The sequence below is a fragment of the Aegilops tauschii genome, chromosome 1 (genome assembly GCF_002575655.3).
Source record: "Aegilops tauschii subsp. strangulata cultivar AL8/78 chromosome 1, Aet v6.0, whole genome shotgun sequence".
Taxonomy (NCBI): domain Eukaryota; kingdom Viridiplantae; phylum Streptophyta; class Magnoliopsida; order Poales; family Poaceae; genus Aegilops; species Aegilops tauschii.
The window spans coordinates 6,895,732-6,954,273 of record NC_053035.3 but is presented as its reverse complement, the minus strand read 5'-3'; the positions used below and the strand labels follow the sequence as shown (position 1 = coordinate 6,954,273).

The window sequence follows — 58,542 nt, the reverse complement described above, 5'->3', positions numbered from 1 at the left end:
TCTGAACCCTTTATGTTTCCATGAATATATTTGTGTTCTTGATCCGATCTTGCAAGTTGTAGACACCTATTACGAGTTATGATCCGCATGCCTCAAGGTGACAATAATTGGGATTCTTTCCGGTGATTACCGTAGTTTGAGGAGTTCATGTATTCACTAAGTGCTAATGCTTTGTTCCGGTTCTCTATTAAAAGGAGGCCTTAATATCCCTTAGTTTCCATTAGGACCCCGCTGCCATGGGAGGTTAGGACAAAAGATGTCATGCAAGTTCTTTTCCATAAGCACGTATGACTATATTCGAAATACGTGCCTATATTATATTGATGAATTGGATCTAGTTCTGTGTCGCCCTAGGTTATAAATGATGCATGATGATGCCATCCGACATAATTATCCATCACTGATCCATTGCCTACGAGCTTTTCACATATTGATCTTTGTTAAGTTACTTTTCCGTTGCTACTGTTACAATCACTACAAAACTGTTATTGTCACTTTTGTCACCGTTACTGTTACTTCCATACTACTTTGCTACTAAATACTTTGCTACAGATATTAAGTCTTTTCAGGTGTGGCTGAATTGACAACTCAGCTACTAACACTCGTGAATATTATTTGGGTCCCCTTGTGTCGAATCAATAAATTTGGGTTGAATACTCTACCCTCGAAAACTGTTGTGATCCCCTATACTTGTGGGTTATCAAGAGGATACTTCAGGCGGAGGATGGCATACCGTGATCGATCTAGAGTCGTAGATGCGACACCATAGAGTCCTCAAACACCATCATTGCTAGCAACAAGAGCATTTCGATCTTTTTTTTCATGCCGTCAGTCCCCGGATGACTTTGACCTAGACACAATCATGCGGGGTGTGAAGATGAAGAGGTGTCGGTTGACCACGCGATGAAAGACTCGTCCAGGGTTTGATGGGCATTGGGATTATGGATTGAAGTGAACTAGCACAAAAATTGGGGGGCCTGCAAACTGGGGACCCTGTTCGACGTGACAGGTCGCACATGCCCAGGGCCCGGAGCTGCCTGTTTTATCCTTTGGGCAAGGAAATATAATTTGAATAAAGAAGTTTGTGAAGGGATTATGTATGAGAAATAGATTTTTACTCATATTCTCTTATTTGGTACATTACAGGAATTAATCTTGGTTGAAAACCAGATCACAAATTAACAACCCCTTCATGGGAAGAAATTAGCGAGAGTTGACTCTCTCAACTCACATTCCCCTTTTCACTTGAACTCCCGACCCCTCCAACCAATCAATGGGCTTTTAATCCTTTCATCCCTCAACTATCATTTCTCATCTTTAATACCCACGTACCAAACAAGTTGTTATGACTTGACCCGATGATGGTATACTGCAACCATCCCGTCGTCCTAAGTGGTATCGTCCTTGTCAAAGATGGGCTGGTGTTCATATTTCGCTCCAGGCGAAAGGCACAACTGTTCGTGAATTTCAAAAGTTGTTACACCAATTTCCAAAGAAAAGTTTGTCGATTCTACAAATGTTCTCAAGAAAAATGTTTTGAAAAAATGTAAACAATTTTAGAAAATATTTGCAAATAGTATAAAATGTTCATGAATTGATTTTTTTTGATGATTTTGGAAAATGTTGGTTCGGAGGACCAGGGCCAGGAGCCCGGCCGGGGAGATGGGAGAGCCCTCGCCTCGCCTTGCAGTTGGTGGTGTCCGTTGGGAAGGCACGCATCTGTCTCCTTCCTCTGAACGCAAGGTGTTTGTGAGAATGCCCGGCTGGTTCTTTGAACCAGTAAGCGTTGACCTTCTTCTCATTGGTGCTCTCCACATGTTAGTCATCAATTTTTCTACATGAGACTATTTATGGACAGTATATGCGTTAGGTGATTGTGGCGTACCTATGTAGTTGACCTTCATATTTTTATTAGAAATGACATTATTTTAACTACATTTCAAAAGTTTTTTGTCTCTTGTATACTTCATAGTTTTTTAGGTTACATTTGTTAGTTTTAGTTGTTTTTTGGCAACTATGTATCATTTTTTTAACAATGTTTTCGGGGCAACACGAGGGGCATCATGTAGTATAGCATATACAAATGATGGTACGGATGTCTAATTCCTTGACTACCAGATGTCAAAATTATATCAAGATGAAGCCAACAAGCAAGCTCAGACTCATAGACCATGGCCCCACCAGGTATGGTTCCCACCCACGCTAGTAAATATGTCCATGAGAATGACTATTTCTCTATCAACTCAGAAATAGTTATTCCTTGGTTGATAATTCGATATCCGTAAACGTGCGATGAATATATTTTCATCTCTTTGTACTTGCATTAATCTCAATGATATGATTGGATAGTCTTAACGTCGACTTAGATATAGTTATATTTCTCAATCTTGTAATACATAGCAAAATCATATATCTATATACCTCTACATACAATATGTGACCAGTAATGTTAGATATGCCATGGAGAGTGGATTTTTGAAAAATTCAAAAAATCATATTTGAGGGTCCAAAACAAATCTGAAAACAAGTATACACGTACATAGAGATGCATACCACGCTCCTGTAAAATTTTCATACTGAAATACATTTTGGTGTGTCTACACAAAAAAGATAAAAAATCATGTATTTCTAGCACATATATTGTTCACTATAAAAGTCCATGATTTTTTTAGTAGCTCACACCAAAATATATTTCATCATGAAAATTTACAGGAATGCCGTATACGTATCTATGTACATGTGTGGCTTTTCAGATTATTTTTTTAGAAACTTATAGATTAAAAAATCAGGCTCCATGGAGCTCAGAAGCAAGAAAGCTTCTCTACTAGTAATGTCCCCATCTCCCCCACAATCCATGACATGGGACTTTTGAAATTGCTAGGTTCCCAAGTTTGGAGATTGGGACTCGCAGGATGCAGGCCACTTGGACAAGGCAGGGGTCTACTGCGTAACCTTCAATATGGTTGGCAAGGCTAATAGTGAGCAGGGGGCGGTAAAGTCTATTTTTTATCCTAGCGTGTAGAGTAAGCGCATGCGTGTGTCTACTTGCACTTTCATAAAAATTAATATGCCCCACATAAATTTTACATCTGAATGTATGTGAAAAGTACATGGTCATTGTCTCCGCCATTGTTTTCTCCATAACCATGTACAACCCCTAGATTTTTGTTTAGTCATAGGTCAGGTTCCATAAAAGTTATTATTTAGATATAAGGCAGAGTCAAAAAAATTCTATAACAGTTCTAAAACACTATAAAATATTTAGACTAGATATGTATAGTAGTTTATGTATCTTTCTCACCAAACAAATAAATTAACAAGCCCTCTAGATACAACAATAAGTAACAGACAACCGCTTGGCATGGACGGTTCGCTATCTCAAAAAACAATAAACAATAAACCACAAGTCATTAACAGAGTTGTATCCAAACATATATTTATTGCACATGATATGGCTTGAAATACAACGCACTTGATTTCTCCGTGCTAGCTATTAATGAGATATAGTATATAAGTAATAGTACCATTAATATAGCCCATTTCCTAACCACTGTATGTCTGTCAGATGTCTGTTCAATCGCGCAACATTGTGCGCAGAATTGTTGAAGTTGCGTGCAACATCAGAGAGGCAACTAAGATGGTTCTCCGGGACAGGGACAATTGCGTTGAGATTGACAAGCGTGTGAACAAAGTCAGCACCCTCTTGTCGCTGCTCGAGGATACAGAGGTGATGGATGAGACAGCGATGTGGCTCCTCCTAAAGAAGCTCCATGTGACCTTCTCCCATGCCCACACGCTCATCACCGCCTGTCAAAGAAGGGGCCTCGCCATCACATGCATTTATAGTCCACCTAGTCGACTGTCCAGACAGCTACACGAGGTGCTAGATCAGATGGTATCTGACATTGATGACATGATGAACATCGTCCTAAAATGTAAGGCGTACTTTGGTTCATTAAGACTTAGCTTTGATCAACGATTAAATTAAAATTGATGTCATTAGCTTCTTAGGGACTACTTTGTCAATATGTGGTTGTGTGACTTAAAACTGATGTCATTAGGTTTGTACTTAAAAATACCTACTTGCTTTTGTAAGAAGTATAGGATAAGATCCTGATAACGTTTATCAAATATGTAAATTAATGTGGGACTTCCAAGATAATTAGATCTAGATAACGTTGTAAGAAATATGGTAAATACTCCAAAGACATGCCTCCTATGAGCTCTGATTAATGTGATTCTTGTTTCTTTATCCCTTCTCTAAAATAAATGGACTCCACTACTCAAAAGAGTTAATTTTAGTTTCTTCTTGTAATTGACATTGATTATTTGCATTTATTGGCTTTCCCCGTGTAGACACCAACATGCCAGAAATGCCCGACGTCAATCCTAAGCTATAGAAAGCTTTCGATATGGAAGGTAAGCATTCTACTTTGGCCGCATTGAACCCATTATGTTCCAATTATGTAGGTTGTTGTTCAAAAGATTACTCATATATGCTTGGTTAATTTTGATACATTACAATGTTTGTGGGTATAAAACTAGTCGTTGCCAATTGATGCATGGAAACTCCCCCTATAGTTGACATCGCTTACTAGTTACTATTGTCACCAGTAACTTCGTCCCATTGTTGAACTTTTTCTCAGATGGGGGATATGACAGGCGACGGACTAGGGTTATACTACATGTGAAGGTCATATATTTCTTGTGTATTTTACTCTTTTTGATTTTCAGAATATGTAAGGAAACATGATGGTGTGTGTAAGGTGTATATTGTTCCAATGATAGTCATGGTGGAACCATTTGCAAATCAACTTTCGGAACTATTGCCAGCCTTGTAAATAACTAATAAATGGTACATCTGGTATATGTTTGAGACGTTTGGGGAAGAATCAAGCTTGATTTTAACTAGTTGTTATGATAGTATATGTGTAAGGTGTACATTGCTCCGTGATAGCCATTGTGGAATCATTGGCAAATCAATTTTCGGTATATGTTTGTAGTTTGTTGCACCTCTAAATGTGTTGTTGCTATTTATTTTTATTTTTTTGTTGTGTTTCTTGAACATTTATGAAGACGTTCAATGTAAGCGAAGTACTGTTCGGGTGGGACAATCGACAGAGCTTAAAAGGCAGGTAGAGGTTAGAATATGTCGTTGCATTAGTAGAGTTGAAACTATCCCATTTTAAGTTGATCCATCCTAAAATACATCTATGGTGGTGCATGCTTGCACGCACGATTAAGTCTGTACTTTGTTGCACCTCTAAATGTGCCTTCACTAGGACCAAGGGGGCCACACCCCCCCCCCCCCCCCCCTAGAGAAATTATGTGCAATACTATTATTTGTTAAGCTAATTTTTTCAAGCTAATTTTTTGAGAAATTATGTGCAATACAATTATCAAAGTTTAAGCAGCATTTGCCCTTTTGGCCCACTCAACTCTGCATTGCCCCCTCAACAATCTATGTCAAGCTCCGCCACTGCGTCCAAGGTCAATCCTAAGGTGTAGAAAGCTTTCAACGAGGAAGGTAAGCATTCTACTTTGACCGTGTTGGTCCCATTATGTTCCAATTATGTAGGTTGTTGTTCAAACCATTAGCCGGCTCCCCGCGGACGATCCCGGGAATCCTCCCGACACTCGCGGTGAACTGGGACCGGCTGAGCTGCGCCCTGCTATCGTGGGACTAGCACGGGTGCATGCACCGACGAAAGCTGGAAGGGCAACCTCGAGGCACAGAAGCTGGTATAGAATAGACTCCACACCATGAAAACAATCAAAAACTATGAGCGGTATAGTAGAATAACACATCTGTAATATTTGTAGAACATAAATTGCACAACATTTACCAAACAAATCATTAGCGAGAAAATAGTATTAGGCATATTCTAAAAACTATTGATTGCCTTCCAGTCAACTTATTCAGTATAAAATAATTTATTAAACTATGCCACTGGTGTTTCCCACTTCTCCCCACTAATCTGCAAATGAGAAACAACCAGTATGATTAGAGCAACAATTAGAGTCTTCACCAATATGCTACTCCCTCCGTTTAACTAAAACCATGACACTGATTTGAGGGAGTATTTGTTATCTGTTTTCTTTGGGGAGGGGGGGGAGCAAACCTGCCATTCCGCAAAAGGTAGCTTTAATCTCACTACCCCGCAAACAAAAGTTTTAGTCTCTCTACGATTTTTCATACATGAAATTACCAATGGTAGCTTTTCAGCTGAATTGTAATACCAAATCACAACCCTACAAAAAATAAATTAATTAAAATCTTACTGACTACTGGGCCAGAAAAAAATTATATAATAATCAAAATCACAACAAAACATGAGGAAAGGAGTTAGATCATTGGTGTTGCTGGCGGTTTGGGAAATCTGGGCCAAAAGAAACAACTGTAGACATTGTGGCCACAGTGCGCCGCACCATCGACCTATGACGACTTGCAGGCGCGATCTACCTTGAGTCTCTGGCCCCTCGGGAACATGTCGTGAGCAAGAGATCAGATTTTGAGCTGCCCCGTGGGGACGTGGAGTATGTGATCGCGAGCTCACATGAGCTCGCTATCTGTCCCGTCCAGTGTAGCTTTGTGATTCGGTGATTTAAATGCGTATGTCAGTATGGGGGTCCACCTGATATAGATAAATCCAGATATACATCGCTATACCCACCTGACTCGTGGGACCTCATCTGCACGGACGTTTGGACGCCGTGGACGGCGCAAGCCAGAGCCGTGGCTCGACATGCAGCCGGCGTCCTGATCCGTGGATCAGATCCGCTGCTTTCCGGTAACGGCGGTAGGGGCTGCAGTAAATGAGCGTGGTGGGTCGTTCGGGGCAGCTGTCTCCTACCTCCAGACCCAGGTTCATCCATTGTTGGGACTTGGGAGCGGCGACCCGGCGACAAGGCGACTGGGTGCTGAGGCAAGCATGGAGTTCTTGATGCAGCCGATAAATAGGTACAGATCTCCTTCCCACTGCTTCTCGTTCGCCACTGTTTTTTGATTTGGTACCTTGGAATAGATATGATTTTCCCAACTCTGGAAGCAGCAGAACTCTCTGCTAGAAGAGGTGAACGGAAACAACATCACAATGGATCCTCTTCATTACCCTGTGAGGACGCCGCCGGTGATAGAGCTGCCGGCCAGGACCGCGTCCAGTGCTGACGGCCAGATTTGTGTTGTAAACGCTGTTCCAGGTGCAGGCAGTGCTGACAGATCACAAACTTCAGAGCCCTCCATCGAGCAGGTTGACCCCAAAACACCTGGATGGACGCAAAAAGGAATGAAAAATAGTTGTAGAATCTATTTTAGAGTAAACACATATACTCCAATATAGTTTTGAATCGGCTGCAACGTGTCTGCTGTTGTTGTGAAGTCTCTGAAAAATTATATGAAGCATATCTAAGAGGCATACTGTTGATTGAACAAACTTGCAGAACAAAAAGTAGTATGTCGAAGCTTTGCGATGTGTAAAGAAAACTAAGTCTGTACAATATTTTACGCTCCGCATTATTAGTGAATATAATTTAAGCGATTCTGATGCAAACATGTTGTGTACGAACTTTTCTGTTGGGGGTTGTGGTGGGCAAGTGTTCATTATTATTATGTCATGCATAGCTGCTTGGTCTCGGTGATTTGTGAAACTGTAATATCGAACTCATTAGGTTGACATACTTTGTTTGAATTACAGGGTGCTAGTTGGGGCTGCTGTGCTTGGCAGACCCCCGTGTGCTGATAGGGTTTCAGCACTAGAGAATTCTGTCCGGCGATTAGCCCAAGAACATAGTGACATTATCATTGTGCCTAAGATAGGAGCAAGTTTTGACACACTGGGTGAGGCTTATGATTTCTACAACTTATATTCGTGGGAGAAAGGGTTCGACATCAGATATGGAAAGAGCAGGCTGAATGTAAACTGAAGAAAATGCATGTAGGAGATTTTTGTGGTTGTGCGGTACTACATTTTTTTTAAATAATTTTTTTAGCTGGTCATTTAGATTTAAGCTATGATTAACTGAAATACTGTTGATCAAACTCTTTGCAGGGGAAATCAATAGTTGAAAATACACGCTCTTTGTCGGTGTGAATGCCCTGGCTTGATAAGATTGTTGCGTTCAAAGGACAATGGGTGGTACATTGCGGAGCATCGAGATGAACACAATCATTCATTATCTCTGACCTATGGACAGACAATACACTGGCCATTGCCCAAGCATATCGACGTGTGCAACAGATATCTTGTGCAGCAATTGCGGCAGAACAACGACAATCTCGCGATGGTCTACAGTATAATTGGGAGCTTCTTTGGTAGGATGAAGAATGTACCTTTCACGAAAAGAGCACTGTGTAATCTGTGTGGTAACATTAGTCAATGATGTCAGAAAAACAATGGAGGTGTTTTAGGAGCTTTGCTCAAAGGATCCACAATTCACCTACCGAGTTCAGGCTGACAAAGAAGGAAGGATCGGGACTCTAATGGGCTACTGGAAACAGCAGATTGCATTATTTCTTTTTTGGAGATGTTGTGAGATTTGATACGACATACAGGACCAATAAGTACGACATGCAATTTGGTCTATTCTTTAGTGTTAACAATCGTTTCCAGAGCATTATACTAGCTAGGGTGCTCGTTCGTGACGAGAAGGTTGAAACATTTCAGTGGGTTTTTGCAGAACTCATTACGATAATGGGTGGGACTGCACCGCAAACCATCCTTACAGGTAATATATTCTGAATTACTATTGCATCATATGCAAACTTGAATTAGTAGAGAAAGAATAATGATGCGTTGTGGATGGTTTTCAGATCAAAATCGGTCGATGGAAGCAGCGATACAAAATGTGATGCCGGACACAACTCACCAGTGCTGGGAGTGGAGGACGAGGAGATGGAGAGGCCTACCACAAGTAGGGAGAAGGCAGTTTACTAAGGTTGTGTAAACGAACCAGATTCTGCAGCATTTGTTGGTGACAAGGGCACAAGCCAACAATTTGTCCTGATCGCGGCGATGTACCAAAACAACCTCGGAAGCCGGCGAGTTGTAAGAATTGTGGCGTTGAAGGTCACCATCGGAACAATTGTCATAAGGCGGCTGAGCTGAGACTGAAGTAAGTATGTGCACTTACAGAGAAGGCGAAGTCATGAATTTGTGGTCTATTTGTATAATTAGAATTTGTAGCCTGTATGTTGGTCGTCTTTGTATAAAATAATTTGCTTCAGATCATGCTTCCCTGGGACAGATTATAGGCTTCAATGGAAGTTCTGTCAGAGTTGTTGAAGTTTCTTTTATTTCTGAATTAGATATGTTTACTGTTAGTCTTCTTGGTACTATAAACCAGCAAATATTCAGTTGAATTTGATGCCCAATTTTCACGTGGTGCATGGTAGGTCAGTTTTCAAAGCAGCTGACATGTCCAGGAGAACAGGCGTCTTCATTGCACATTTGAGTGCTGATTGGTTCGAAGCAAGTAAATGCAGGGAGTGAGTGTTCGGTGAGGTAGAGCTGCAACAGTGGGCAATCATAAATGAGCTTAACGGTGGAAGTTAGTCCAGAATATAGAGAATATACATACAGCCAGCCCACTACATCCATCTCCCTCTGATCCGTGATGACGGTAACTGACGGAATTACCAGGGCGTCATCTGAGTTGTGGGCCATATCCTATAAAAAGAAATGGAGTAGAAAAGCAGTACCTGCGCCAATACCTGTAGCTGCAGTTATCACGAGGTAAAACTGGCGGCACAGATTCCGGGATCACCGCAGCTCGGGCTCACATTAGAATTTTAAATTGATAAAGCCACCAAGCGTGACAAGAGTCAACAAACACCCAGCATACAACGCAAATCAACAAGAGTACGATAGTAGTTAAGGAAGGAAGGGAGAGCCACAACCGGCAACAGGAAGCATGGCACGTAGGCGAGACAAAATAAAGAGGGCGAAGATAGCACCCAACTAGGACAACTGCACTGAATCCCTGCCCAGGATGAAGTTCACAGTTCCCCGAACGTGAGAGATCAGAAGTGCCGCAGCCGCCACATCGCCTTCCTTAATCAGAGATTTCTCCTGCTGCAAAAGAGAGGGCATTTCAAAAATGCAGTCAACCGCCTTGTTAGGGAAGGTGTGCTCGATGGTATATTTGTTCCTAGTAGTCCAAAGAGTCCAACACATGGCTGCAAAGCCGAACCAAAAAAGCCTTCTCAGCTGCCCAGAGAGAGAGTTCACTAGGGGTCCAGCTCCCCAAAGTTGGACGAGGCCCAGGTAACACCAAGCCACTCACTAAGACGGCTCCAGAAAAATTTGAACAGAGGACAACAAAAGAAGATATGGTCATAATTATCCACCAAACCACACAAAGCACATAATTCAGAGCCCTACCCATTACGTTTAATGATCTGGTCAGCCGCAGGCAAGCGGCTCCGCATGGCCTGCCACAATAAGATCTTAATTTTAAGAGGAACGTGGGCGGACCAAACCCTAGAGGATCTCAAGGTACGCGCAGCAGAAATCAAAATACAATAGCAAGAATTCACAGAATAACAACCTGAAGAGGAGTGGAGCCAAGACGAAGAAGGTTCAACTAAATGATGACGAGAATGGATCGATGGAGGAGGGATGGAGAGAAGAGCCAAGGCAACGAATTTTGCTCGACCCTCATCTTGCCTAGGGAGTCATGATTGGAATAAGTGGGGAAGACAACGCGTTCTAGGCAATATATAATTATCTCGTCTAGTAACGGACCTTGTCGATCGATTCGTTTCCACCATAGGCAGAGGAAATAGGGAGGATGGGAAGGGACGCTACGAACTGGAGGCCAAGTACCGGCCGGGTGTGGCTTACAGGAAAGAGCGCTGCTACACACACGACAGCGCTCGGCCAATTTTTGCACGATCCTATTGATCTAACCATGCATGCATGGGACAAAATGAAGCACACCCGCTGGATGGAGCATCGTTCATTGATCGACCAGTGAGTACCGGTTGCACATTACTTTTGTCGAAACTAATACCATTGGTAGCTGCAGTTGACTCAAAACAAAGATTTAATTTTTTACTAAAAATAATAAATAGATATGATGCATGTGGTGGGGATTTGTGATGGTGTGGCATGCTGCATCGCATAGGTAGTGAAGTGGGTAGTGTGCATGTTGATTGTGATGTTGATAGGTTGCATGTCAAGAGAAATAAGATAGTAGGGATCAACTATTTATGTATTATAGATATGCTTATTAGTTAATTCTGATACATTGCAATGTTTGTGGGGATCAAACTGTAAGTTACCAATTGATGCGCAGAAACTCCCTTGCAAAGTTGATTTTACTAACTAGTTACTATTGTCACCTCAGTAACTTCATCCCATTGTTGAACTTTTCTGTGTTAATTCTGTGAAACTTCATCCCTTGCAAAGCATTGTAACCGAGAGGCTAATATGGTTGCTCATACACTCGCTGGGTTGGCTATATTTTCGATTGGGTCCAAGAGTTTTTGAGTGAAATTACCTCTCCTAATAAACGAGGTGTGCGTTTTCCTTTTTTTTTTAAAGACGCTTCAGGCTTAGGCGAGCAACTTGAGCCGTTGGATCCTGACGTGAGCTTCGATCATGACCGTCCGTTAACTGAAGAGCGGAACACCTGTGACTGACGAAGGTGACACTTGAAGGAGCAGAGCAGCCTGACACTTGCACCCGTCGCCGGCGCGCGCGTCTCCGGTGAACTTGTTACCGGGCCGGCAGGGAGAGATGGCCGGTCTCACCGGAGACCTGTACCAGCACCAGCACCACGACGCGCGTCGATGTCTCTGGCCGGCCTCACGCCCGCGGTGGGCGGGCGGTACTGGAGACATGGTAAACCGATGAATGGATCCCATCCCTATGTTGCTTCTGCAACCTTGTGTCCGCCATCGATCTCGGCCTCGAGGCAATGGCGGCGACCTCGGTGACGTGCTTCGCTCCGTGGCACGGTAATATCTCCTCTCCTCCTCCCGTATGTATACACGCCTCCAAGGTGTATGATGAAATGCCCCTCCCTACGGTCTTCAGTGCGAAAAAACTGCTCTGAAGTCTCAACACAGTGCTTCCAGATGCTGCAAATGGTTCTCAAAATAGGCTTTCGCCCTGCACATAGTTTGAGTTTTGAGGCCTGCTGACCGGTTTACGTTGTCTCCGGTGCGCTCATCTTGATTGTCCAAAACAGCTCAATACTTACTTACAAGTAGAAGTGCAACCAATGGGAGTAGGTTACAGGGGTAGGGGCAAACTAGGATCCGCCTATCTTTGATGCGTCAGCGGCTTTGAACTCTGGACGCGTCTGGTCTGTGGTCTCATATCCCTGATCTTCATTGCTAGTATGTGTTTAGATAATTTTATACTGCCGTGAGCTCTGTTTAACTGATCGGTTAACGAGCCATGCATGTGTTCCAGCATGGAGATTGCCACATGACCATGTTCACTGGATACCGTGATACTCCCAATGTAGCGTATGGACGCCGTGAGGGTTGACCTTGCCAATTGATATAGGTTATCGGAAGATGGATAGCTTAACCTAATGTAGCATATAGAGTATAGACACTGCGAGGGTTGACATTGCCAATTGATATAGGATATCAGAAGATGGTTAGCTTGCTAGCTGCAACCCAATGTAGCTTTGGCATATGTATAGAGAGCAAGAACACAAGAGGGAGCTGAGCTACTTAGCTAGCTAGGTGGAAGCTTAGCAGCATGGCGACACCCTTGCAATCCTGGCTGCTGCCATTGCCAGCTCTGAAGCTTTTACTACTCGCCGCAGCAGCAGCAACTCTGTGGCGGGGTGGTGCCAGCGCTGAAGAGCAAGGTCTGCAGCGCCGGCCCATCACGCTCAAGGGTTGCCAGTCCATGTGCGGCAACATCAGCGTCCCCTTCCCGTTCGGCATGGAGCTGGGATGCTTCGTCGAGGGCTTCCAGGTCACCTGCAATGACTCGTTCAATCCCCCTCGTTTGTTCCTTTTCTTCAACAGGACAGGAGGAACCTCATTCAACAAGATGGGGGAGGGCATGTACACGCTTCATGGTTATGAACCGGTGGACACGTTCGAGCCAACGCTGAAGAAGGAGTGGAAAGTGCCAGTGGAGCTCATGGACATATCAATGGCCAAGAGTGAGGCACGGGCATACGGAATAGTGAGATCCGACTGCGTCAAGAATGCTCGCGACCACTTGCTCAAGCTTCAGCTTACGTGGCTAAACAGGCCATTCTACCTATCACACAAGAGCAATGTTCTCATTGGTGTTGGCATGGGTGTCGAAGCTAAGATGACGCTTGACTTGATTGGCTCGAGAAGCCCTGATGCGAAATGCTCTTCAGGACTCAGGTACACCTGCACTGCACCATACATGCATTCTTTTGTTTGTCTAAATGGATATACTTTGTGCGTCTTACTAATCAGTAAGTAAAAAAGTTGATAGGAATTACTGAATTGGGAGGGCTAGCAGCATTCTGAATTATTACTGAACGGGCTTTTTCTGGCAGCCCTACCTGTGAGGCAGCCCTTTCAAAAAGATACATCGCCACCGCGTTTCTGTGTCGTTCGATCCAAGGGTGGCGTACAATCCACAGAATAACACGATTTGGGAAAGCTCTCCCTGCTCGTACGGGATGGTGGTGCAGAGTTCTTGGTACAACTTCTCTGACCAGGACAGCCAAGGCTACGAGGTGCTATCCAACAAGTACCCGAGGGGTGTCCCCATGGTGCTCGACTTTGCCTTCAGGGACGGTTCATGTCCGTACGCGGGCGGCCCTGTCCGTCCAGGCTACAGGTGCGTCAACGGCAACAGCTCTTGTGTCAACGCAACCAGTGCCGAAGGCTATTTCTGCAAGTGCTGGGAGCACTACGATGGCAACCCTTACATTCCTAATGGTTGCCAAGGTATGTACACAATGAATTTGCATAAAGCTGTTGAATCCCACAGATTGTTGCTCAATCATTTTTGGAACTATTTTCTGTTACAATTAGCTGCTCAATCAAGCATTCACATCTTTTAATCGTTTTCTTTCAGACATCAACGAGTGCGAGCTCCGGAAACAAAATCCTCATCTCCAGAACGATTATCCTTGCGATGGGGTGTGTAAGAATAGGTTGGGTGGATATGACTGTCCATGCAAACCCGGAATGAAAGGGGACGGCATAAAAGGAACGTGCACAGAGAAATTCCCCCTTGCAGCAAAAGTGGTTGTGGGTAAGCACTAATCTTTTTATCTAAAAAAGTTGTATTATCTCCCGGCCTCTGAATTTAGAGGATGCACACAACCATGATGATTTACTAAATGCTGAGTACAAGAGGCAGGCGGCATGATGATTTTATATAATTGGATTTGGTACTTGAAAATCAACGTGCATATTTCTCTTGAATAGTACCCACTCTGTTCCTTTTCTTATGGCATATATTTTTTCCCATGGTAATGCCTGAAAGACAGAAAGAGAGCTCTTCTTTCTTAATGAACTGAGTTTGAGAATTGATGTAAAAAACTATGCCCAGCAATAACTGACAAGTCCTATACCATCCAGGTTCTGGGTTGCCAACAATGGTAAATTCAGTTTCTGTACTTCTTGTAGCTGTACCTTTAGTTTCATCACAAAATTAAGTCCTTATATACTAATTTAAACAATCAGTTGGCTTACTAGTTGTACAATTAGTTACTTAGTTGATTATGGAGAAATAGCATGTCAAGTTAATTGAACTTTCTATCATTTAAGTGTAATGCTATTTTGGTGATTGTATATATGAAGATCTTGACATGAGTAAACTTGAAGCTTGACTATTTTGCACTTTGTCAGGTATTGCTGCCATGATTGTTGTCTTGGTCCTCATGGTTATGGTCCATCAGCTACTAAAATTTAGAAGGTTCTATGAACAAAATGGTGGTCCGGTACTAAATGGTGTAAAGAATATAAGGATCTATACAAGGAAACAAATTAAACAAATGACAAATAACTACAGGCGTGTAGTCGGAGAGGGCCACTTTGGTAAGGTTTATCTTGGGACTCTCAAAGACAAAAAACAAGTGGCTATAAAGAAGTCCATCAAGGTTGACACGCACATGAAGAAGGAGTTCACCGATGAGGTCATAATCCAATCTACGATGAGGCACAAGAACATTGTCATGCTCATAGGCTGCTGCTTAGAGCTGGATGTTCCCATGTTGGTGTACGAGTTTGTAGCGAGAGGGAATCTGTATGATGTCCTCTTCAAGTGCAGAGATAAGATTCTAGTGGGCACACGGCTGAGGATTGCTGTCGGGTCAGCCGAAGGCTTGACATACATGCATTCAGCAGGGGAGAGCACAGTCCGCCATGGTGATGTTAAATCTGCCAATATCCTTCTGGACGAAAAGTTCACCCCAAAGGTTTCAGACTTTGGGACATCAAAGCTACTCGTGAGAGGAAAAACCGAGATGACAGAACATGTCATTGGGGACATGAGCTACATAGATCCAGTATATATGGAACAAGGAATTGTCACACAGAAGAGCGATGTCTACGGCTTTGGAGTTGTCCTCATAGAACTTATCACAAGGAGGCCTGCAACATATGATGCTGAGAGGAGCTATGTTGCAAATTTTGTTGAAGCTTGTCTAGCAAAAAGAGCAAGAAACTTTATTGATAACGATGTTACAAGTGAGGCGGATATTGATCTCTTGGAAATGGTTAGCAGGGTCGCCGTGGATTGTCTCAAGCCCAATCCAGAAGAACGACAAGATATGAAGCAAGTAGAGCACCGCCTCCTTGAGATTGTTGCACAGTCTGAAGATCATAGTCAGGAGAGGGACTACAAGGGAGATTTTAGTCCGGCACCAGATGATGTTGCTTTGTTTAAAGGCTTGGGAGAATAAATTATCATCTACCAATGCTTTTACATTTTTTACTCAATTATGTAATGGTTTGATTGCGTTGAGACATCAAGACATTAGATTATGTACCAATTTTATTCATGTGACATTTTCCTTGGTGACAGGAAATGTAGGATCTAATTGTTGTGGATTTATTATGAGGTATAGACAGACATGACAGCAAGGTGTGCATCACAATGATGTAGAGGTAGGGGTCACCCCGTTTTCGACAAAAACAGACACGCCACCTCACCATTGATTTTGTATGTGAAATTCCTTTGGTCTAAAGCTTAAGGATGCCCTGCTGAAGCAAATTTGATGACCATGGCCCACAGGTCAGTTCCAACGTGGCCAGCAGGTGTCGTGCCAAGTCACCATTTATGCGGCCATCTCATCGTTCCAGCTCACTAGCCAACTCCAGGTATTATGGAATAATAAGTGTGCCAAGTAGAATAATAAGTGTGCCAGCTCACTAGCCAACTCCAGGTATTATGGAATAATAAGTGTGCCAAGTAGAATAATAAGTGTGCCAGCTCACTAGGCAACAGGGTTAGCTTTAGCTTTCTCCATAGTTCATTTCCCCCAAAAAAACACAATTTTTTGAATTGTTAGATCGTTAATGGGTTTAAACAGGATTAAACGGCACGTGACTCTAGAGGCAGAAGTTGAGAGGCGCATTAATGTGGGGTGAGTTGCCGCCGCTGATCACCGGAGAAGTGACAACCCTGTGGCGCGGATGAAGAACAGTGGTTTAAGATTGAAGGAGCGAGGAGGGGGCTATATTTCCTAAGAGAAGAATTGACACTGCTACCACACAGTTTTTGGGCTATTGGTTGCTTGCAATCACTGTTTGGGCCGTGTCGCATGAACTTTTAAAGCACCTCCAAGCCAGGCCCACTAGGAAAGGCCGAATCGGTTGTTTCCAATGAGCCAGACTCGAGCGATATAAGCCACTCAAATTCATTTGTGATGAGCTGAATGGCTGCCGCCGCGCCCATGGGGAGGACGCCCTGAGCCGGTGATGGTTCTGTCTAGAAATTGTCATGGACTTCTATTTTGGTAGAACATATAGTATGACTCCATAACTGATATGTTTCCTAGGGTAGACATGAACAATATTAAACCTCTATATATAGTGTAGTAGTATGTTGTATAAAGAACACCGGCCCACATATAGTATGGGATCGAAAATGACGATGGCTATGCTGAATTAGCGTGCAACAATGCTGCTGCTTCTAATCAGTATTTCTCTTATCTTGGGAAAGATAGCATTGATGAGCTACACAAGGAAATTTGATTTTTGAACATTTTCGAAAACAGGAACAAAATTAGAAATTTTAAACATTCTCTAAATCTCCAAACAATTTTTGAGTTAGTGAAAGATTTTCTGAAAATGTGAACATATTTTTAAAACTGCAAATATTTTTTCTCTTTATGACTAATTTCATTCAAAAAAATTTCAAAAGGGAACAAAATTTGTAATTCCGAATATTTACTTAAAATCGAAAAAATATTTGAAATTCCAAACATTTTTCAAAAAAATAAATTATTATTTTTAAATTACGAGGGTATGAAAAAAAGAAAAGAAACAAGAAACAAGAAAGAAAAAACAAAAAAACAAAAAAGGTAAAAGAGAAATGAAAACCAGTAAAAAGAGACAAACAAAAAGAAAAACAACACAGTAACCTTTTTTAGAAGGTTCCCAAAACCGATAGAAACCTGAACAGAAAAACCTAGCTAGGCTAGCTAAAAAGCATCTATTTGACGCAAGGCATGTCAAATATGAAATCCGCAATTAAGGGACTAGTTGGACACTGGACCTATATGTCGCCCATACTGATTTCTATTACGGCTCGCCTTGGCGGTATTTGGGCGGGCTCAATACTGTAGCTGCACGCGATAATTTTTGCCCTGTATTTTATGGGGGGTTTCATGTTTTGCGTCACTTTTCTTAAGGTTTTAATCAGTTTTCTTATGATTTTTCTTATTTGATTTCCTTTTTTCTTCTGATTTATTTGCGTTTCACACATTTTTTTCTTTTTCATTACTTTTTCTTACTTTCGACAAAGGTCTGATTTTTCATAGATATTGTATATGTTTTGTATACATTACGACTATTTTTTACACGTTAACTTTTTTAAAAATCTATGTTTTTGATGTCAAAGTTTTTTCACCTTCTACATTTTTCGGAGGCATCTAAAACATTGTTATATACGTTTACATTTTTAGATGCATGATTAAAAAAATTTGAAATAGTTGTATTGAACTTTGTTTCTGAATAAATGTTAAGCAATTTTTAAGTACATGTTGACACATGTTTTTGATTTGATATGAACGTTTTTTAACCATGCAAACATTTTTTTAATAATGCATAAATATATTTTAAAATTTTCACAAATATTTTGTTCGAAACAAATGAACATTATTTAAGTTGTATAAAACGTTTTTAAAACGTCGTGTAACATTTTTTCGAAATATTTGAACATTTTTGAAATATAAAATGTATTTTTTTTAATTGTATAGACATTTTCAAAAGTTGAGCGAAGATTTTTTAGACTTCATTTACAATTTAGAAATGTGATGAACACTTAAAAATCAAACCAAATTTCCCCTCACAATATATGTATTTTATATCAGAATTTAAACAGAAAACAATGTGCAATGAATATTTTATTACCTTTTAGAGTGACATCGACACGACGTTACCACAAGGTTACTGGGCCGAACCACTACAAGCTCCATGTAGGTGATGCGGTCTTCTGTCTGGTATAAAGCGAGACATAGACTCACCCCTAGTTGGATTGCTTCCTCGCAAAACCGCCTCTCACTCTCCTAACAAATATAATTTCTAAAAAAAACTCCTCACAACTATATGTGTTGACTATAACTTACAACTGGTGCATTTTTTAAATCATTTTCATTGCATGTCATAGAAATTACAACCCTCTCGGATACTCATGACGTTAGCTTTTAGCAAAACAAACGATGTGATAATTGACCGTCCCATTTTAGCGGCAGTAGTGTGCACAACGTTTTGGTTGTAGGAACTTCCTAGAAGATTCATGACTATTTTTTTACCAGTTTGGCAACCTTCTGGAAAGATCAAGTCTGGTTTTTTCTATATACTTTTTTATTTATTTTTCTTTATGGTTTCACTTCTAAAAATTATTTGGAAACATAAAAAAATGTTCACTATTTCATAAAAACCCTTTTTTTTAATGTTCACAATTTATAAAATGCTCGTCTTTTTTTAAAGAAAGAGTACGTTTTTAAAAAAATGGGTTTTGTTTCTGCGCCCTTGGTCATCCAATTGAAAATTAGCACCCTTGGTCATCCACTAGTACATTTGGTTTTGTTTGCTGCACCGTTGTTTCTGCATTTCTAATTGGAGAAATATTTGAGTCATTTCTTCCTACTTATTGGTGTAGGAGCCCAGAAAACGATTGGCAATGCAGGAGGGTTATTCAGTGACTGCTGCTCTCTAATTTGATTATATATATAGTAAGGTGGCATAATGGGTATATATTGTTATTCCACAACTTCCACCACAGAACTTACGCTATTTCTCAATCCTGCCAGACTTGATACTGCAGGTGCGATTAGTCATTAGTGTGTTCTCAGCTCTGTATATTATATGGGCCCAGTCTAATATATTGTACTCCCTCCGTCCCAAAATATAAGAGCGTTTTTTACACTACACTAGTGTCAAAAACGCTCTTATATTATGGGACGGAGGGAGTATATGATTGGCGAGTGGATTCCTTTCGCTGGCTGCTCGTGAATTTGAACAGGCCTACTACGCGCTAAAAGTCTCAATACAAAAATTATATGAGCAAAGTTAATATATCGTAATATTGGTATGTGGATAAAAAATATAGGATTTATAAACTTCATCTGTTTAAACAATTTTAACTACTGCCAATATTGGTATTGATCGCAGGGAAATGAATCTTCGATTGTACATTCGATGAGTCTTAACATGTAGTAGTCGTGTAACTGATTTGCATCTTCCTAGGTTTTTAGGTTTATGAGTTTTTCCGGCGATTTTAATTTTAGCCACATTTTGGACTTCGACAACTTGCCACAAAATACATATTTTTTTCATCAGATCAAGATAGCAAAGCATGTATGTTTCAAACTTTTCCTATTTAAATTACATTATGCTTATTTTTTTAGTGTTTAGGTAGATAACAACACACCCCACCAAAAAAGATAACGATACTGATGTTTACTTATTTTTCTTTGTAAGATAAACATGGTTCTTTTTTTCTTCTTTTTTTGCGAGTAAGATAAACATGGTTCTTTTGTAAGTCAACCTTATAAGTGTTATCCTCGAGACGAGTGAGCTCCCACTCAAAGTTACCTGGAACTAACTCAGTGAGTGTGTGCATAATCTACGCATCAGACACATCACTCTTAGTGACTTTGACAATCCCTGTAGTTGTGCTCTGGGGTTCGTCAGGTATCTCCCTCGCACTGGGAGACTCAAAAAACATCAGTTCAGCACAATATACTCCATAGATGGTGATACTTGGCATCTGATCCCGCAGAATAGGGCACTGCCCCATGTCATGCGCAGGCTTGAGGCAGGAATCACAAAGCTCGGTCACACACTCAGCAATAAAGTGACCTCTCTCTCCATAACGGTAGCACAACATCTTCTCCTTTTTATGCGCCCACTTGGAAGCTCTATCTGCGTCAGTCTTGTCAGCAGCCCCGACAGCCCCCGTCACAAAGGGCTCCGTCAGCGGCACGTTAGCGGAAGCCAGTGCAGTCACCACTTCCATAGCCTGCCCAGATAGCTCCACTAGTAGAAAAAGGGGCTTTTACCCCGGTTGGTAAGGGCCTTTTGTCCCGGTTTTCGAACCGGGACTAAAGGGTCGTTACTAAAGCCCTAACCCTGTTAGTCCCGGTTCTTACACGAACCGGAACAGAAGGTCCTCCACGTGGCCGCTGCTGCCAGCCCAGGCAGGGGGGCCTTTGGTCCCGGTTGGTGCCACCAACCGGGACCAATAGGCATGGCCTTTTGTCCCAATTGGTGTCACCAACCGGGACCAATAGGCATCCACGCGTCAGCATTTCAGGGGCTGGGGTTTTTGTTTTTTTTTAAAGGGGAGGGGGGTTGGGGGGTTGGGGGGTTTTGGGGGGGTTAATTTAGGTGTTTCATATATTGTGTTAGCTAGCTAATTAATAGAGAGAAGTGTCCTTTCTTATCTCCGTGCTTGGTCGACGCTACGTACTATATACGTATGGAGAGGACTAGACACGCTAGCTAGTAAGCAAATGAAGGAAACAGAAGATCGTCATGAACATATGCATACAGAGAGAAGTGATATCGACCACCTCTCCTTCTCCGAGAGATTGGTCGAACAACAAGTTCTCGTATATCTATCTGACACTACCGGCTACATATATACAATAATTATCTCTTACAATATAATCTCCTAATTAAATTGTAAGAACACAGGGTCCACATAGTATTCTCCGTTTTCAGCGATCACGTGGTCAAGGAAGAATGCCGCCAATTCCTCTTGAATTGCTCGCATACGATCTTCTGCTAGGAGTTCATCCCGCATCCGAAACATCTAATTTGAAGAAGGGGGTCAATACATATATATATGAATAAATAAAACTCGACACAAATGATGGTAATAAAATAAAATTGTGAATATTATTGCTTACGCACTTCATATTATTCGTCAGAGTAGCCCCGCTCACAGGTCGTGTGGCGGATAGACTCGCAAACGTAGTATCCACAGAAATCATTCCCTTGTTCCTGCCACAACCACTTTACAAGAAATAGAGGTCAATCTAACTGATAAGCAAGCATGCTAAATGGTATTGATGAAACTAGCGCTTGAATCACTAGGAGATGTGCGGAACATGCTACTATAGTACTTACTTTCGGGTGTCTAAATTGCAGCTTCTTCGGCAGTCCCGGAGCTTTTGTGGTGAATTTTCTCCAAACCCTGCCAGACAAAGAAAACAATTACTTGATATCAGGAAATGAACAAAGTTGCTGATATGGTGGATAATGATCGATTTAACTTACTTCTCGAGCATTTGAGTCATGTCCGCATAGTCCTGGGGATCTTTTCGTCTCAAGTCTAAGACGGTTACTACTCCCTGCTCAAGCTTAATCTCTAGGAGAATATAGTGGAAGCTGCGCATGCATGCATAAGTCATCAATTACATTACCATAACCTGGACTAATAAGGGAAACCGAATATGCACAAGACAGTAACACTCACTTGAAGTTGTAAGGAAAGAGTATTATATCTTTGTTTTGATTTAATACCAACGATCGTAGCAAGTTGGCCTCGGCTTCTTTGGCATGTTTTTCAACCGTATATGCATCTATGAGATTTGTGTTAATGAACCCAATATCACCGATTTGTCTTTTCTTCAATTCGGCGATCTTCAATCTGCATAATATAGTGAGGATAATTATAAATACATGCAATGAAAGAGCTAACCTATATAGAGAGACTTAATGACAGAAGTAGTACTACTTACGGACAGTAGCAAGTGATCGTTGATTTATCGAGGGCCTTTTGATTGAAAAACTGGAAGAACTCCTCAAATGGAACATTCAGCAGTTCAATTCCAACAAGGTCATGCTCCGGTTTAACTCTCAGCGTCAAAGTATTCATCCCATCAGACTCTCTGCAGGTTTTCATGTACCAATCATGTAATCTTCGCATCATCGTTGTTAGAGATCTTTCATCTTTGACGAGAGGCTTCCCGTAATGGTATTTGTGTTCGTCCACCTCCATGATTTCATAATGTACATCGTCGGGCGGGTAATCTCCAAGATTGCTATAACCGGCCACCATCCTCGGATCATTAGCGACGATGTCTTTAGACACCTTGAGAGGGGGGCACGATTGGTTCGCTTGTTCGCCGAGCTGGGCAAATTTTTTCCCAGCTCGTCGTTCTTTTAACCTTTGATCACTGACAGTACTTCTCGACCGCTCCGCTTCGACAAATGTCTTTGCAATAATGCGCTCATAGTTGCCTTTCGACGGAGACTTTGGTGGTTTTGTCAGGGCATCCAGAGTGCGCTTCGCTTTCACCGGATCTACCTTCTCCTCCGGAGGTGGATGTTTCTTTGCTTTCACCCCTTCAAAGAAGTTCTTCACTTCGGCTCGCACGATCTTCGCGTTCTCCTCCTCGGTCCTCTCGTATGGTAACTTCTCTGGAGTCTTCAGAGAAGGACCGAATCTGTATTGCCTCCCGCCTCTGGCAGCTGTACTGCTAGACGCCGGCAGAGCAGACGGAGCGGCTGCGGCTGTCTTCTTTCCTTGCTTACGAGGCGGAGGAGAAGGACTACGGCGCGCCGGAGCAGCCGGAGCGGCGGCGGGTCTCTTCCACCCTTGCTGACGAGGCGGAGAAGGAGGAGGCTGGCTGCTCTGGCACGCCGGCGCAGGCGGAGTGCCGCCACGCGCCGGAGAAGGAGGCTGAGTGCCCTGACCACTCGCCGGAGGAGGAGGCGGAGGGCCGGCACGCGCCGGAGAAGGAGGCTGAGTGCCCTGATCACTCGCCGGAGGAGGAGGTGGCGGCGGAGTGCCCTTACTCGCCGGAGGCGTCCAATTCAGAAGGTTAATGAGCTCCTTCCGCCATAGGCACGGAGTCTTCAGAGCTAAACCCAGCCGAGTCTCCCCTTCACCGGTAGGGTGGTCAAGCTGGAGGTCCTCAAATCCCTCCGTTATTTCATCCACCATCACCCTAACATATCCTTCTGCAATCGTCCGGCAGTGGTAGGTTGCGTCGGGTTCAGGAGGTAAAACAGAGCCAACAGCCGCCTTGACTTTGAAGTTCTGCCATTCCGCCATAAGGTGGCAATGTTGAGACTCCGTGATAACATCCACGGGGTAGCTAGCAGGAGCCGTCAAGACATGCTCCGGCTGAAGCAGCTCGGTGGAAGCCACGCTGCTTCTCCGCTGAGATGGCGGGGTAGCTTCGGGGGTAGTTTCGGCATGTCGATTGCCGTCTCGTTCCTCTAGCGCTTGAACCCTTTCGTGCAGCTTCTGAATTTGGGTCTGCTCCATTTTTTTCCTCCTCTCCTGGCTTTTGTAACCGCCTGAGTCCGGAAAACCAGCCTTCCACGGAACGGAGCCTGGCGTGCCTCGTGTCCGTCCAGGGTGCTCAGGATTCCCGAGGGCCATTGTGAGCTCGTCGTTCTCTCTGTCTGGAACGAACGTCCCTTCCTGCGCTGCATTGATATATTGCTGAATCTTCTTGACTGGTATTCTCAAAAGCTCGTTCGTCCAAACGCACCTCCCTGATACAGGGTCCAAGGTTCCGCCAGCCCCGAAGAACCAAGTCCTGCAACGGTCTGTCCAGTTCATTGTCTGTGGTTCGATCCCTTTTTCAAGCAGATCATTCTCAGCCTTGGCCCACTTAGGCCGGGCTTTGAGGTAGCCACCTGACCCCGTGCGATGGTGAAGCTTCTTCTTCGCAGCATTCATCTTGTTTGTCGCTGACATCTTCTTACTCTTTTCCGATGTCTTGTGGGCCACAAATGCGGGCCAGTGATCTCTGATCTTCTCATACCGGTCGATGAATTCTGGTGTCTCTTCTTTGTCGACAAACGTTTTCAGCTCATTCTTCCACCTCCTGAATAGGTCTGCCATCTTCTTAAGAGCATGAGACTTGATTAATTGCTCTTTAACTAGCTTCTCCGGATCCTCCTCTGGCGGTAGGGTGAAATTTGCCTTCAGCTCAGTCCAAAGATCATCTTTCTGCATATCATTGACATAAGACACCTCAGGGTCTTCCTTCTTAGGCTTATACCATTCGTGGATGCTGATCGGGATCTTGTCCCTAACTAGAACCCCGCACTGAGTAGCAAATGCATCCTTTGTCCGGATGGGTTCAATCGGTTGGCCGTCGCGCGCGATTGCTGTGATCTCAAACCTTTCATCCGAGCGCAACTTTCTCTTCAGGCCTCATCTCTTTACCGAAGTTGTGCTCGATCCGGAGGGCTAGAAAAAAGAAGAAAGACGAGTGTTAATTAATATGTGTACATACCAAAACAATGAATGCATCAATTAGCTAGTCAGCACAGGCTTAACTAATATATTTACCTGGCCGGACTCTGTTCGGTCACCGGAGCCGTCACAACGGGCTCCTTCTTGCACCAGCATTGGGTCACCGGAGCCATCATAATCATGTCTTTCCTCCTCCACTCTTCGATCACCGTAGCCTGCTTCTTCACCCTGTTCTTCCAGACCATCATTGTCGTTAAGATACGACAAGATATCACCTCTGGCTAAGATTATGTCCCCCAACACCTCTTCTGCTTGCTCGTCTCGTCCGTGCTCCATTGTTTCTGCAAATATTACAACATGGCAATTATTACACAAACATGACAGCAGGTGGATATATTAGTGCAAACGTAGACCTAGCTTATTCCGGGTTTGGGGTGGCCTCGGCAACGCTTCAAGGGTAGGGGCGCGGCGGGAGGGGGTAGGAGACTGACATCGTTTTTTTCTAGGGTTTGGGTGTCCTCGGGAGTTTTGGTCGAGCGAGAGGGCCGGGGGGGTGCTCCTGTGGTATAAGTTATCACGGTCGAGAGGAGGTATAAATATCGACTGTCCATTATGTCGAAGTTATCTGGGAGGGAGTTATATATATCGACAACGACGACATACATACATGGGAAAATAATGTTATCGGGGAGGGGGTATATCGACCCCCCCCCCCACGTGTTGAAGTTATCGGGAGGGGGTTATATCGACAACGACGACATACGTACATGGAAAAATAATATTACCGGGGAGGGGGTATATCGACCCCCCCTCATGTTGAAGTTATCGGGAGAGGGGTATATCGACAACGACAGACCCGATAAAACATAAGAAAACGAAGAAGAAATAAAAAGAGGAGAAGAAGAAAGGAATAGAGGAGAAGATCGAAGAAAAAAAAGAGGAGAAGAAGAAAGGAATAGAGGAGAGAAGAAGAAAAAATAGAATTTTTTCTATTTTTTCTTCTTCTCTTCTATTCCTTTCTTCTTCTCCTCTTCTTTTTCTTCTTTTTTTTCTCTTCTTATTTATTTCTCCTCTTCTTCCTCTCCTCTTCTTCTCCTTTCTTCCTCTTCTTATTTTCCTTTTTCCTCTCATTCATAAAAAAATGTTCAAATAGAAAATTTCGAAAAAAGTAAAGATTTTGCCTAATGCATTGTTTATATGAATATACAAACATTTGCATATTCTACAATAATTAATATCACCAAAAAAATCTATGAACAGAAAAAATCCTAACTTTTCTAAAAATCTATCTTTTGCATATATACATGAACATATATATACATAGAGAACATATATACATACATATATACATTTTTATAAAAATGCAAAAAAAAGATATAAAAAAGGACATATAAACAGATATACACACATACATATACTCATACATATACATATAATCAGGAAAAAAACATCATATATATGTGCAGAAAAAAATCGGGAGGAAGGGGGCAGTGCCGGCCCTGACCAAGGCGACGGCGGCGCGTCGGGGCAGGGGCAGAGGCGACGGCGGCGTGGTCGGGGCAGGGGCAGAGGCGACGGCGGCGTGGTCGGGGCAGGGCGAGGCAGAGGCGACGGCGGCGTGGTCGGGGCAGCTAGGGCGACGACGACGTGGTCGGGGCAGGGGCGCGCGGCGTGGTCGGGGCGGGCCGCCGGCGGCGTGCTCGGGGAAGGGGCGGCTGCGCGTCGACGAGGCAGCAGAGGGTGGCGACGGCGTCGACGGGGCGAGCTCGGGCAGCCTGGCGGCGTCGTCGGGGCGGGGCAACTGCAGAGATGAATCTGAAAAACGCTAAGTGTTTTCTTATATACTCAGAGCATTGGTCCCGGTTCGTGGCACCAACCGGGACCAATGCCCCCCTTTAGTCCCGGTTGGTGCCACCAACCAGGACCAAAGGCCTCTTTTCAGCAGCCCAAAGGGCGGAAAGCGGCGGCCTTTGGTCCCGGTTGGTGGCACCAACCGGGACTAAAGGGGGGCATTGGTCCCGGTTGGTGCCACGAACCGGGACCAAAGGGTGGCATTGGTCCCGGTTCGTGCCACCAACCGGGACCAATGGCCTTGCACAGCGGCGTGGTGGTGGGAATTTAGTCCCACCTCGCTAGCTGAGAGAGAGCCACACCTGTTTATAAGGTGCGGTGCGCCTGAGCTGTCGAGCTCCTCTCTAAAGCAGGCTTACGGGCCTAACCTCTCTGTACATGCCTGTGGGCCTACTGGGCCTTCTGCGGGCCTGAATCCTGGCCATGGATGGGTTTCTAGTCGTATTCAGGCCGTGGTGGCCCAGTAGGTGGCATAATTTTTATTTTTTGCCTGTTTTTTTGTTTTCTTTTTTGCTTTATTTTTTTTGTTCTGTTTCTACTTACAACAAAAAAACTTATTTATTTTATTTTATTTTGTTTCTAATTACTTATTTATTTTACTTTATGATAATTCTTTTTTGCTATTAAAGTTTCTAACAAAAAAGTTCTTTATGAAAATTATTTTTGCTTTCAATGATTTTGAACAGAAAATACTTCGATAATTTTAGTTGCATCAATTTTATATAATTTTAGTTTCAATAATACTAGAGGTTGATTATAATGTTTTGAACAGAAAATACTTTGATAATTTTAGTTTCATAAATTTTATTTATGTTATTCCCATACACGCCCAAGAAGCCTAGCAGGTTCACGCAAAGGTTCTTCGTCACGTGCATCACGTCGATTGAAGAGCGGACCTCTAGCTCTTTCCAGTAGGGTAGGTCCTAAAATATAGATTTCTTCTTCCACATGGGTGCGTGTCCCTCAGCGTCATTCGGAACAGCTAGTCCGCCGGGACCCTTTCCAAAGATTACGTGTAAATCATTGACCATAGCAAGTACGTGATCACCGGTACGCATGGCGGGCTTTTTCCGGTGATCTGCCTCGCCTTTGAAATGCTTGCCTTTCTTTCGACATTGATGGTTGGTCGGAAGAAATCGACGATGGCCCAGGTACACATTCTTCCTGCATTTGTCCAGGTATATACTTTCAGTGTCATCTAAACAGTGCGTGCATGCATGGTATCCCTTGTTTGTCTGTCCTGAAAGGTTACTGAGAGCGGGTCAATCGTTGATGGTTACAAACAGCAACGCGTGCAGGTTAAATTCCTCCTGTTTGTGCTCATCCCACGTACGTACACCGTTTCCATTCCACAGCTGTAAAAGTTCTTCAACTAATGGCCTTAGGTACACATCAATGTCGTTGCCGGGTTGCTTAGGGCCTTGGATGAGAACTGGCATCATAATGAACTTCCGCTTCATGCACATCCAAGGAGGAAGGTTATACATACATAGAGTCACGGGCTAGGTGCTGTGATTGCTGCTCTGCTCCCCGAAAGGATTAATGCCATCCGCGCTTAAACCAAACCATACGTTCCTTGGGTCAGCTGCAAACTCAGCCCAGTACTTTCTCTCGATTTTTCTCCACTGCGACCCGTCAGCGGGTGCTCTCAACTTCCCGTCTTTTTTACGGTCCTCACTGTGCCATCGCATCAACTTGGCATGCTCTTCGTTTCTGAACAGACGTTTCAACCGTGGTATTATAGGAGCATACCACATCACCTTCGCAGGAACCCTCTTCGTTTCTGAACAGACGTTTCAACCGTGGTATTATAGGAGCATACCACATCAACATCACCAGGGTCATCTCGTCTGATCTTATACCGCAATGCACTGCATACCGGGCATGCGTTCAGATCCTTGTACGCACCGCGGTAGAGGATGCAGTCATTAGGGCATGCATGTATCTTCTGCACCTCCAATCCTAGAGGGCATACGACCTTCTTTGCTACGTATGTACTGTCGGGCAATTCGTTATCCTCTGGAAGCTTCTTCTTCAATATTTTCAATAGCTTCTCAAATCCTTTGTCAGGCACAGCATTCTCTGCCTTCCACTGCAGCAATTCCAGTACGGTACCAAGCTTTGTGTTGCCATCTTCGCAATTGGGGTACAACCCTTTTTTGTGATCCTCTAACATGCGATCGAACTTCAGCTTCTCCTTTTGACTTTCGCATTGCGTCCTTGCATCGACAATGACCCGGCGGAGATCATCATCATCGGGCACTGGTTCCTCTTGATCTTTAGCAGCTTCCCCCCTTGCAGCATCATTGGGCACATCGTCTGGTTCCTCTTGATCTTCAGCAGCTTCCCCCGTTGCGGCATCACCGTATTCAGGGGCACATAGTTGTCATCGTCCTCTTCTTCTTCGCCGTCTTCCATCATAACCCCTATTCTCCGTGCCTCGTCCAAACATTATAGTGTGGCATGAAACCCTTGTAAAGCAGGTGGGTGTGAAGGATTTTCCGGTCAGAGTAAGACTTCGTATTCCCACATGTAGGGCATGGACAACACATAAAACCATTCTGCTTGTTTGCCTCAGCCACTTCGAGAAAATCATGCACGCCCTTAATGTACTCGGAGGTGTGTCTGTCACCGTACATCCATTGCCGGTTCATCTGCGTGCATTATATATAATTAAGTGTGTCAAAAACCATTACAGAACATCATGAATAGAAAATTAAGTGACCAAATTGATAGAAGTTCATCATCACATTAAAACCAAAGTACATACATAGTTCTCATCTAACAACATATATATAGCTCTCCAGAGCATCTAATTAATTAAACCATACATTGAAACTATGTAAAACATTTCAATGCGAAAACAAATGCGATCATAATCGCAACCAAGGTAACAATTGATCCAACGGCATAATGATACCAAGCCTCGGTATGAATGGCATATTTTCTAATCTTTCTAGCGCATTGCATCCATCTTGATCTTGTGATCATCGACGACACCCGCAACATGCAACTCCAATATCATCTTCTCCTCCTTAATTTTTTTTATTTTTTCCTTCAAGTAATTGTTTTCTTCTTCAACTAAATTTAACCTCTCAACAATAGGGTCGGTTGGAATTTCCGGTTCAACCACCTCCGAATCTATGTCACGTTGGTCGGCATATTTGTCATAAACAATAAATGAACCAAATAGTTATAAAAATATAATATATACCACATCCGAATCATAGACAGGACGAGGGCCGACGGGGGCGGATACCAAAACCATCGCACTATGTAATAAGAAGGAATAATAAAAGTAACAAAATTAGACAAGTATCTATCTAAAGTAAGAATTTTTTTTTTCTTTCGGAAAGAAGATAAGAACAAGAGGCTCACCACGGTGGTGCTGGCGACGAGATCGGCGCGGGCGATCGACGGCGGTGAAGACGGGGACGGGACGTGACGGACCGCTAAACCTAGAAAAATCTCGAGGAAAATGGAGCTCAGAGGTCGAGTTTCGAGAGGAGAAAGATTAACTAGTGTGGCTCAGACATTTCATCGAACACCTCATGTGCATAGGAGGTGAGCTAGAGCACCCAAATGCCCTCCCCTCGCCGGCCAGAAAAAACAGAGCACTGTGGAGTGCTCTGCTGTGGCGATGGGGTATATATAGGCAACCCATTGGTCCCGGTTCGTGGCACCAACCGGGACTAAAGGCCTTTGGTCCCGGTTGGTGCCACGAACCGGGACCAATGCCCCCTTTAGTCCCGGTTGGTGGCACCAACCGGGACCAAAGGCCTTGTGTTGTCCCGCGTCAAAAGTTTAGTCCCACCTTGCTAGTTGAGAGAGCTTGAGAGTGGTTTATAAGCGCTGCTGCGCCCACCCTCTCGAGCTCCTCTCAACTGCAGGCTTTCGGGCCTAACCGTTCTCTTTGCCTGTGGGGCCTACTGGGCCTTCTACGGGCCTGAATCCTGGCCCATGGATGGGTTTCAAGTCGTATTCAGGCCATGGTGGCCCAGTAGGTGGCATTGTTTTTTTCCCTGTTTTTTATTTTCTCTTTTGCTTTATTTATTTTGTTTTGTTTCTACTTACAACAAAAAACTTATTTATTTTATTCCATTTTGTTTCTAATTACTTATGTATTTTACTTTATTTATTTTATTTTTATTTATTTTACTGCTGCTATTTTTATTTATTTTACTGCTGCTATTTTTATTTATTTTATTAAGGTTTATTTATTTTTATTTATTTTATTAAGGTTTATTTATTTTATTTACTATAAAAAATGAACATAGATGCGCCTATGGAGAAAATTCAACCTAAATTCATAATAAATTTCTATGAAATTCAAAGAAATTTACTCTAAATTTAGGTCAAATTCCCTGTATAAGGGCATCTATTTTCACTTTGAGAGGAGCTCAACAAGGCAGAGAGGGACGGGCTTATAAACCGGTGTGAGCGCCCTTCGGTTGGCAAGGTGGGACTAAACTCTGACCGCTACTAGGACCAACCCTTTAGTCCCGGTTTGTGGTATGAACCGGGACTAAAGGGTGAGCCTCTGGTCCCGGTTCAAGCCACCAACCGGGACCAATGGTGGTGGGCCAGGAGCGAGGCCCATTGGTCCCGGTTTGTCCCACCAACCGGGACCAAAGGGGCCGGACGAACCGGGACCAATGCCCCCACGAGGCCCGGCAGGCTCCTGGCCGCACGAACCGGGACCAATGCTCACATTAGTCCCGGTTCGTGACTGAACCGGGACTAATGTGAATATTGCCCTGTGACCAAAGCCCAGTTTTCTACTAGTGCTCCTGCGCCTGACCAGAAGCATCGACCTCCGAGGATGCCATCGGATCCACCACAGTAGGCGGTGGAGGCTGGCGGTAACGGTTCCTACCACCGCGACCACCACGATGACCTCGGTACCGCCTCGCTGCCTACAATCAGGGCCAGACGCCCCCTCGACAAAACCTCCTGGAGGGCCGTAGAAAGGTCGTTCAACTGACCCATCACTCTGCAATGCGTAGCCACGCCCGCCACCCGCAGACGACGAGCCACGATGTTGTCCGTCCCCATAAGCATTGTATCCATCATCACCCCACTTTTCTCGGGGTGGACCATTACCGCCGCGATTAGCCGGCGCCCGAGCTGCATCCGCACCTCCCTCGCCCGCCACAGGTTGCGCTGTCGGAATCTGCGCTGGCACAGCACGCTTCTGAGGCGACCTAACGACGTAATGTGGCGGAGGCGCGGCTTGCGGCTGCTGCCCCGGCACCGAAGCCTGCTTGCGAGGTGCAACCACGTCCGCACCGGGCGTCGGCGGTCTTTGCGGAGTAGTACCGCGCCCCAAAGCAGCTGTAGACGTCATCGAAACAGCCGGCGCCGGTGGCCTGAGGCCTTGACCGCCACGCCCAGCCCCCGCAGCCAGCGCGGGTGGTGGCCCTGGCGGAGTGCCGCGTCCAGCAGCCAGCGTGGGCCTCGGCCCCGGCGGCGCGGCTAAATATAAATAAACAAATGTAGCTCTCACTAATTCCCAGAAGTAGAGTCAAAGGGGATATTAGGATGGATGGTGTCGCACACGCCAACTGCACGAACAACGTCATGAAGCTTGGATAACACCTTGGAGAGATCAAAGAGGACCGCTTTAGCGTTCTTGGCCTTCGCCGGCATATCAACCAAGTGCGGCGCCTCCTTGGAGGGGAGGCGGGTGTTGGCGTGTTGCAGCGTCACATGAAAGGAGAGTTTGACATCCTAAGACAATGGAGTATATGTAGGGCTTCTATATATACATCTCGTCTTTGTTAGCTCTTTTTAGGATAAATAAATAAATTTTGAGCATGGGATATGTGTTGGGCAGGTCATTCAAGATCTGTTTACCATGTCTTATTAATCATGTTTTCGTAGCCACAAAACAAAGTGAAGAGAAATATTGTGTTCTTGTTGTTGAGATCACAATAAAAGAATGTCGAGAAGTTTCTAAATGAGTGAGTAGTTGAACGGCAATCGGATTTACAAGTAGGTTACTCTTGTATGATCCAAATAAGCCATCCCTCAAGCAGTACACGAACTTAATATGCATGCATGGTATGCTATGTGTATCATCTTCATCACTTGACTAGGAAGATAGTGCAGAGAGTAGTCCAAATCTGTTGCATCATGATATATGTGTAATCATTTTACTCCGGTTATCCTAAAAGAAGTGTGTAATTGGAACCGATCGACACATTTTAATTAAGATTCCAGCTCCCTTTCAAGAACAGCATATCATCCATGCTACAGTGTTAAGCTAGGCATTTTAGCAAGTGATCAGTGCACTGCAGAATCTCTGGCCAGCAACTCAATCGAAATGAAAAAAGATGCTTTCATGGTGTGAAGTTCCTGAACGATTAGTAAAAAAATGTACAAATCCTCTCAGTAAAAGAAGTCACTAACAAGAATGACACGAAATCCAAACTTGGAAGTTAACTAGTTTTTTTTATTTTTTGAAATCTATTGGCACTTCATTGCATAACTGAAAAAGTTAACTAGTTGATTACATCTGTAAATGGAACGACATGAGTTTATCATTCTCCCTTGGCATAAAAAGATTACATCTTCTACCATGGTGTAAATGTATAATCAAGACAACTATTGCGAGTATACCTATTTACACAAGGCCACACATAACTATAAGTGAAATCAAATGTTATCTCGCTGGAAATACAGATGAGCATTTCCAAAAGAAAATCCGTGGAGTTCTACAGCTCATCCCAGTAACATCATCTATACATCAGATGAACTCCTTAGAAAGCTAAGCCCAAGTCCAGGTAGCTTCCACCTCATGCTTCCTTCACTCGAGGGCAACGCCTTGTGGTTGTCCTGGAATGCAACTAGAGCCAATTAAAATCATCATCCAAAGCAGCAAAACCAACTTGATTTGTGTAAACAGAGTGCATCGATAAAAGGGGTCATTGTTTGCAATGTTCGGAAACTGAAACCAGACCTGGCTTTCGTCCTCGCTAGGCTCGGCTACTGATGCGACCGTTTGAAGAGATACAAGAGGAGACTGCGGCAACTGCAGGAAAGTAACATGCAGCAAGAAACGCATAAATTAGATTCCCGGTGGCAAGAGCTGGAAAGGCAGAGCCTTTTTTTTTACCAAAAATACTTTTAATACGAAAAGAAAGGTTAGTCTTATTTACAATTTTGATCTTTTGCTCTGATGAGGATCCTAGAGCTGGAAGGAACGATGAGACCTGAAAATTGAAAATGTCTCTTCAGACCCATTATTAGCAAATCATGTAAGCAACATGCATGCCCCTCAGGTATTGCATAAGCTAGGCCGACTTGCCTGGCGAATATTGGGATTCTGGCCATGTTCCAGTTGTTGGCTGAACCCAACCAACGCTTCTGTCGCACGGACAGTGCGATCCTAATAGAGGTTTGAAAGTAGATAATTTCAGGAACATGTAAAGAAAAACCGGTGTGTGGGGGGGTTAGAGAAAGGGGAAGGGTGTATAATGGACATGTACTTACCTGGGTGTCCTCGATACCGGACAGCCTTGACCCCTGCGTATTCAAGATAAATACATGTTTCAGAGTGATATGTAGCTCCATTAAGCAAGGTATACATGTTTCGGTACAAGGCACCTACCCATATTTCAACAGTACGGCTGACTTCTTGGAGCTCCTTCTGAAAGGCGCTCAGATCCACATGGATCACTGCGACCTACAAGACAGTAAATTTAGCACAAAATCAAAATGAAGTAAATAAGAAATAAAGCCAACAAAATAAGTCAAAGATAGAAGAGCCCAGATTCCAAATGAAGAAATGGATACTCGGAAAGGATCATTCTGATTCTCAGAGAATGAGGGGCAAGGGGATTGGTATCGAGAAAGATTTCTACTTATTACAAGACGTGTTTGATCTGCATTTGTTTGGTGAACAATCTTCTTCTTTGATCATATAATAAATGGGAAGTGTTCAATTAGAACATGAAAGCGTGACTTAGTTGGTCTTAGTTAGTCTTCGGGGTGGAGTGGAAGAAGGGCGGAGACTCTTGAACAAAATAAAGGATCCCTTCGAAAGAATTGACCGAGGAGCCGTTTGAGGTGAAAATCTCATGTACGGTTCTTTAGAGGTATCGTTGTTTTGTTTTGCTATCCAAAAGTACCAGAAAAGGAAATGTTTATGCAGCAGAGTGTTCCAACCTCATCCCTTGTCCCTTCGATAATTTCTTGTGTTTCGTCTAGATTAGCATCGACCCGGTCGATCCTCCCGGAAAGATGTTTCTTAGTAACCTGAAATGGACGTAAATGTTCTTCATGTAAGATAAAAAGGTCAAGATGGATGTATAGCATGGTTCGACACAACAGCGATGTGTAATATCAGTAAAAAAAAAAAAAAGACCTTACCTGTACTGTATTTGAAACACCATCTAACTGTTTTCCCACGACATCGCAGGCATCGGCTAGACCCCGCTTCGTCACCCACATCATGTCAGAAATCTTCCAACCCTGTAAACTTATGCGTGAACTTTAGATACTGGCACGGTGACTAATAAGTAATTCTGGATATGACTTCAAAAGCAGAATGACCTGCAACTAGAACATAATCTAGGATATATAGTATTACAGCCTCAGTGTTGCGTGATCTTGGATCGCCTAAAAGAATGAGAGTTTACCTTCCACCTGACGTATGCGTAGCCGATAAGCCCAGCAACAACAATTGCTGATATGGTATACGAACCGGACCCTACAAAAAAAGAAGGTAAGATATGACAATATTAATTCACATATTAAATATGTACCAGATATAAGAATTCACATATTCAGGTAAGAACTGTACAAACTAGAGGGCCAAAATCATATAATGAAACAATTGATCGAATCCAACATAAGACATTTGCATAACCAATTTGGTTGAGAATCGAGACAAGAAAACAAGCGAGCACTGACCTGATGTGTCGGAGATAACCGTAACATTCTCGTCTCTGCGGCGTACGGCTCGCTGTATCTCATCCCTGATACTGTCGAGCTGAAAATGTTTAGCAGAGTCAAGCACCGCCATTCTAGATCTAGAGTCTGTCAAACCAATTAATTTGGCCGACACGGAAAACTATCAAACACATCCACAACAAACCTGAGACGCCAACTGATCGCTGCTGCCGTCTCTGCCGTGCTTTCCGTTGTTCTTCACAAACTACAGGAGGAGACAAACAAAGTTACAAAATTGTCCCGCGGCGTGTATACAATCGAATGAATCAAACTGATCGAGAATAAAGGCACGGAGGCAAGGTAAGCGATGAAAGTAGCTAGGTAATTACATGGGCAAGCGTGTCCCCGATGATAGGGACTTTCTTGGCGTCGCCTCCCGTAAGAATAGTGCTGAGATATCCTGCCAACAGACCGAGAAGAAACAAAGTTTTTGCAATCCGTTAGCATGCTTTGCACAAGAACCCGCGGCGTTCCCCTAAAGGCTAATGGCAGATTGTTCAAGAACAGAGGCTGCAATTCTCAATCAAAGTGGGGAAAAAGGCTGCAAAGCTTTGCTTGAAGCCATCAAAGCAAACTAGGAACGAAAGTGATCCGTTAATCCGTATGTATGTATCCACCCAGCGAGTAGGCAAGCTAAACCCTAAGCAGGAAGCTAGATGTAAGCTAAACCCCAGCATGAGCAGCACATCAGATAGATTCAAAAGGACGCCGCAGTCGCCGGCGGCGGCGAGAGCCGAGAGCACCATAGATCGATGCATGGTAGATAGATGTGGACCGAAGCTGAGGGGTGATGAGCACGGGAACTCACCGGAGCCGAGCACGACGGCGATGTTGGCGAGCGCCATGGCGCCCAAGCCAAGCCGGGCAACGGAAGCTGAAGCGAGCGAGCACCGGAGCTAGCAGGCGGCCCTCGACGGCGACGGCGAGATCGGGTGTGCACGTACGGCCGGCGGTGGGCGACTCCGCTCCCTGCTGGTTTATTATTCTCTCGCCCTACGTACGTGTCTGTGTCGTCTGGCGGCGGTTAAAACCAACGAACGAATAAACGGAAGCAGAATCTCGTTGGATTTAGTTTCTTTCGTTCATTCATTCAATCACACGAGACTCTTTTTCCCTCGGGATTTTCCCTGGCCGTTGGGTTTTAGATGGACGGACGCGCGCGATCCGACGGGCAAAGCGGTAAATTCCATAAGCCCTTAACTTTTTTGTTTCGACAACTATTCGTGTGCCCTAAACTTAAAAAAAAAATTTTACAACTATTCAGGTGGATGGCCATTTGGCAAATCGGCTTTCGATTGAATTAACCAAATTCAACCATCATCCGATCAAAAGACCGAACTGATGGGGAGAGAGAGGGACGGGCAACATATTTCAACGACTGACCAGAGGACCCTGCCTCCAACAGGTACTACTACTCCCTCCGCTGCAAAACTAAGGTCAATCAAACATAGAAAAGCCTGATTTCTGAGGGGCAAAAACAATACGCCTTATATTTTGAAGCGGAGGCAGTATCATATCATAATTTCCAGACACCGCAGCTACGATTCACACAAACAAAAAGCATCATCAACTCCAAGCTCCATCCATGCCATGAATGAAAATGCTCCATCTAACTAACAGCACCCATTATTATCAAATACAAACCAAACCCATGGTCCTGGGAGAGGCAGGCAGTAGCTAGTTTCAAAGTTAAGGGCGTGCTTGTTTATGATGATCCTGGGGTGGAGGAGCTTGCGGAGGCGGCCTCCTCCTTCTTCTTCAGGTCCTCAAACTTGTCGATGGTGACCTGCAGCTCGTCGGTGCTGCCCACCGCCCACATGGTGTAGTAGTACACCCCGAAGACGAACCCCGTCAGCCCGCCCGCCACCACCACGTTCTTCGTCTTGGGCGCCAGGCTGCCGAACCCTGCCATCGACGACGACTACGGTTGTGCTGCTGCTGCAGGACAGAAATGTGGAAAGTGTTACATCTAGTTACCAATCCAAGGTGCGGGGACATGAAAAATGGTCCTCTGGCAAACTCAAGAGACGAGTGACTGGTTCTATACTAATATCAAATTCAAGGCAGGGCACAGATGTGAAAATATGTTACAATTAGGCACCACTTGAAAATACAGTCTTTACACTTTCAAACTGGGCATTGCGGGGGCAGTTTGAAGATGTAGAGATTTGTGTTATACTACAATCTGACTCCCCTCTCGTTCTTATGCAGTCTGGCATTCAGCAGCTTTGCGACAACTGACAATTACTGTCACACCAACAAGAAACATAGGGGTCAATGGCGAGTAGCCTCCCTATCTGAAGGAAATATTGTCTGTACATCACAGCACGACCTACTGAGGCTTCGTTCGGCCATACAAAGCACTCTAGGAAGCACTAGAACATTGGGCCTGAGCAATCATCTATGTCTCACAAGGCCTGTCTACCTGGTGCTGGAACTTGTCGGAGACAATGATGCACTGATCCCAGAAACAGAGACAGAGGGAGATCCATTCAAGCTAAAACCGTTGGAAACAAGAAGACTGCTGTTGCAAAACTATTCTCTACGGATATGTGTGAGACATGTTGGGTAATTTATTTTAAGAAAAAATGCAACAGTTTACACCCTGCTTAATTCCATTGTTTTCTTTGCCTGAGCTGAGTGCAGAAAAGGGAGCTCCCTTCCGATGCAACACATGTAACTTGAAAAGGAAAAAACCTATATACAACGCTCTGCACGGGTGTTTGAAAGACACGCAACGCAATTTATTTATCTTGGCAGTGCTTACTGGGATTCTGATACAGCCGGCGTACTGAAATTAAGTTGTGCTAGTACTATCCAGAGGTTACAAGATTTGGTGTGTGCATATATAGTCATAATAGTACTAGGTGGAATTCTTCCATGGCAGACGGGCAGAGGGATTCCTACTCCATACGGGATCGAGGCTCGGGGTGCGGAAGGATCCTCTCCACGGGCAAGCGCTTGCCCCTGGTTCTGCCTTGAGCTCCCTCGCTCCTGATGCAAGAAGGGGTGAATCGGGGCGGAGTGGAGAGGGCGTACCTGACCGTCGGACGGACGAATCGGAGCGTGAGGGCTGCGGCTGGGGGAGATGCGACGGCGACGGCTGACGGCGACGACGACGGCGGCAGGGCAGGGCAGGGCAGGAGGAGAAGGGGAGGAATGGAGGAGCAGGGAAGGGGAAAACCGGTCGGTCTTGGTAGGTGCTCTGGGCTGGGCTGGGCTGGGCTGGGCCTCGGCCGTCGTAGTGGGCTCCGGTGGCACCCCCAACTTCTTCTTCCTCTCGTTTCGGCCCACTGCCTAAAATAAAACGAAATAGCTCCAAGAAAACGATATTGGCCATGAAGTTTCTGATCCGGGGCTCAAATGCATCCCTGTGAACAGTAAATAAAAAAGAATGGCAATTTCTTTTTTTTTTAAACTGAACATTTTTCGCAACAAATATTGAACGTTGCACACAGACGCGGATTTCTGCGAATAAAACAAATATTTGTAATGCTCTGGGAATAGAACAAAATCAATCCTCCAAAAAAGACTGCTTTTTAAAAAGCATTTTGGCGCATTGATGTTTTGCCCTTTTTTTCAAATCGTTAGGAAGGATCCTTCATCGCGAAAATATTTGTAATTCAACAATGTTTGCTGCCATAAAATTTCAGATTTTTTATATTTTAATGTTCATCGGCGAGTGCATTTGAGTTCAGGAGTAGAAGAGTGCTTTCGAAAATTTTCCATGAAATCAATAGTTTCGGTGTGCCCTTCTCTCTCTCCAAAAATATTATGGGATGCCATTCCAACGCTTCTGGTGATAACAAGTGGCATATGCTCCATTCGTCATCACTAGAGAGCTTTGATGCGGGTTTTTTTTTTCTACAACAGGAGATGAGAGTTTTATCTGGTGTTTTAAAATGAAATATCTTTTGAACCATGCATCCAAATTGCAGACTGCTTTCACCATGCATTGCCAACTAGTGCATACTCTCAGAGCACACATGTGCTTCCTTTTAACTAGTGTTTCACCAGGCTACAGATGCATGGCCAGAAAATATTATGAAAAGTAAAAAACCAAGAAAATCATAAACCAGGGAAAAGCAACAACCAAAGAGCGTGTCAAAGGACGGAGGGGGTAGGACATATGAGTGGCAAGTTAATCATGATAACTTTCAACATGATGGATTTACAGTTTTACACTAGCAAAGGCACACAAGATCTGAATCAGCTTCAGATAGATGCACTGAATAAAAATATGCAGCTCAACGCATGCGTGTTTCTGAAGACGGAGCAGCAGCTACAGACACTAGAAAGCAAATATCAGCAGCAGCTATACAAATCATGAAAATTTTGCGCCCTCCAGGCAAAAAAAGCAAACAGCCAAGTTAAACTCTGCCATAATTCTGCAAAACTGGACTTGACACGCACTGCTGCAAGGTAATGTACTGACTGACTGAATACCACCAGGGTTCATTCGGTCCAGAGGCATTCTAGTATCGAGTATGAATGGCAAATCAATCAATCATGCTAACTTTCAACATATGTAATGGTTTTACACCAACAGAAATTACACTGATCTGAATCAGCTAATTCGGATGAACTGAATAAACTACTGTATATGTATGCAGCTCATCCCATGCATGCTTGTGATGGCCGAACAGCAGCTACAGAAACTGGAACTAAATATATGCACATCATCATTTTGTTCCCTCCCAGTTAGATTAACCAGACAGAGCAAATTATCAATCACAAGGAACATGCCTAAACAAGTTAATGTCAAAATGCCAGGAAGGAATGCAAACTGGGCGCAGGCAGGTCCAAACATCACCTGTTATTATTAATACATAATAATAAAGTCAAAGTGCTGCGGCGGAAACCGTTTTTGCAAAACAAAAAAACAAGCATGATAATCCTCAGCTTTGTCATCCATAGCCACATAAAGATGCGGTACCTTTCCCTCGGAGCAACAAGCTGCTTCCATGAAGACCGTCAGTCCCGGGACAGCTGAGCCTTTGGCTTCTTCGGCACGGTCCGATACCCAGCCTTGGTGGGCTTCCCCCAGGGCGACACCGACGGCCTGCCGCCCTTGGTGCGCCCCTCGCCTCCTCCATGGGGATGATCCACCGGGTTCATCGCGACACCACGGACAACCGGGCGCCTGCCCAGCCACCGGCTGTGCCCCGCCTTCCTCAGCTTCCGTGCACCATGGGTGGGGTTGGAGACGATGCCGATGGTGGCTCGGCACCGGGAGTCGATCAGCTTCTCGACGCCCGACGGCAGCCGCACAAGGCACTGCGTGGCCGACTCCTTGACCACCTTGGCGTAGGCTCCAGCGGCCCGGACGAGCTTCGCCCCCTGGCCATGACGCAGTTCGATGCTGTGCACCCATGTTCCCATGCGGATGTCGGACAACGGCATGCAGTTTCCCACCTTGGAATTGAGGTCCAGTAGATCGGCTGGCATGAGCGGTGCTGCTGCAGGAACCGCCGCATCCTTTGCTTGATCATCAGTGCCCTCTTCGCCTTCTTGGCTGGCTTTGCGGAACAGCTCTTGGAACCGAAGGATGGAATTGGCATTGTGGGCAGGCCGCATCAAGGAGCCGGTCGTGGAGGGTTTGGAGGAGTCGCTGTTCACCACCATGCTGCCCGGTTCCATTTGATGGCTGGCTATTATGTAATTGACAGGTGCACGCTTGGCCTTGTATGCTGGATCCTTCTGTGGTACCCCTTCGATCCATCGGAGAAGAGCGATCCGAGAAGAACGGTTAGGGTCATACTCAATCCTTTCCACAATGCCAACCGAGCAAGTGTTCCTTTTGAGGTCAATGTCCCTAAGCGATCGCTTGGATCCACCCCCTCGGTGAAAAGAAGTGATTCGCCCAGAAGAGTTCCTCCCGGCGGTGACGGTCTTGCCGGTCAAGGCCTTGGCCAAGGTCTTGAACTTCTGCATCTGCAGATAAGAATAGCCAAAGAGATGGTAAGCTTCAAGGACTAGAGATAAAACAGCATGTATTAGCAGCAAGTAGATAAGCCCTAAAAGGATGAACGAACTAACCACAAAGAATCAACAGAAAGTGGCGACATACATTTATATCGATCTTAAGACCACAGGTGACAAACACCTAGCTTTATAGTGATCAAAAGGAAACATTGTGATCACGTTATTCCATCTGATCCAGAGCAAAAGATCAAGCAGCTTACGTTTAAATCCAAACCAGGCACAAGCTAGTACTAAATTCGATTATGGCCCAAACCACTCAGACTGGCAGCAAAATTCACAAGACAAGTTCCAAACTATTATTTTTCTTATTCAGCAAAACTCGGATTAGCAGGAAGAGAAACACTACAATATAATTGCCCAATTGAGTAGAAAAAACATTTAGCTCCCTTCAATCTGAGTCCAGAGAACTTATCATAATTCAGTCTCAACAGAAAAGCCCGGGTACAATTAAGAACTAAGCAGAAGTACAGAAATTGGATATCAAGTGAAGTAAGAATAAAAGAAAAGAAACTCATTTACATGCGGAATTTGGCCTGGGCAGCATCAATTTTTCAAGCACAGAAGGTTTGGTGAGGGGTTAATGACTCCAGCAGGTTTTCATAAGTAAGAAAAAGAAAAGGGAAAAAAATACAGCTATGAACAGGTAGACATCAAAACATCCCCAATACATGATGGTATCAAATTAAACGGAGGACACAGATGTGAAATATAAGAGCGTTTAGATCACTACTTAGTGATCTAAACGCTCTTATATTTCTTTAGTACTATGTTACAAAGGCACCACTTCACAATACAGTCTATGTGCAATTTCGACCTGGGCATTACAGGGACAGTTTGGAAATATAGAGATTAAAGCATGCAGTGTTTGTATCTTTCTCCAGCCTGATTACCCCTGGCGTCAATACAATTTCACACCCATTTGCAGCAATTCAGATATAAAATACAAATTTACTAGCAAGTAGCCTTTCCGGCTGAAACAAATATTGTTTAGAACCTACTGAGATGATTTTCAGCTATACAAAAAAACTCTAACAAGAATTCGAGTATCGAACCCGAACAATCAGCTGCCTCTCAAGGTCTGCACAAATTCTTGTGAGCAATTTCAGGGTGCTAGGCGGGTCCGGAGAAAGAAAAAATCAAGCTAAACCGCATGGAAATGAGAACACACTGTTTCAGAGCTTCGCTTGGGCCATGTGTTGGGTGAGCTTTTCAACGCAAAATGCAGCAAGCGAGGCCCAGCTTGATTTTCTCAACTTCGAAACGGAAACCTAAATGCATCGCTAGCTAATGGTGGAAGCATTTCAGAGACACGTGATGCAGTTTCTTTTCTCATAGCATAGCTTATTTGCATCGTGACATATAACTGAATAAAGCCCTAAGGGAAGTATTAGCAGCACGTAGATAAGCTTCCATAGATCAAGTCATCAAGCCCTAAAGGACGAACCAACTAACCACAAAGAATCAACAAAACAGAGCGACATACATTTCTATCGATCTTAAGACCACAGGTGACGAACACCTAGCCTTTGCTGATGAAAAAGAGACATCATGATCATGTTACTCCATCTGATCCAGAGCAAAAGATCAAGCAGCTTAGGTTTGAATCCAAACTAGACACAAGCTAGTACTAAATTCGATTATGGCCCAAACCAATAAGATTGGCGGCAAAATTCATAAGAGAAGTTACAAACTTCTAGTTTTCTTATTCAGCAACATACAGATTGGCAGGACGAGGAACACTACAATATAATTGCCCAAATTACACTAGAGAAAACATTTAACTCCCTACAATTAAGAGCTAAGCAGAAGTAGAGAAACTGGATATCTAGTAAAGTAAGACTAGAAGAAAAGAAAACCATTTACTTGTGGAATTCGAGCTGGGCAGCATTAGGTCAAGCACAAAGGGTTAGGTCAGGGGTTAATTGTTCCACCAGGTTTTCACAAGAGAAAAAGAAGAGGAAAAAAAACTCAGCAACGCTACAGCTACGAACAGGTCGACACCAAAGACATGACCAGGAGATTTGTTGATCACCCCCCAAGTTGGTTCCTTGCCATGTATGTTCTCAAACAAAAAGATACCTAGACTACTTCATTGCTACGTTCCAAAGCACACACATAAGATTGACAAGAATAAAATGAGTTGAACAACATTGACATAACCGAGTTCACACATCACACAGGGAGCTCGGAGTAGAAATAATATAAGGTTCTAAAGGAGGAGTTGGTTCATTCATGACAGCAAATAAAATGAGTTGTATAGCAAAATCTGAGCTCACAGGTCACAGACAAGCTGGCAATTCGCTTAATTTCTTCTGCTTTGTTTTGCTGGAGACTTGTAACAGACAGGACAAGAAGCCCAGGACGCCGTCGGCTTTCCGGATCCATCACACCCCTCAACAACGTGGATCCAGGGCAGACCCCCTCAAAATCAAGCATACGCGCCTGGTATCTTGAGGGCGTGGTAGAGGGCAGAATGCGCATCTGGTAGCGCGCGCGCTTGCGCTTGCGTGCGGCCGTCGGTGGCGCGGGGGGGGGGGGGGGGGGGGGGGGGGGGGAGACAAGAGCGGAGCGGAGGGGAGGAGAGGAGGAGGTACCTGGCTGCCGGACGGAGGGATCGGAGCAGCGGCGGCGGCGCGAGGAGTAGGAGCAGGAGGAGGAGAAAGCAGGCGCAAGGGAAGCGACTGTGTGTCGTGTGGTGGGCTGGGCCTCCTCGTTCTATGGTAGTGGGCTTCGGCTTCGGCGGCGTCCCGACCTCTTTCTTTCTCCCTCTCTCGTTCTGGCCCGTCTACTGCCGAAATAAAACCCAAATTTCCATTCGGATCTCAAGAAAAAAAAAACATTCGAAGAAAAAAAGATAGTTGTAGCTTTGCACTCATGGAGTCATGGGTTGTTGAGTTGGATTTTGTGTGTGTCTTGGACCACATGCGCGAATTTATTTACAGAAAGAGCCACATGTGAAAATTATTGTCGTTGGCGCCAGGCGACACATGCCGCGTGTCGCGATGTGAGGCTGTGGTGGCGGGCCCTGCCGGCGTCGCACGTGGCGGCAAGTTGGGTTGCGCCGGTTTTCTTTGGTTGAGACTCGCTAGAACGGAACGGGCGGACTTGCTACCATCTGCGGCGGCGGCAGGTCGTGCCGATTGGTGGCTAAAATTGTTGTGGATGTACACGCCACGGACGTCCGGTATCAGGTCCGCACCGAGGCAGGCCAACCTTCGAGCTCGTCGGCGGCACCTACGTGCGTCGTTTTCTTCTTGAAGGCGTCAACGCGGTCTCCTTTGTCCTCCGTGTTGTTCCGGGGCAAACCCTGATCCCTGGATCGGGCGATGTGGCGCTGTCGTGCGCTTCTTGAAGGCGTCGCCATGGAGTATATGGTGTGCCGTGTGCACCTTCCTCCCTTGGCGGTGATTTGTTGACGGTTGAGGGTTCCGATGACTTCAAGTGGTGCCATTTCTTTCTACTTGTCGTTTGCTTGACGTTGTATGGGGTTGTGTAGCTGTTCTTGAACACCCTTAAGCTTGTACCTTGTCTTGAGTGTTTGTGGTGTGGTGTCGAGTTGTATAAGTCAGGTTATATGTTGGTCATTGCTTTATCTATAAATAAAGCAGGACGAGAGCCATTCTCCGAGTATGGACAATAGCAATCCTAATGCTAGCTTGTGTGATATATTCGGTACATGGATATTTGCTTCAACTGCTTTTATGTATTCCGTCATAGGAGTAATGACGAACCCGACAGGGATACGACTTTACTTTTTAGCACATATGTATACACTCATACATACACATACATATTCACTCAAACGAACGCACGCACGCGCACCTTACCTCTAAGAGCACCTACAAGGTACTGAGTGGACACATCATCTTTTGAGATTCACGAATAATAGAGATACGGGGTTGAGACGGCGATCTGGATGACATAGGAGTGCCAGTTGCAAGATCTAAGGAAATAGTAAATCAAAAAATCAAACTTGATATTTGCCATTTCGCAGACAATTGATTGTTTACTGTGTCTATGTCTTCCAATGTCCCTTTAGTCCGTAATTTACTGAATCTTAAAAATATGGCTGATCAAATCTGTCTTCTTCTTCGACAGTATCACCGATTTGCTGACTAAACTAACCTCATACACGAATTTACATCAGCAAAAACAGCCTTCACTAACATCTAAGCTATAAAACTTACTGTGTCACCTTCTAATTAATTACATATGGCATCTAGCTAGCCGTATAAAAATAAATTAATGTAGATGGGAAGAAAACAGAGAGCAAGCCAAGAAAATCTGAAGAACGCCACGTGCGCGGACAGACACCAGGCGCTCGATCGCCTCACGCCGGCCTTACCTCGCCAGCGCCAGCGGCGTCACCTCGGCGAGCGGCGTCGGCACGGGGCTGGGCAGAGGCGACGTCCGGCACACCGGGCACGTGGGCCGCTGCCGGAGCCACGGGTCGACGCACCCGCGGTGGAACAGGTGGCCGCAGTCCGGCAGCACCCGGACCACGTCGCTGTCCGCGTACCTCTCCAGGCACACGGCGCAGCACGCCGCCTGCTGCTCCTCTGACGCCGGCTTCCTCGCCTCCCTGTAGACCACCGCCGGGTACGCCTCCAGCGTCGCCGCGTCGATGCCGCCGAGCTCCACGTCGCCGTTGCCGCGGCGGGGCGGCGCCGGCGCCGGAATCCCGCGGGCGTCGGCCACCGGCATGGACGAGGCGCGGGCGCAGCAGAGGTAGACGGCGAAGGCGATGGTGGAGACGACGAGGAGGATGCCGACGGAGACGGCGAGCCCGTAGCCGAACCCGCCGACGCCGCTCGACCCGAACAGGCCGTGCGGGGCGCCGGACGAAGCCGGGTCACGGGTGCTCATCGCTCTTCGTGGATGCTGGCGTTGTCAACGGGGAGGAGCTTTGCGTGGCGAGCTGAGCTCGAGGACCGGCGCAGGGCAGGTAGAAGGCGTGGAGACGCAGGGGACGGCGTGGCGTGTCTAGTCAATGTCAGCGTAGCGTGGCTGGTTTGTTCATCGGCGTTTCGATTAATTTGACGTTGATGTGGATTTGTTTGCTTCTGGAAGTGCATCTTCGTCTACTTGGGCTTTTCTTAGTCAAATTTGATATTCCAGGGTGACATGAGATGTGCGCAAGATATAGCTACCCTGCCTAGCCAAAGTGAACCTGAAGCCCGCGTCGTCCTCCCCCTAGGCGACCCGGGCGGCCAGAAACCTAGCCGCAAACTCCCTCCTCCCCTCCCTCCGCCGCCGGGCTAAGCCCGGGGGCCGACGGCGGTGGCGGGGGATCTCCTCTCTCGCGCGTCTTCGGGGTGGGGTGAACCCCAAGGTGTGTGGTGGCGCGACCGATCTGGGATCTGCGGCGCGGCGGATGGCGGCAGGCGGCGGAAGGCCGGCCCGTCCTCGGACGGCGACGGCTTGGCGCGGCGGAGGCCAGGGCTGCGGGCGCTGCGGATGGCCCTTCGGGCGGCGGCCGTTGGCTGCGGTGGTGTGCATGCTGCCTTTAGATTGGCGACGGCGGCACCTCCGATCAGATCTGTTCTGACCGGTGCAGCCGGCGGTGGTGGTCATCTCTTCCGTCAGAGGTGGTCGGCCTGAGGCTGGGTGCTCGAATCTCGGAATCCGTCATCTCGCACCAGCTGCGAGTCGGGGAGACGTAGTTGCCGGTGAAAACCGAGCCGACGGCGGACGATGGCGGCGTTCCACGTCGTTACCTTGATGAAGGCATCGTCATGTGACTACCGTCGACCCACTCGTATTGCTCCGGGGGAAACCCTAGGATCTGGTGTTCCAGGCCGGACGATGGCGGCACTGCGGTGTCGTTTCTCTCTTGGGAGCGTCATTTTGTGGAGCAGCGCTGGAAGTCAGAGGCAGGAGGTGGAGCGGCTTCGTCTTGCACGAAGCTTCGGTGGAGATGTCAAGTCATGCCTGGCCGGCACGTGCTACGCTTGGTCATGCCTGGTCGGCAGATGCTACGCACGACAGATCCTCCAAGGGCTTCAAGCTGTGTCGGCTGGTGGTACGTGGCAGCATGGTGCTGAGGTGTATCAGTGGCGACCGCTACGTGTACAGCTGTTTGCGCGCAGGGAGGAGGTGCCGTTGGGCGCCGTGGTGGCGTCGACGATAGCTAGACCGGGCAAGGTTGATGCATCAGTACAGTTCTGAAGATGGAGCGGTGGCAGTTGGCGGCGGCGGCGGCCTCTGAGAGCACGCCGGACCAGTGTATGCCCCAGACCCGGCAAGTGGCTAGGTTGGGGTCTCAGGTCTTAGATGTTAGGCTTGGCTGCGATGTCTGTTTGGTATTAGGCCCAGGCTATCTGCGCCCCTTCATCAACTGAATAAGTGTAGTGACAGTTTGTTGCTTAGACGGCGGCTTTAGTCTTACTGTTGTATGACTTTGTAAAGTCTTGTGAGAATAATTAATAAAGTGGCCGTATGCATCGCCCAGATGCAGAGGCCGGGGGTCATCCTCCTTTTCTAAAAAAATGAGATGTGCGCAACATCTGGATTTTCCGGTAATCTTTGTCCGGAGAAATCGCTGTTTTGTTTGCTTTCAAGTTTGCTGGGAAATATTTGTTGTCAAAATAGATAAAAAGGATATATCTAAAATTATATTAGTTCTAGATACATCCTTTTTATTCATTTTGATGACAAATATTTTCGAACGGATGGAGTACTAAGGACCAACGCGACGGCTTTCAATTTTATTGACGTTTTATTGATTTGAGAGAAATTGAAAATCCCAATTTGCGTCTGCTGATCGTTCTCCGCCCTCGATCTCCGATCTAACAGCCACCAAGTCATCTTCCACCTTCAACCGTTCTTTTCCTCCCGGCACATCTTCTTCCAACCGCCTCATGGACGACCGGCCGAACCGCCAGCACCATCGCCCGCGGCCGACGGCCCTCCCACGCAGCCTCGCCGCCCTGCCCTCCTCGGAACATCCTCCCACCGACGTGCTGCCGCTGCCCCGGTCATCACTCTAGCCCTGGCTTCGGCGAAGAATTTCCCAGCAAACTTGCCCCACCCACCCTAAGATAAACGATAACCTGCCGGTGAGCTCGTTCCTCCCTCCGGCTGTTCCTCCATTTCATCTGAAATCGACTTGCCCAAATTTAAAAGTTAGACTCATGCAGCTACTGCGAATAAAGTTTCCTGGATCCACGTGGTTGGAAGTTTGTGAGCTGCAGCAACCAACATGCGTGCGTGCATGTGAGCATATGGAATTTTGTGCGCCTCTTGGCAGTACCTAGTCTGGTGGATACTCCTCTGTTTCTTAATATAAGTCTTTTTAAAGATTCCATTACGAACTACATACAAAATAAAATAAGTGCATACATACTTTAAAGTATGTGTATACTTTATTTTACGAGAAATAAAATACTAGCGCCATCCGAAGAAACGCCATCTCGAACTCACTCTCTGCTGTAGCAGGACGTTAAAAAAGAAAAAGGAAAAAACAAATTTGCAGCAGGACGCTAGCCAGCGAGGCGGCATGAGATGAATGCGAGCACGCAGGGAGCGTGAGCGGTCGCGGCTCGGCACACTGGAATGAATTTCAATTCAGTGCACTAGTGTGCATACTGCCAGCAGCCGTGCACCCTGAAAAGCACATTTGTCAAAATATAGATGTATCTAGACATGTTTTAATATATAGATACATTCATTTTTAAAGAAATAAAAGTCAAGTATTTTAGAACGGAGGGGGTACTGTACTGTACTGTAGTCTCTTTGTTTCATAATTGTTTATTATCGTGGTTTTAGTTGAAATAGGAAGCGGGAAAAGGAGGTTCCAGGTAGGCAAAGGCAAGGGAAAGCATATATGGTGTCGTTGCAAATTATAAACCCATTAAGCTACACGTGAAGGGCGGGCAACCAGCTATATATGTCATGTGGCTGGCGCGGCAAGCTGGTTGGCCGATCTTTAAAAAAAAAGATGAAGGCGTGGATTGTTTTTTAAGTGCACTTGTTCTTTTTAGATGGGGGTGAGGACCTCTGATATTTTTTAAATGAAGGTTATGCACTTTTTTTTCACTTCTTTTTTAGATGAATGTGAGAAAAAAAATTTGAAATGTTTTTTTAAACGAAGGCAGGGATTCTATGTATTTTTTTAAATGAAAACATGCGGACAGAGTGGCGCCCCAACCATTAGTAGCAGTGTATTTGCCTGGTTCAGTTCGTTCGTCCTGATGAGTGACGATGAGAATATAGATGAGCGCCCCAACCACGTGGACCGCACAAGTGCACACGGACACGGCTAGAGACGACACGGAGACGAGGCGACCTCACGCTCACTAGTAGGAGTAGTAAATCTTGAGGAATAATAATAATAAGGACAAGGGTGGAGCACGCTCTGTTTTTCGAGACTATTTACTGGATCGTTTTTTCTGCGCTTTAGGCCCCGCTTGGAACCGCCCCACCCGTAAGTAAACGCTCATGTTTCGCAGGTGCATGTATGGTTTCCATCTGAAAGAAAAACAACGGACTGAGGCTGTACATTTTACAGGTGTAGGAGCTTTCGTTTGGTCAACTTGGTCAATGAATAAATATAAACCACATCGTTGCTGGTTCTATTCCCAGGGGAAAATATCCTGTGCTCCGAACGATTCGGTGCTCCGGCTGCACCCAGCATAGCCCACGCGTTAGATGCAAAATATGGGGACAGGATGGAACCGGGACGTCCCCTCCCTTCAGAATTTGCAAAGATCACCTCACCGTAACTACAAAATAGCCCAAAAGTTACTCCAATGTGCTGCCCCAGGTTAGAAACAGAACGAACACGAGATAGGGCGTCGCGTCGGATCTCCGGCGGCGAACCTCGCCGTGTGCTGCCTTGCGACTCCGCCGTGTCCCAATGTCCAGCAGATAAACCACCCCATCCCCGCGCCGCCGTTCTCCACCTCGGCGCCAACACCTCACCACGCCCGACGCCTAGCTCCGCCATTCGCGGACACCGGAGAAGGGAACTCCAGCCTTCAGGTATCCTTTTGGATGTATCAACCTTGTGTTTTGTTGTGTATTTTGCTTCTAATCCACCATCCCTATGTGATGAATGTGTTAGATGTAGCTAATCCTATATGATTAAACTGGGTGATATCTCTCTGTATTTGGGCGTAGGAAAAATAATCATTGAAATAATTTTCTCTATTTAGCTTAGAATGCATATTTGAGCAATTAGGTATAGAAAAATGTCAGCAACTTATGGCCTGAGATGAGTTCGGACTTCGGAGTAATTTTATCTACTTATTCAAGTACCTGAATATGAAGTGCTTGTTGGCACAAAACTGAGATTCATTAACACTTGAAATATCAATATGTGCGTCACTAATTTCTGATGTTCCCTGTATCTTTGTTCAGTATTTTCATCGAAACAAATACGGCGGTAGCTTCTGTTTAGTGAATAAACGTATTAGCTCGTTGGTCTTCCTCATTCAGGTGTAACAAAAATGGAACTACATTCCAGCGGATTTAGAATTTTGGTGCTATGTGTCATGCCATGATGCCATGCTAAATACATGCTGTTGTACTCAAGGATGTTTTTTATTAGCACCATTTTCGTAACTCTCTTTTTCTTAGTACATCTAAATGCCAATAGACTTTTTCTTTCTTCGCTACTTAGCATGGGACTGTTACTTTTTAGGACTTCATTGTACTACAGCTCTCGCGCCAGGCTATTTCTCACACTTTTTTCTACACCGAGCAGGGAATGATGAGTCAATGACAAGTATTACTCCAAGTGCTGGGTCAAGTACAACAATTGGACTTGAAAATGATGCGCTGACAACTTCTCCATGGTATATCTTTGTTGCATTACTAAAGTTCATTTGTGCATGTCATTTGACTTAACTTCAAACAACAATTCTGGGTCCAAATGAGATTGGACATACATGATGAAGATCGTTACAACATACCATACGAGAAAGGCAAATAAACCATAATTTAAATAGTATGTCTTTTGTCATTTTTTCATAATGCGCTTTTCTTCTTATTTGCAGAGCAAGTAGCGGCCAAGAAGGTTCAACATCAGTAGAAACACGATAATTCAAGCGGTATTTATATGTTGCTCTCATCGATTAAAACATGTTGAGTGTCTTTGCAAATCTTTAACTTGAACTTTTTTTATATTTTGCAGGACAGCCCAAGCCATGGGAGGTCATCCTTTAATTTGCGTTAAATAATGGACGAAAATTTGCCTCTTTTTTTTTCATATATGGACCTAGTTCCATCGTTTTTGATTTCTACTACAACTAGTACGCCTAGTTGAATCCGTTGGCGCTATGTAGTCATGTACACCTGCTACTCTGCTATACCTACCTTGGGTTGTAAATATTGGGCTGCAACTCTAGTTATGTGCATCATGGCAGATTTATATATTATCATGAGTGCCGTTCACAAAGCATTGATAATATTACTGTCGTAATATGAGCTATGAAATGCCGAGATGCCCGTTGATGCGTTGCCCTCTTATTTGAAAAATGCGGTTAATATACCTGGTGTCACTAGTAGAAAACGGAGTTTTATCACCGGTTCGTAAGGGCACTCATGATAAGAGTGGGGACTAAAGGTCCCCCCTTTAGTACCGGTTCGGCACGAACCGGCGCTAACGTGCCACCACGTGGCACGAGCCAGGCCCGGGTGCGTGTAGGACATTAGTATCGGTTGGTAACACCAACCGGTACTAAATGTTTGGGTGTGTTTTGGTTTTAATTTTTATTTTTCCTTTAGTTTTGTGTTTTCAATTTAATTTAGTGATTGTTTTATATTATAATGAGTTGTTAAATCATTAGGTGAAAGTACTGCAGATTAGTTTCGACTGGATGCATGTGGATCCTAGCTAAGTGATCAAGTATATGCCATATCCATATTACTTGTGATCTAAGTAATATGGATATGGCATATACTTGACCACTTAGTTAGGATCCATCCAGTTAAAACTAATATGTGGTTTCTTTCATAAATGATATAATAACTCATCATCATCATCATATTAATATAAAAACTCTTGCATCATAACATCACCAACAACAGTATATACCAGCCAGCAAATATATCATCGAGTTCAACATGGTCATGATATTATAAGCGTTCATAACACCACAAAAGCAAATCACTCTTTGAGATTAAGTTCAGGACGAAGAACACGGACACGCATGAGAGGACAACAAGTACTAAGAGCATGATAACTAGCTAAATCACTCCTACTGCTCTCTCAGTAAAATAGCATAGAACATGTATAGCTCTCCTGATTCATCATATTGGAGCATGCAGATGAACCTGTCTCCTAATTGTGGGCTGCGCTTCTGATTGCTGCCCCCTAATACTTCTCTGCGATAGTTAACAATTTTGCTCCAATCTTTCACTATTAAGCATTCATCGCTTTTAGAAATCCTGAATGCACTCATGTAATGGTAGAACTGGAGGCGTATGCACATCGACCCAGATGTCTCTATTACCTTCAATATCATCTTTCGGACGAATATCAAAGGTGATAACCATATCAGGCTCAAATGCATAAGTCTTGCATAGTGCTTGCCAAATTTTGCATTCAAAATAGATGTATGTGTCTGCATTGTATAATTTGACGTTGAAAGTAGTTTTTTATTTCTGAGTAGTTTTTTATATAGTTTTTTCACTATTTGCCAAATTTTCTTCTTTATTTATTTTCTTCTATTTATTTCTGAGTAGTTTTTTATATAGTTTTTTCTTTTCTGCTTTTTTTTATTTTCTTTTATTTATTTCTGATTAGTTTTTTATATAGTTTTTCTTCCCCCAAATCGGTAAATGACTGAAAAATAGCAAATGCTGTCAGAAAGTTTTGAAAATTGATGACGTCGCTATGAATGGTGTGTACGGAACGCAAAAAAGTCTGGAGTTGTAATAAGTTAAAAAAATGAAGTGCCCATGTAACAGATGAGTTCTCGTCAGAAACCCTGATACTTCGAAAGAGATTGTCCAGTTTGTACACGAAGTGCGTCCAGTTTTTGCCGTAACCCTCTCTACTCTTTTGCACATGCTATGTGGGTGAAATGATAATACCATGCCAAGTTTCGACATTTTTAGAGTTCATTTTGTAGTGATTTTCAATTTCACGGTCATTTATGTAGGGGAACGCAGCAGAAAACAAAAATTTTCCGACCTACGCACCAGCCCAGGACCACTATGGAGACTGCATACATGGTTTGATCTTTTTCGTTACCGACTCGTAGCGCAGCGGGAAGTAGAGTCGATGACGATCGGCGGTGCAGATCCCCGCAGCTAGGATTTACAACCTCCCAACCGCGAGGATGTATACCCTCATCTGCTCCTCAGACAGCCCTCCAGGAGGCGGTCGAACAGCCCCCGGACGGTGTCGCGGACAGCCCTTCGGGAGGACCTTCGGAACTCGAACGGTCACTCGGACAGCCCTTCGGGAGGACCTTCGAAACTCGGACGGTCACACGGACAGCCCTTCGGGAGGCACTCACGAACTAAGACCGAAACTACGATCTCTCTACAGAGTTGCACACATACGGTGTCATCTATCCGGCAGGGCTTCGCCGTCCAGAACTAGTTCCTGCCGGAACCCAGACAGCCTTACGGCTCTACGAAACTCTTTTCGTGGGAGGGAGAGAAGAAGCCAGATAATGCATGGCATGTGTATGAGAGCAAGGGATGAGTGTGGAGGGCTGCCCCTCCACCTCTATTTATAAGAAATCCCAAGGGGGTAGGGTAGTTTCACAAAAAACCCAAAATGCACATGAATGAAGTCCTTCCACAAGGGCCTAGGAGTGAAACCAAGGAACAAGAGGGTCCCCAAGGGGGGATACCCCATGTGGCCGGCCACACCCCCATGAGGGGCCCAAAAAATGGCTCCTATCCATCCATGTCATCCCCAAGATCTTTTGGAGCAAAGCCCCAAAAGGTGGCTTTCCATAAAGTAACCATAAAGCTGATTTTCACTATTCACGACGACATTTTTCAGCGTCTGATCGAACTGAAAATATTTATGTGGGCTAAGAACATTTCCAGTACCCACTAAAATGATTTTCAACGCGTTCCGAAACAATTCCGGTTTTAGTGATTTTCATCTGCGAAACGCATCTGAAGTGGCTCCGGCAGCTCCGGAACATTTCCGGTTTTTATCTCAGAAAATTCCAAAAAGCTTCCAGAATGATTCTGGCATCCTCCAAGAATTATCAGGCATGTGCCGAAACCAATTTGACTTAATGGTGTATCCCGAAACAACTTTTCGGTATCATCGAAACTTATCCGATGACCTCTCTCTGCGGTACGATTCCGCTGTCCGAAACTTTTCGGTGTCCGAAACTTTTTCGGTGATTTTCTCTCAGACTCCCTGTCTAGTATTCAGCAGATAGATGACCCTTAAGCGTGTGACCCTATAGGTTCGGTGAAGTATAGACATGACCCGGAACCCCTTCCGATCAATGATCAACATCGGAGCCGTGGACACCCATATTGACCCCTATACCCACACGAATAAATATTCGAGTGAACCTCCAGTTGCCGTGTGCTATTCCTGTTGCTTCGCGATATGTTACAAATACCCGAGGTGAGACATGTTGGCATTCCCGTGGATCAACAACTTGTCCACTATGCTAGTTACCTCGTTACCGGTATTGTTCTCTTTTCTCGTTATCGTGTTCCGGCATCCCCGTGATCAAATCACAAAGTGTCTGGCCAGACGATGATGGATACCGTAACACCGAGAGGGCCCAGAGATATCTCTCCATCGTCGGAGGAGCAAATCCCAATCTTGAGCTATCAAGTTACTTGACACACTTTTCCATGAACCCGTAAGCCGCCGTAATAGCCACCCATTTACGGATGACGTTTAACAAACCCCAAAGTTCATGAAGCAAGCATGAAGAAACTCGATACTCTCATGGTCTAAGGAATCATGCAAACGTTAACCATCTCTGTGTTATGTACCAATAAACTTGTGACGAATGAATCTCATAGCATAACATCATGCCGGGTCGATTCAACACAAATGTTCTCTTAACATTATGCCCTCAAGGTTGCTGACATAGACATGCCCATGATCAGGAAAACATAACCATCATGCAACACTTGAGCTAGTCTTAGAGGCCAGACTAGGAATACATTTTACCGTTTATTATTCCACACGTGCATATGAGTCTTCCTCCGAGCCTCGTGGTTATTGCAGACTCCAGAACCATAGCAGTTCTAGCATGGAACATAAACATAATTATGAACTCGGAGATAAATAATATCATTTATTATTGCCTCTAGGGCATATCTCCTACAATTTAGCTCTCTAAACAAATCGGTAAATGACTGAAAAATAGCAAATGATATCAGAAAGTTTTGAAAATTGATGACGTCGCTTTGAATGGAGCGTACGGAACGTAAAAAAAGTCTGGAGTTGTAATAAGTTTAAAAAAATGAAGTGGCAGTGTAACAGATGAGTTCTCGTCCGTATCCCTGATACTCCGAAATAGATTGTTCAGTTTGTACACGAAGTGCGTCCTGTTTTTGTCGTAACCCTCTCTACTCTTTTGCACGTGTTATGTGGGTGAAATGATGATACCATGCCAAGTTTCGACATTTTCAGAGTTCATTTTGTAGTGATTTTCAATTTCACGGTCATTTAGCTCTCTAAACAAATCGGTAAATGACTGAAAAATAGCAAATGATGTCAGAAAGTGTTGAAAATTGATGACGTCGCTTTGAATGGTGCGTACGGAAGGCAAAAAAGTCTAGAGTTGTAACAAGTTTAAAAAAATGAAGTGTCAGTGTAACAGATGAGTTCTCGTCCGAAACCTTGATACTCCGAAAGAGATTGTCCAGTTTGTACACGAAGTGCGTCCAGTTTTTGCCGTAACCCTCTCTACTCTTTTGCACATGCTATGTGGGTGAAATGATGATACCATGCCAAGTTTCGACATTTTCAGAGTTCATTTTGTAGTGATTTTCAATTTCACGGTCATTTAGCTCTCTAAACAAATCGGTAAATGACTGAAAAATAGCAAATGATGTCAGAAAGTGTTGAAAATTGATGACGTCGCTTTGAATGGTGCGTACGGAAGGCAAAAAAGTCTAGAGTTGTAACAAGTTTAAAAAAATGAAGTGCCAGTGTAACAGAAGAGTTCTCGTCCGAAACCCTGATACTCCGAAAGAGATTGTCCAGTTTGTACACGAAGTGCGTCCAGTTTTTGCCGTAGCCCTCTCTACTCTTTTGCACATGCTATGTGGGTGAAATGATGATACCATGCCAAGTTTCGACATTTTCAGAGTTCATTTTGTAGTGATTTTCAATTTCACGGTCATTTAGCTCTCTAAACAAATCGGTAAATGACTGAAAAATAGCAAATGATATCAGAAAGTTTTGAAAATTGATGACGTCGCTTTGAATGGAGCGTACGGAACGTAAAAAAAGTCTGGAGTTGTAATAAGTTTAAAAAAATGAAGTGCCAGTGTAACAGATGAGTTCTCGTCCGAAACCCTGATACTCCGAAAGAGATTGTCCAGTTTGTACACGAAGTGCGTCCAGTTTTTGCCGTAACCCTCTCTACTCTTTTGCACATGCTATGTGGGTGAAATGATGATACCATGCCAAGTTTCGACATTTTCAGAGTTCATTTTGTAGCGATTTTCAATTTCACGGTCATTTAGCTGTCTAAGCAAATCGGTAAATGACTAAAAAATAGCAAATGATATCAGAAAGTTTTGAAAATTGATGACGTCGCTTTGAATGGAGCGTACGGAACGTAAAAAAAGTCTGGAGTTGTAATAAGTTTTAAAAAATGAAGTGCCAGTGTAACAGATGAGTTCTCGTCCGAAACCCTGATACTCCGAAAGAGATTGTCCAGTTTGTACACGAAGTGCGTCCAGTTTTTGCCGTAACCCTCTCTACTCTTTTGCACATGCTATGTGGGTGAAATGATGATACCATGCCAAGTTTCGACATTTTCAGAGTTCATTTTGTAGCGATTTTCAATTTCACGGTCATTTAGCTCTCTAAACAAATCGGTAAATGACTGAAAAATAGCAAATGATGTCAGAAAGTGTTGAAAATTGATGACGTCGCTTTGAATGGTGCGTACGGAAGGCAAAAAAGTCTAGAGTTGTAACAAGTTTAAAAAATGAAGTGCGAGTGTAACAGATGAGTTCTCGTCCGAAACCCTGATACTCCGAAAGAGATTGTCCAGTTTGTACACGAAGTGCGTCCAGTTTTTGCCGTAACCCTCTCTACTCTTTTGCACATGCTATGTGGGTGAAATGATGATACCATGCCAAGTTTCGACATTTTCAGAGTTCATTTTGTAGCGATTTTCAATTTCACGGTCATTTAGCTCTCTAAACAAATCGGTAAATGACTGAAAAATAGCAAATGATGTCAGAATGTGTTGAAAATTGATGACGTCGCTTTGAATGGTGCGTACGGAACGCAAAAAAGTCTAGAGTTGTAACAAGTTTAAAAAAATGAAGTGCCAGTGTAACAGATGAGTTCTCGTCCGAAACCCTGATACTCCGAAAGAGATTGTCCAGTTTGTACACGAAGTGCGTCCAGTTTTTGCCGTAACCCTCTCTACTCTGTTGCACATGCTATGTGGAGGAAATGATGATACCATGCCAAGTTTCGACATTTTCAGAGTTCATTTTGTAGCGATTTTCAATTTCACGGTCATTTAGCTCTCTAAACAAATCGGTAAATGACTGAAAAATAGCAAATGATGTCAGAATGTTTTGAAAATTGATGACGTCGCTTTGAATGGTGCGTACGGAAGGCAAAAAAGTCTAGAGTTGTAACAAGTTTAAAAAATGAAGTGCCAGTGTAACAGATGAGTTCTCGTCCGAAACCCTGATACTCCGAAAGAGATTGTCCAGTTTGTACACGAAGTGCGTCCAGTTTTTGCCGTAACCCTCTCTA

General features: G+C 44.6%; 3 protein-coding genes, 3 long non-coding RNA genes and 1 pseudogene across 6 annotated transcripts; 3 read left to right on the top strand and 4 right to left on the bottom strand.

The window, feature by feature from the left end:
• The first annotated feature begins 6,697 nt into the window (after positions 1 to 6,697).
• On the top strand, positions 6,698 to 9,319 carry LOC109745991 (uncharacterized). The gene is made up of 6 exons (XR_006670044.2): positions 6,698 to 6,961; positions 7,053 to 7,250; positions 7,695 to 7,934; positions 8,049 to 8,560; positions 8,677 to 8,724; positions 8,810 to 9,319. It is a non-coding gene; the product is annotated as an uncharacterized lncRNA (long non-coding RNA).
• A 3,280-nt stretch (positions 9,320 to 12,599) lies between these two features.
• Positions 12,600 to 16,053, top strand: LOC109745990 (wall-associated receptor kinase 1-like; annotated as a pseudogene).
• A 16,963-nt stretch (positions 16,054 to 33,016) lies between these two features.
• LOC120968717 (uncharacterized) lies at positions 33,017 to 35,733 on the bottom strand. Its single transcript, XM_045233000.2, has 9 exons — positions 35,622 to 35,733; positions 35,348 to 35,418; positions 35,079 to 35,180; positions 34,875 to 34,964; positions 34,318 to 34,392; positions 34,200 to 34,232; positions 33,866 to 34,095; positions 33,667 to 33,738; positions 33,017 to 33,542 (listed from the first exon to the last, which is right to left on the bottom strand). Exons 1-7 carry the CDS (start codon positions 35,731 to 35,733, stop codon positions 33,985 to 33,987), a joined length of 594 nt encoding a protein of 197 aa, XP_045088935.2. The 3' UTR covers positions 33,017 to 33,542; positions 33,667 to 33,738; positions 33,866 to 33,984.
• Positions 35,734 to 35,850: 117 nt separating this feature from the next.
• Positions 35,851 to 38,845, bottom strand: LOC141027426 (uncharacterized). Its single transcript, XR_012189190.1, has 3 exons — positions 38,700 to 38,845; positions 35,990 to 37,598; positions 35,851 to 35,865 (listed from the first exon to the last, which is right to left on the bottom strand). It is a non-coding gene; the product is annotated as an uncharacterized lncRNA (long non-coding RNA).
• A 1,614-nt stretch (positions 38,846 to 40,459) lies between these two features.
• On the bottom strand, positions 40,460 to 44,352 carry LOC120973432 (large ribosomal subunit protein uL2m). The gene is made up of 2 exons (XM_040399044.3): positions 44,240 to 44,352; positions 40,460 to 41,594 (listed from the first exon to the last, which is right to left on the bottom strand). Exon 2 carries the CDS (start codon positions 41,592 to 41,594, stop codon positions 40,635 to 40,637), a length of 960 nt encoding a protein of 319 aa, XP_040254978.1. The 5' UTR covers positions 44,240 to 44,352; the 3' UTR covers positions 40,460 to 40,634.
• Positions 44,353 to 45,659: 1,307 nt separating this feature from the next.
• LOC109745971 (RING-H2 finger protein ATL70) lies at positions 45,660 to 46,689 on the bottom strand. The gene has a single exon (XM_020305089.4). It carries the CDS (start codon positions 46,509 to 46,511, stop codon positions 45,987 to 45,989), a length of 525 nt encoding a protein of 174 aa, XP_020160678.1. The 5' UTR covers positions 46,512 to 46,689; the 3' UTR covers positions 45,660 to 45,986.
• A 3,346-nt stretch (positions 46,690 to 50,035) lies between these two features.
• On the top strand, positions 50,036 to 52,083 carry LOC109745989 (uncharacterized). The gene is made up of 4 exons (XR_002228681.3): positions 50,036 to 50,627; positions 51,352 to 51,442; positions 51,644 to 51,697; positions 51,781 to 52,083. It is a non-coding gene; the product is annotated as an uncharacterized lncRNA (long non-coding RNA).
• Positions 52,084 to 58,542: the final 6,459 nt, after the last annotated feature.

Excerpts from the sequence above, each read along its gene's own strand:
- LOC120968717 (XM_045233000.2), bottom strand. The coding sequence starts at position 35,733 with ATGGCGGTGCTTGACTCTGCTAAACATTTTCAGCTCGACAGTATCAGG. Across the intron at positions 34,393-34,874 it reads TCGAAGGGACAAGGGATGAG|GTCGCAGTGATCCATGTGGA; the intron begins GTTGGAACACTC and ends ACTGTCTTGTAG. Across the intron at positions 34,233-34,317 it reads GCCGTACTGTTGAAATATGG|GGGTCAAGGCTGTCCGGTAT; the intron begins GTAGGTGCCTTG and ends TTGAATACGCAG.
- LOC120973432 (XM_040399044.3), bottom strand. The coding sequence starts at position 41,594 with ATGCAGAAGTTCAAGACCTTGGCCAAGGCCTTGACCGGCAAGACCGTC.
- LOC109745971 (XM_020305089.4), bottom strand. The coding sequence starts at position 46,511 with ATGAGCACCCGTGACCCGGCTTCGTCCGGCGCCCCGCACGGCCTGTTC.